This window comes from Gossypium hirsutum, chromosome A09 (assembly GCF_007990345.1).
Source record: "Gossypium hirsutum isolate 1008001.06 chromosome A09, Gossypium_hirsutum_v2.1, whole genome shotgun sequence".
NCBI classification, from domain to species: domain Eukaryota; kingdom Viridiplantae; phylum Streptophyta; class Magnoliopsida; order Malvales; family Malvaceae; genus Gossypium; species Gossypium hirsutum.
The window spans coordinates 46409137-46481225 of NC_053432.1; the positions used below are offsets into that span (position 1 = coordinate 46409137).

General features: G+C 36.3%; 1 long non-coding RNA gene and 2 other non-coding genes across 3 annotated transcripts; 1 reads left to right on the forward strand and 2 right to left on the reverse strand.

The window, feature by feature from the left end:
• Positions 1-25565: 25565 nt before the first annotated feature.
• Positions 25566-25672, reverse strand: LOC121206881 (small nucleolar RNA R71). Its single transcript, XR_005902052.1, has one exon. It is a non-coding gene; the product is annotated as a small nucleolar RNA R71 (small nucleolar RNA).
• A 28974-nt stretch (positions 25673-54646) lies between these two features.
• On the forward strand, positions 54647-55333 carry LOC107890223 (uncharacterized). The gene is made up of 2 exons (XR_001681885.2): positions 54647-54863; positions 55044-55333. It is a non-coding gene; the product is annotated as an uncharacterized lncRNA (long non-coding RNA).
• A 13320-nt stretch (positions 55334-68653) lies between these two features.
• Positions 68654-68760, reverse strand: LOC121207495 (small nucleolar RNA R71). The gene has a single exon (XR_005902585.1). It is a non-coding gene; the product is annotated as a small nucleolar RNA R71 (small nucleolar RNA).
• Between the last annotated feature and the right edge of the window lie 3329 nt (positions 68761-72089).

Sequence of the window (72089 nt, forward strand, 5' to 3'; positions counted from 1 at the left end):
TTCGAGTGGACCCGAGCAAAATTTCAGTCATACTTAACTGGAAGCCTCCAAGAAATATTACCGAAGTTCGGAGCTTCCTGGGGCTCGCCGGTTATTACCGACGATTTGTAAAAGGTTTCTCGATGATAGCCACACCAATGACGAAGCTACTTCAAAAGGATGTTAAGTTCGAATGGACGGAAAAATGTCAGAAAGGTTTTGATCAACTGAAAACTTATTTGATTGAAGCTCCAATTTTAGTGCAACCCGAATCAGGCAAAGAGTTTGTCATTTATAGTGACGCGTCCCTACTTGGGTTGGGTTGCGTATTGATGCAAGAAGGTCGAGTGGTGGCCTATGCGTCGAGACAATTAAAGCCACATGAGAAAAATTATCCGACCCATGATCTTGAACTAGCTGCCATCGTATTTGCTTTAAAAATATGGCGACATTACTTATTTGGTGAAAAGTGCCATGTATTTTCGGATCAAAAAAGTCTCAAATATTTGATGACTCAAAGAGACTTAAATCTGCGACAAAGACGTTGGCTTGAGTTGTTGAAAGATTACGAGCTTGTCATTGATTACCACCCGGGAAAGGCTAATGTGGTTGCGGACGCCTTAAGCCAGAAATCACTGTTTGCTTTACGAGCGATGAATGTGCACTTGTTTGTTCTACCCGACAATGTGTTAGTAGCTGAATTAAAAGCCAAACCATTATTGATTCATCAAATTCGTGAAGCCCAGAAAGTTGATGATGAATTGGTAGCAAAACGGGCTGAGTGTGTTCCGAACAAGGAATCGGAGTTTCAAATTGATGATGATGATTGTTTAAGGTTCAGAAGTCGTTTGTGTGTTCCAAGGAATTCGGAACTCATTTCGATGATTCTGAATGAAGCCCATTGTAGCCGAATGTCAATTCACCCGGGGAGTTCGAAAATGTACAACGATTTGAAATGTCGGTTTTGGTGGCATGGTATGAAACGAGACATCTCCGACTTTGTTTCGAGATGTTTAATATGTCAACAAGTGAAAGCAGAACATCAAGTGCCTTCAGGATTACTTCAGCCGATCATGATACCCGAGTGGAAACGGGATCGAGTCACAATGGACTTTGTGTCCGGACTGCCATTGTCAGCAAGTAAGAAAGATGCGATTTGGGTTGTTGTCGATAGACTGACTAAGTCGGCTCACTTTATCCCCGTGCGTACGGATTTTTCATTGGATAAACTAGCTGAATTGTACGTTTCTCAGATTGTGAGATTACACGGGGTACCTATTTCTATCGTGTCGGATAGAGATCCGAGATTCACCTCACGATTTTGGAAGAAATTGCAAGAAGCTTTGGGTACCAAGCTGCATTTTAGCACTGCTTTTCACCCCCAAACCGATGGTCAATCCGAGCGGATAATTCAGATACTTGAGGATATGTTGAGATGTTGCATCCTCGAGTTCAGTAGTTCATGGGAACGGTATTTACCTTTGATTGAATTCGCTTACAACAATAGTTTTCAATCAAGTATTAAGATGGCACCTTACGAGGCTTTGTACGGTCGTAAATGCCATACACCATTGTTTTGGACCGAGCTCGGTGAAAGTAAAATTTTCGAAGTTGATTTGATTAAAGATGCCGAACAGAAAGTAAAGGTAATCCGTGAAAGTCTGAAGGCAGCCACAGATCGTCAAAAATCGTATGCGGATTTGAAACGAAAAGACATTGAATATCAGGTGGGAGATAAAGTGTTTCTTAAAGTTTCGCCTTGGAAAAAGGTACTCAGATTTGGCCGTAAGGGCAAGTTGAGCCCGAGATTCATTGGGCCGTACGAAATCTCCGAACGAGTTGGTCCGGTTGCGTATAGATTGATTTTTCCCCCTGAACTTGAAAAGATTCACGATGTCTTTCATGTTTCGATGCTTCGACGTTATAGATCCGATCCGTCACATGTGATTAATCCCTCAGAAGTTGAAATTCAATCTGACTTGAGTTATGAAGAAGAACCGATACATATCCTAGCTCGTGAAGTGAAAGAGTTGCGAAAAAAAAGGGTTCCGTTAGTTAAGGTGTTATGGCTCAAACACGGGATCGAGGAAGCTACTTGGGAAACCGAGAGCTCGATGAAAGAGCGATACCCAAACCTATTTACCGGTAAGATTTTCGGGGACGAAAATTTCTTAAGTGGGGGAGAGTTGTGACAGCCCAAAATTGACCCTAGTCGGGAAGTGGTTTCGGGACCGCTAAACCGAGTCACCGAAATGTTCGAATGCGATATTTATTGTCTAGAATATGTAATTATGAATGTGTGAAAATTTCAAGCTTCGATTTAGTCGATTGCATGTGAGTTTTAGTAAATAAGACTTATGTGAGAAAATTTTGAAATGTGATAGGTCAAAGCACAAGGACCTATTAGTGCATGTTGAAAAAGGGGGGACTTGCATGTCAATTTCCCCCCTCTATTAGTAGTGGCCGGCCATGACAAGTATGGTAGACCAAGTGTGATGGGCAAGACATGTCATAGACATGTTGTGTTGGTGCATCATGGGTGGAAACAATAAAATAATGAGCATGGTAATTAAATAATGAAAGGGAGGAGTGAAAAAAAAAAAGAATGGTCTCATCCATGCCCCCCCATTGCCGTGAGTAAAAGAAAAGAAAAGAAAAATTTTGTTCATCCTTTTTCATCTTCTTTTGGCCGAAAATTCTAAGGAAGGAGGAAGGAGTTCTTGCTTCATGTTTGGTTTGGAAGAGGATTAGGAGGAGGTTTGGCCATACTTGTATCTAGATCAAGGTATGTTTGAGGTTGTGCCATGAGATTCATGCATGTTTTTAGTTGCTAGCTTGAGTTCTAATTAGCCCATGGTTCAAATCTTTACTATGTCATGGGGATGATATTCGGCCTAGGTGGATTTTGTGTTAATGCCATTGCATGCTAAATATGAAGCTTGTTAATGATGCATGTGATGGTGGATTGATGATTCTTGAATCTTCTTTTTAGCATTTTTGAGTGAGCACATATGTGCATTGGTTGCTAGATGGAGAAGAATTGGCTAGCAAGTTGTGTGCTAAGGCCGAATATAATTTTTGTATATTAATGAGTAATGCATGTGTTAAATTGATGGAAAGGGAGAGGATGCTTTACTAGTGTATATATGTGTGTATTAGCCAAGTTTTGAACTTGAAACAAAATGGTGTTTAGTCAATACAAGTGACCATACTTGTAGAATGTATTAAGTGTTGCAATCGGCCCCAACATAGACATGCATATTCGGCCATAGGAAGGAGATTGGTGTTGCATGTATTCGGTTAGAGGCAAGCATATTGATGCTTTTGTCTTGGCTTAGAAAATTCGGCCAAGGGGGAAAATTAGCTAAAATGTTGAGTTTGATTCATGATTCCGTACATATGTGACTTTAATGTCTAATGTATAAATATGGGCTAAGTGCCTTGTGTTCCTCTTTTCGATGCTCAAATGATTAAATCAATTTATTTGTTTAATTAAGCTCAAGAGCAAAGGGGAACTAAATCCGATAGAGGGAAGGAAAAAGTGGTCGAATAGCTATCGGAATCGTTCGACAACATCCGAGGTAAGTTCTTGAGTAAAAGAGTTTAAATTATGATTTGATTAGATCATGTTTTAAGCAAATCAAAATCATGCTCTTTGTGTGTGGCTATTGAGCCGAAATTGCAAGAATGATAAGTGTCTTGTGTTTGAGTTTTGCTAACGAAAACGAAATACGAATGTGCCATGATTTATTGTTAAATGTGCATGGTTATTTGAATGATGTCCGGGCTAAGTCCCGAAGGCTTTGTGCTAGGTGACCATATCTGGACTAAGATCCGAAGGCATTTGTACGAGTTACTAAATCCGGACTAAGATCCGAAGGCATTTGTGCGAGTTACTAAATCCGGGTTAAGTCCCGAAGGCATTTGTGCGAGTTACTAAATCCGGGTTAAGTCCCGAAGGCATTTGTGCGAGTTACTATAACCGGGCTATGTCCCGAAGGCATTTGAACGAGTAGCTATATCCGGTTAAATTCCGAAGGTACGTGATTTGGGAATGAATGATCTTGCTGTAAAAATTTCAGTTAATACGCTTGAAACATCCCAACATTAAGGTATGTTTCGTATGTGCTTTGAATTAGTTGAGCCCTTACAAATAAGTATTCGCTCAGTTGATAAATGAGCTACCGGCCTTTGGCCAAGTTGATCTTTGTGTATGAATAAAAGGGTTGGTAATGTGAAGTAAGTATGATATTGAAAAATTGTGCATATGAAATTATCCGTTTAGCTACATGAATGCTATACTTTTGTTGTGCTGGAATCCCTTGCTCAAAACTTACTAAGCATAAATTGCTTACTCCGTCTCCTTGATTCTCTGTTTTATAGATTTTGGTTCTCCAGCTATCGGACTCGGGATTTTGAAGTCGAAGTCGCCCACACTATCAAAGCCCCCCCCCTTTTGGTACAATTTTGGTTGAACTTCGAAATGGCATGTATAGGACTACCCTTTTTGTTGGGGGTCATGGACCCTTTGGACTTGTATAATTTTGGATAGCCATGCGAAAATGGCTTATATATATTTGAGTATAATGTTATAATCATTTGGTATGGATATGGTTATTGAGAGGTGTGGATATGCTTAACAAGGATTGGCCATGGGAATGGTTAATCACTATCATAATTTGTGCTATTTATGCTAAAAGGGCTAGTTGAATCATGGAAACTATGAAATAGGTAAAGTCTACCTTAAAGGCAGATGCTGACAGCAGCAGTAATGTAGATTTGGAAAATCACTAAAAATAGTAGAAAGGGAATTAAATAGTGAATAAATTATGTAAACGAACCTTGATGAATCTATTTTCATAGGAAAGTAACGAAACAATAATATGGACAGTATATTAAGAGATATTCAGGTTCTCGTGAGACAGGGCCAGAACTGTTTCTGGATTTCCTGTTCCAACTTTGGAAATTCATTATAAATTAACCAGAGACAATTAGGAGTCATGCCATATATGTATAGATTCCTCTCTGAGTCTAGTTTCTATAGAACAAACGGCATCAGTATTAAAGCTCTGTTCAGGGAGATATCCAAGTCGTAATGTGCAAAGGTCAGTGTAGTCGATCCCTGTAACATGGGAGACTTTGACTAATAAACTGTACTAATTTGCCCAACCAAAAATTCTAGAAAAAAATATGTAGATGGGCATATGAGTCTAGTTTCAGGGAAAATTTACGGAACTGGATTCTGAGTTTCTGAACTCAAGATATGATTTTTAAAGCGACTAGTACGCAGATTGGCAGTGTCTGGGAAATTTTTTTATAAGTGGTTTAAAGTCTGTTAACACCTCGTGTTCGACTCCGCTGACGGTCTCGGGTTCGGGGTGTTACAATTTTGAAATCAAGTAACCTTTTTAAAATGCGCCCTAGAGCTATTCAATTTCAAACAGTTAAAACAATATCATATCTAAGCTAACAAAACATACTAAAAATAATTAAAGCGGCCTTATTAAAAATTAAAACCCGAAAACATAAAGGAAATAATCTGGAATAAAAGTGAAGGCATAAACATTTATTTTAAACAGTCCATATGGCCACTCTGAATCCCTCCAGCTCCAAGTCCACCGATCTAAGGCTCACCTGCAAAGATGGGAAAAAGGGGGTGAGTTTGGAAAACTTAGAGTGTAAAGTATCCCAACCAGAGCCCAAATCAGTTCAAGCTTTACTGGGCCTAAGCCCTATTTAGAAATCAGAGTTAACTGGGCCTTAGCCCATATCAATATTAATCTGGGCCATAGCCCCTTACAATATCAGAGTATACTGGGCCTAGCCTATATTAGTATCAATCTGGTTCGTAACCCTATAACAAGTCGAGATATATTGGGCCTTGCCCATATCAACACAGTTGGCCCATAACAAAACAGTCTCATATGATTAATGCACGATAACCCCATCCAACCCTGCACTTGCCTCCGTCCATCCCTGCACTTCCTGTGGGGAATAAATCACCCACGCCATCCCTACACTTACAGTGTTAGCACCGGTTGCGGCACTAACTATAATCCGCAGCAAAGCTGCTTATATCAGAATATGTGGCACAACCACCAGAACGGGTTCTTCCTCCATAACAAAACCCGACCCCATGCAGTATGACATGTATGCAGAATATATATAATTAATAAGGAATGCTTCAGAAAGACAGTTAGATTATAGCGTAAAAACAGTAATTTACCCCAATGGGCGTAATCGTAAACTTACCCCTTTAGGGGTATTACGGTAATTCTACCTTACAGAGGTATTTTAGTAATTTTATTAGTCTTTTTAGGGTTTCATGCTCATTACAGTCATTAATGTATTAACAGAAACACTTACCGAGCGTTTTTACTGAATTGGGCCCATTGGTCCATTAACCCGATTTCGGCCCATTAAGCCCAAATATACCGAAGTGCACGAAATTGCGCACTCTGCAATCTTACCATTGAAGTTACCAAAATTATCAATACAAACAATCCCACGAGCGTTTGCACACTCGCAAGTTCTCAAAATGCCGGCTTTTCAGCTTTTGCCGATCTAGTCTACTAGTGGGTATCGTTTACACACCTGATCTGTAACGATACGTTGGCGAGATCCACACAGATTTTCCTACAACCGAGTTACTAAAACGTCAGTCTACATATCAAAAAAAACTATATACTAGCCTCCTTACCATATTCGGCCAACACCCTTAATGGCCTTACATTGTTTACCTTTGTCGCAAATAATAACTAAGTCTGGATCCAGTCGTTTCGATGTCCTCGCTTCCCACTGCCCCTTGATTGATAGCCTTTATTCCACCTTACTCATAATAGAACGATAAATAAACCCAATAAACCCTTTCGGCCAAAACGATAGCCTCCCTAAGCGATTAGGGATTACTCGGCTTTTTTTCCAGAACCACAAGATACGAATAGAAAGAGGGTTATGAATACTTACCACGAGACCTATTCGATGAAGAACATTTCCAATACTTTTCTACCCCTAACACGAGCAAAGGATGAGCCCAAGGGATCTAAAGGTGTTCGGCTTCTAACCTCCTAAAGTATGGTTGTAATGGCCCAAATTTGAGGTTATCGGAACAGTGGTTTCGGAACCACAAATCCAATGAGAAAAATTTTATTTTTCTTATATTTTTATGGTCTACAATTTCACAAAATGATTTTTTGAAAATTTTGTTCGAAAATTTCGACGTTTGGGCACTCAATTTAGTCAAAAGGACTAAATTGTAAAAAGTACAAAAGTTGAGTTCTACATGTTAGAGGTGTTTGTTGTTATGAAAGATTAGGTGATAAATTATGCATGGAAATCATGAAAGGATAAAATTTTGCAAAGAAACAGAATTCAGGCAGCACAGTGATGTGAATTTGAAAAATCACCCAAGATAGTATAAAATGAATTAGAGGGTGAATGATATATGGAATTAAATCTTGTTGAGTCTATTTTCATGGAAAAATAACAGTGTAGAAAAAGGAAATTTATATTTTAAGATATGTGAATTTTAGTAAGATAGGGTCAGAACTGTTTTTGGGGTCCCCTGTTCTAAGTTTAGAAAATAATTACAAATTGTACAAAAATGGTTATGAGTTGAAATGTACATGCTTAGATTTCTTAATGCGTCTATTTTCTATAGAAACAAGTAAGAACTTCATATGAAAATCCTACAGTGAGAAAACTTATTTTTAGTGACTAGAGGTCAGGGCAGTCAGGTGGTGAAATAGGGGAGACTTTAACTAATAAACTGTACTAAATTGCTGAACCAAAAATTATAAAAATTTTATGGTGAGTAGATATATGAGTCTAGTTTTAGGGAAAATTTACGGAATTAATTTTCGAGTTCTGTAGCTCAAGTTATAATTAATTTAGTAACTGCTGCGCGATTGGACAGATTTGCTGCGAATAATGAAATAAATTTTCAAACCTAGTTTTTATGCTCCGAATTGGTAAGATAAGCTAAGTAATGCCTCGTGCTCGACTCCGGAAACGGTCTCGGGTAAGGGGTGTTACATTTTATTGGTATCAGAGCAGGTTTAGTCGGTTCTCGGAAATACTCAGTAAGAATAAGAGTCTATCTATACATGCCATACTTATATATTTTGATAGTGTGACGACTCCTGACGATTTTAAAATGTTTTCTTTTATAGTTATGGATCCTGAACGAGCTAGTACAGATGAAATAGAGAGTAATGCGCCTATTCCCGCAGAAGGGACGGTGCCATCAGATGTTAATGTTAGTGAAAGACCTACATCAGATAGACAGGGAGGAGGAGTTAGAGAAGCCTTCTTCCAAGCCATGACTGATTGGTTTGCCGAGTTCGTTCGTACGAATCCGGCTGTAAGACCTCCACCCCCTCAAGATTCACAGGTTCCCCATGTAGCTTCCCCAGCTGCAGGTATATTTATCAGGGAGAGACCACCTGTTGATAAGATTAGGAAGCAAGGGGCTGAAGAATTTCAGGCTACCAATGATGACGATGCAGGAAAAGCAGAATTCTGGCTTGAGAATACCATCAGGGTTTTTGAAGAATTATCTTGTACACCGGAAGAATGTATGAAGTGTGTGGTCTCACTTCTCAGAGATTCCGCTTATCATTGGTGGAAGACTCTCGTGTCTATCGTACCGAGTGAGAGGGTTACTTGGGATTTCTTTCAGGAGGAGTTTCGAAAGAAGTACATCAGCCAGAGATTTACAGAGCAGAAAAGGAAGGAGTTTCTTGAGCTAAAACAAGGTAAGATGTCCGTGACTGAATATGAACGCGAATTTGTCAGACTTAGTAAGTATGCTCGGGAATTTGTATCCACCGAAGCCAACATGTGCAAGAGATTTGAAGATGGGCTTAATGATGACATCCGACTATCAGTGGGTGTATTGGAAATCAGAGAGTTTGTTGTTCTGGTAGAAAGAGCTTGTAAAGTAGAAGACTTGTTAAAAGAAAAAGAGAAGAGCAAAGCTGAAGCTGGAGCGCAGGATACAAAGAAGAGGCAAATGAGTAAATCATTTCAGTCTACATCTAAGAGGCCTAGGGAGCTCTCTAGCGGATCACATTTTCCACATATATATTCTGGCCGAAGCAGAAGTAGAAGATTCGAGGGTTTTAGAGCTCAAACCACTACAGTTGCAAGTACTGGCAGTACTCGACCTCCTAGACCGGAATGTCCTCAATGTGGGAGACGCCACCCCGGAGAGTATAGAGCAGGTGAAAATGTTTGTTTCAGATGTGGAGCATCCGATCACTTTATTCGGGATTGTCCTGAAACAACTAAAAGAGAATAAATAACGAGTGCGAGATCAGGTAATGCTCCTACCAGAGGTAGACCGCAGAGAAACCCAGGAGTGGGGGCAAGTAATAGGGGTGCATTCAAAGATTCAGCGGTTAGATCAGATGTTAGAGCACCTGCAAGATCATATGCTATTCGAGCTTGTGAAGAGGCGTCCTCTCCTGATGTAATTGCGGGTACATTTTCTCTCTATGATACTACTGTTATTGCATTAATTGATCCTGGCTCTACACATTCATATATATGCACAAAATTAGCATTTGTTAAAATTTGTCTGTTGAACCTACTGAATTTATGGTTAAAGTCTCGAACCCCCTGGGCCAGTTTGTGATAGTGGATAAAGTTTGTAAAAATTGTCCACTGATGGTAAAAGGTATTTGTTTCCCGGTTGACTTGATGTTATTGCCTTTTGATGAGTTTGATGTGATATTGGGCATGGATTGGTTAACTCAGCATGATGCAGTAGTAAACTGTAGACAAAAATATGTTGTGTTGAAATGCCAGAATGGAGAATTACTTTGGGTTAAATCTAATCAGACAAAGGGATTATCCGATATGATTTCAGTTATGACAGCTCAGAGGTGTGTTAGAAAAGGGTATGATGTTTATTTGGCGTATGTGTTGGATACTAAGGTATCTGAGTCAAAGATACAGGCAGTGCCAGTTGTATGTGAATTTTCTGATGTATTTCCAGAGGAGTTACTAGGGTTGCCACCAGAAAGAGAAGTGGAATTTTCTATAGATTTGATTCCGGGAACTGCCCCAATTTCCATAGCTCCGTATCGTATGGCTCCTACAGAATTAAAAGAGTTAAAGGCACAGTTACAGGAACTTGTTGACAGAGGTTTTGTTCGTCCGAGTCATTCACCTTGGGGTGCTCCAGTTCTGTTTGTGAAAAAGAAAGACGGGTCTTTGAGATTGTGTATTGACTATCGGCAGCTTAATAAGGTAACTATAAAGAATAAGTACCCATTGCCTCGAATTGATGACTTATTTGATCAACTGAAAGGTGCCACAGTATTTTCAAAGATTGATCTCCGATCGGGTTATTATCAGTTACGGGTAAAAGAGCCAGATGTGCCAAAGACAGCTTTCAGAACCAGGTATGGGCATTATGAGTTTCTGGTTATGCCGTTTGGGTTGACTAATGCACCTGCAGTATTCATGGATTTGATGAACCGGATATTCAGACCGTATCTAGATAGGTTTGTAGTAGTTTTTATTGATGACATTTTAGTTTATTCTCGGGATGAAACTGAGCATGCAGAACATTTGAAAATAGTGTTGCAAATTCTGCGTGAAAAGAAACTTTATGCTAAATTCAGTAAATGTGAATTTTGGCTTCGAGAGGTAGGTTTTCTCGGACATATTGTATCCGCAGAAGGCATCAGGGTAGATCCGAGTAAAATTTCAGCTATTGTCAATTGGAGTCCACCGAAGAATGTATCTGAAGTTAGAAGTTTCTTGGGTTTAGCTGGTTATTATCGGAGATTTGTACAAGGGTTTTCTATGATAGCTTCTCCAATGACCCGTTTACTACAGAAAGATGTTAAATTTGAATGGACAGAAAATGCCAGCAAAGTTTCGACCGATTGAAGGAGTTGTTAACGAAAGCACCTGTGTTGGTACAGCCTGAATCGGGTAAGGAATTTATTATTTATAGTGATGCATCATTAAATGGTTTGGGTTGTGTCTTGATGCAAAAAGATAAAGTAATAGCCTATGCTTCAAGACAACTTAAGCCACATGAAAGAAACTACCCGGTACATGATCTCGAGTTAGCTGCTATTGTATTTGCATTGAAAATATGGCGGCATTATTTGTATGGTGAAAAGTGTCATATTTATACTGATCACAAAAGCTTGAAATATTTGATGACACAGAAAGATTTGAATTTGAGACAACGCAGGTGGCTTGAATTGATAAAGGATTATGATTTGGTTATTGATTACCATCCGGGTAAGGCTAACGTGGTAGCTGATGCTTTGAGCCGAAAATCTCTATTTGCTTTACGAGCTATGAATACCCGGTTGTCACTGTCTAATGATGGTTCAATCATAGCTGAATTGAGAGCTAAATCGACATTTCGTCAACAAATATGTGAAGCTCAGAGGAATGATGAGAAATTACAGGCTAAACGGGTGCATTGTGAGTCAGGTAATGATTCAGAATTTCAGATTGGAACTGATGGTTGTTTATTATTCAGAGGCAGAGTATGTGTACCGAAGAATTCAGAACTTGTACAGAAGATTTTACACGAAGCACACAGTGGTATTATGTCCGTACATCCGGGAGGTAATAAAATGTATAATGACTTGAAAAAGATGTATTGGTGGCCGAGTATGAAACGTGATATCTCTGAGTTTGTATCAAGATGTTTAGTATGTCAGCAGGTTAAGGCTGAACATCAGGTACCTTCGGGGTTGCTTCAGCCAATCACTATACCGGAATGGAAATGGGAAAGAATCACTATGGATTTTGTATCTAGGTTACCGTTATCTCCGAGGAAGAAAGATGCCATTTGGGTAATTGTCGACCGATTGACAAAGTCCGCGCACTTTATCCCAGTATGTATGGATTATTCTTTAGATAAATTGGCTGGATTGTATATATCTGAGATTGTTAGACTACATGGAGTGCATGTCTCCATTATATCAGACAGAGATCCCCGATTTACGTCTCGTTTCTGGAACAAATTGCAAGAAGCTTTGGGTACTCAGTTGTATTTCAGTACTACATTTCATCCTCAGACAGATGGCCAATCTGAGCGTGTAATTCAGGTATTGGAAGATATGCTCCGATGTTGTGCATTAGAGTTTCAAGGTAATTGGGAAAGGTATCTACCTTTGATTGAATTTGCTTATAATAACAGTTATCAGTCCAGTATTAAAATGGCTCCGTATGAAGCTTTGTATGGTAGTAAATGTAGAACACCATTATATTGGACAGAGCTCAGTGAAAAGAAGATACACGGGGTTGATTTGATTCGGGAAACAGAAGAAAAAGTAAGACTGATTCGGGATAGTTTAAAAGCAGCTTCCGATCGTCAAAAGTCATACGCCGATCTTAAACGAAGGGAGATTGAATTTCAGGTGGGTGATAAAGTATTCTTAAAAGTGTCTCCTTGGAAGAAAGTTCTCCGGTTCGGTCGAAAGGGTAAATTGAGTCCAAGATTTATCGGACCATATGAGATTATAGAAAGAATTGGACCAGTTGCTTACCGATTGGCTTTACCACCGGAACTCGACAAAATTCATAATGTATTTCATGTATCTATGCTACGACGGTATCGATCAGATCCTTCACATGTTATTACTCCAACAGAAGTAGAAATTCAGCCGGATATGACTTATAATGAAGAACCGGTTAAAGTATTAGCACGAGAAACAAAGGAGCTTAGAAACAAAAAGGTAAATCTGGTGAAAGTGCTATGGCAAAAGCATGGGATTGAGGAAGCAACATGGGAACCGGAAGAGACAATGAGGAAGCAATACCCGAATCTCTTTACTGGTAAGATTTTCGAGGACGAAAATCCTAAAAAGGGGGGAGAGTTGTAATGGCCCAAATTTGAGGTTATCGGAACAGTGGTTTCGGAACCACAAATCCGATGAGAAAAATTTTATTTTTCTTATATTTTTATGGTCTACAATTTCACAAAATGATTTTTTGAAAATTTCGTTCGAAAATTTCGACGTTTGGGCACTCAATTTAGTCAAAAGGACTAAATTGTAAAAAGTGCAAAAGTTGAGTTCTACATGTTAAAGGTGTTTGTTGTTATGAAAGATTAGGTGATAAATTATGCATGGAAATCATGAAAGGATAAAATTTTGCAAAGAAACAGAATTCAGGCAGCACAGTGACGTGAATTTGAAAAATCATCCAAGATAGTGTAAAATGAATTAGAGGGTGAATGATATATGGAATTAAATCTTGTTGAGTCTATTTTCATGGAAAATAACGGTGTAGAAAAGGAAATTTATATTTTAAGATATGTGAATTTTAGTAAGATAGGGTCAGAACTGTTTTTGGAGTCCCCTGTTCTAAGTTTAGAAAATAATTACAAATTGTACAAAAATGGTTATGAGTTGAAATGTACATGCTTAGATTTCTTAATGAGTCTATTTTCTGTAGAAACAAGTAAGAACTTCATATGAAAATCCTACAGTGAGAAAACTTATTTTTAGTGACTAGAGGTCAGGGCAGTCAGGTGGTGAAACAGGGGAGACTTTAACTAATAAACTGTACTAAATTGCTGAACCAAAAATTCTAAAAATTTTATGGTGAGTAGATATATGAGTCTAGTTTCAGGAAAAATTTACGGAATTAAATTTCGAGTTCTGTAACTCAAGTTATAATTAATTTAGTAACTGCTGCGCGATTGGACAGATTTGCTGCGAATAATGAAATAAATTTTCAAACCTAGTTTTTATGCTCCGAATTGGTAAGATAAGCTAAGTAATGCCTCGTGCTCGACTCCGGAAACGGTCTCGGGTAAGGGGTGTTACAATGGTGACCTCAAGTTTTCAACAAACAAGGGAGGAAGAAAAAATGGAAGCTCGATGATGAGAGGGAGCAAATGTCGACAAGGCTAACACAGTTGGGGGATTCAGCTTTAACAAAAAGACGAGTAAAAGTAAAAGAGATCAGCACAAAGGGAAAACAAAAGTTGCGATTTCGGCTTTTGTGAGTGATCGGCTAAGGTGATTGAATAGGAGAGGTTTTTCCTTTATGATTGGTGAAGCAAAGAAGATGGAAGATGACGATAAAAGAAAAGAGAAGAATGGGTTAATGGCCTCGGCTTGAAGAACTAAGAGAGCGATAGAATGAAAGAAGAGAAAAATGAATCATAAAGGCCAAAAATAAACGAAACTTATTTGCTATCGCCCAATGAGTACATTTCGGCATAAAAATTCTTCCCAAGTTCAAATTCCATGTTTTGCTCCTAAATTTCAGCCACCACCAATTTAAATCCCATCCAAATTCCTTGCACCATCAGTAGCAGTCCACCGCTTGACTGACTCAAGGCACTACTAGGAGAGTTTCGGTCAAACTCTAACTCTCCCCCACGTGAGTAGCAAAATTGGTCGCCCATTGTACGTACAGCAGCTCGAAACCAAGACCTCCAGGCACCCATATACGCTGCTTGCCACTGCACTAAAGCTCCTCTCATGATCTAATCTACTCACAATCAATTTTAAGACTTATCTGCTGCAGTCCCGGTTCGTTTAAAAATAAAACAAAAACATTGCTACTTCCCAGACTCGAACCCCTACCCTTCAGCTACACCACCCGTACCTTACCACCACGCCACTTGCTTGATTTTGTCATCTCTCCCCAAGGTAATTATAAGGCCTTCTTACGACAATCCCTGGTTGTTAAAAAAATCAACATTTGCGCACATTGGGAATTGAACCCCAGCTTCCCTTCCTGCTGCCTGGCGTGCCTAACCACTGGACCAGGCGTTCCTTTATGCCCAGCTACTGCCCAACTTATTTTTAAGGCCCTATGCCCAGATTTCCTTAAGAGGCAAAATTTAAGAATTTTGCTAAAGCTATAGGCCGAGCCCCGGACTTTTTCCCACACCATAAACCCTTCGTAATTTATTTAATTACTAAACTAAACATACTAAATAATAATAATAATAATAATAGTAATAATAATCAAAACATCCAATTTATTCGGGTCGTCTTCTACCCGAACCCAGACTCAAGGCCTAATACTTTCAAGCCCAAAAATCGGGGCGTTACATGATTAGGGATATGTATATGAATGAGTTTGTGGTATGGATTAAGTGTTTGAACTTATGGTTGGAAATTCTATATGGTATGTTTGGAATGACCAAAAGAAATGGTCAATGTTGATAAGTTTGGGTAAGTTTTGATTATGAGGTTGAATGATGTATTGAAACATATGCCTTACTATGATTTTAGTTTAGATTGGTTATGAATTGGTTGATAAATTGAGATTGGAATGGTTGTTAATATTATGGCATGATTGGTGTATGGTTTGGGTTAGAAATTGGTCTTGATTTGGTGCTTGTAGGTTTTACCCAATTTGGGGCGAAAAATTGGCTATTCAAATGGCCTATTTTTTGTCCACAGGGGCAGAGACATGGACATGTTGCACAGCCATGTGTCCCCTGGGGTACCCTACAATTGTAAGTCAGGCTCGAGCACGGCCAAGGCACATGGACGTGTCTTGTGACTGTGTGAGGCACATGGCCTATTCACACGGGCGTGTGACCTGTACTTGTTTGAAAAATGTTTAAGTTTTGAAAAAATTTGTATGTGTTCGGTTTAATCCCGACCCTTTTCTAATGCATGTTTGTGGTCTCGATGACCTATATAAGGGACCTATATTGATGTTTAATCCCTGATTCTTTGATGCTTATGAAATATATGTTAATTGTTTCATTTTGTTTGGTAATGCCTCTAGCCCTAGTCTAGTGACGGATACGGGTTAGGGGTGTTAATTTTGTTGCTATCAGAGCTATGGTTTAGTCAGTTCTTGGGTTACCATAGCATATGTGAGTCTAGCTATACATGTCATATTTATGCACTGTGATAGTGTGATGAATTCTAACATTGAAATGTACTTTTATGTAGTAAATGGATCCCGAACGAGCCGTAGCGAACGATGTCGAAAGTAATGCGCCTGCTCCCGCGCAAGAGACGGTGCCATCTGATTCTAGACCGGCTACAAGTAGCCGTGATAGTGAAGCTAAGCAGGCTTTCTATCAGATGATGAGTGATTGGTTTAGTCAGTACATTAGAACCAATCCGGCTGTTCAACAACCTCTACCCTCGGTAAATCCTTCACAAACTCCTGTTATGCCATTAGTGATTCTGATTCAGTTAAGTAAGCCTCCAGTAGATAAGATTAGAAAGTATAGGGCCGAAGAGTTCCGAGCTACAATGAATGATGATGCTGAAAGGGCTGAATTCTGGTTAGACAACATAATACAAGTATTTGATGATTTGTCATTAAGTCCCGATGAATGCATAAAATGTATAGTTTCACTTCTAAGGGACACGGCGTACCATTGGTAGAAGACTTTAATATTTGTGGTTCTGAGTGAGAGAGTCACTTGGGATTTCTTCCGAGCTGAATTTCTAAAGAAATATATTAGTCAGAGATTCATATATCAAAAATGTAAAGAGTTTCTGGAGCTTAAACAAGGTCGTATGTCTGTTACAGAATACAAGCGGGAATTTGGAAGATTGAGTCAGTATGCTCGTGAATGTGTATCTATTGAGGCAATAATGTGGAAAAGATTTGAGGATGGTTTGAACGAATATATCCGTTTGTTAGTCAGGATTCTTGAGATCAAAGAATTTGTTGTGCTTGTTGAACGAGCATGTAAAGTTGAAGATCTCAGAAAAGAGAAAAGAAAGGCTGATTCGAAAGCTAAAGAAGTGAGAAAAAGATCATCGATCAAGTCATTCCAAATTGCATTAAAGAAATTTAGAGATGATAACAGTCGTTCAAAGGTTAATGTGAGATATTCAAATAGAGATAGTGCTAAATCGCGTTTGAACTTCAAAGCTCAAGTTACGTCTGTTGCCAGTGTTGGTAGTGTAAAGAATGAAAAACCTGAGTGTAACCAATGTGGAAGACGACATTTTGGAGAGTGCTGGGGAAAAATTAGTAGTCGAGCTTGTTATAGTTGTGGTTCTCGAGATCATTTCATAAAATATTGCCCAGAGTCAGCTGAAAAAGATAATGTTCAGAATTCGAGGCTAAATGACAATGCATCTCGTAGTAGATCTCCTAAAAATAGGGAAATGTAAGTGGCAGTCAGAGAGGAACAAAAGATACAACTGTTAGATCTGAGGCTCGAGCACCTACTAGAGCCTATGCTATTTGAGCTCTGGAGGAAGCTTCATCGCCAAATGTGATTATGGGTACATTCACTCTTTATGATATTTCTATGATTGCTTTGATAGATCCTAGATCAACACATTCGTATATATGCATGAACTTAGTGAACAATAAGACTTTGCCTGTAGAGTCTACTGAGTTTCTAATTAGAGTTTTGAACCCCCTAGGTAGATGTGTGTTGGTTGATAAAGTCTGTAAGAATTGTCCGTTAATGTTTCGATACACTTGTTTTCCGGCTGATTTGATACTGTTACCTTTTGATGAATTTGATATAATTATGGGTATGGATTTGTTAATTTTGCACGATGCTATTGTGAATTGTAAACGAAACTGTTGATTTGAGATGCGAGAGTGGTGAAGTAGTTCAAATTGAATCTAGAGATTTGAAGGGATTACTTGTTGTGATATCTTCGATGAAAGCTTTGAATATTGTGAGAAAAAGATGTGAAGCTTACTTTGCTTATGTGATTGACTCGAAAATGTCAAAAAAAAAAGTTGAGTTAGTACCTGTTGTATCTGAATTTCTTGATGTGTTTCCTGAGGAACTTCCGAGTTTACCTCCGATACAAGAAGTTGAATTTGGCATTGAGTTATTATCGGGAACTACTCCGATTTCGATAGCACCGTATAGAATGGCTCTGACCTAATTAAAAGAATTAAAGTTACAGTTGTAAGAATTAACCGATAGAGGGTTTGTTAGACCGAGTTTCTCACCTTGGGGTGCTCCGGTGTTGTTTGTGAAAAAGAAAGATGGTATGAAGAGAATGTATATAGATTATCATCAGTTGAACAAAGTGATTATTAAGAATAAGTATCCTCTGCCCCGAATTGACGATCTATTTGATCAGTTGAAAGGAGCTGGTGCGTTTTCAAAGATAGATTTGAGATTCGGATATTATTAGTTGCAAGTAAAAGACTCTGACATACCAAAAACTGCTTTTCGAATGAGGTACAGCCACTATGAATTCTTAGTTATGCCTTTCGGATTAACAAATGCACCTGCTATCTTTATGGATTTGATGAACAAAATTTTCAGACTGTATTTAGATCATTAATGACATATTGATTTATTCACGAGATGAAATTAAACATGCCGAGCATCTGAGAATAGTGATACAGACTTTGCGAGATAAGCAATTGTATGCAAAGCTTAGCAAATGTGAATTCTGGTTGCAAGAAGTTGGTTTTCTGGGCCATATTGTATCAGCATCTGGTATTCGAGTTGATCCGAGCAAAATTTCAGCTACTTTAGATTGGAAGCCTCTGAAGAACATCTCTGAAGTTTTTACTTTTCTGGGACTTGTCGGTTATTATAGACGATTCGTAAAAGGCTTTTCGATGATTGTAACTCCGCTAACGAAGTTACTTCAAAAAGATATAAAGTTTGAATGGTCAGAGAAGTGTCATAACAGCTTTGATCAGTTGAAAACTTTGTTAACTGAAGCTTCGATATTGGTACAACCCGAATTAGGTAAAGAATTTGTAATTTACAGTGATGCCTCGTTGAACGATTTGGGATGTATTTTGATGCAAGAAGGTAAAGTTGTTGCTTATGCTTCAAGGCAGTTAAAGCCACATGAAAAGAATTATCTGACTCATGACCTTGAGCTAGCTGCGATCATGTTTGCTTTGAAGATCTGGTGTCACTATCTGTTTAGTGAGAAATGTCACGTATATTCTGATCATAAGAATTTGAAATATCTGATAACACAGAAAGATTGAATCTGTGTCAGAAAAGATGGATATAATTGTTGAAAGATTACGAGCTTGTTATTGACTATCATCCAGGAAAGGCAAATGTTGTTGCTGATGCTTTGAGTCGAAAATCATTTTTTGCATTGCGTGCTATGAATGCTCATTTGTGTATATCTAATAATGGTTCGATTTTAGCTAAATTGAAAGCGAGACCTTCGTTCTTACAGCAGATTATCGAAGCTCAGAAAATTGATAATGAGATTTTAGATAAAAGAGCTTAGTGTGATTTAGAGTCTGATTTAGAGTTCAGAATTGATAAAGATGATTGTTTGAGATTTTGAGATCGAATTTGTGTTCTGAGAAATCCAGAGTTAATTCAGATGATTTTGAATGAAGCTCATAATAGTCGGTTATCTGTGCATCCGGGTAGTACAAAAATGTACAATGATCTGAAACAGCATTACTAGTGGTCTGGAATGAAAAGAGACATCTTTGACGTTGTTTCTAAATGTTTGATCTGTCAGCAAGTTAAAGCTGAACATCAAGTGCCCTCTGGTTTGTTACAACCAATTATGGTTCCTGAGTGGAAATGGGACCGAGTGACAATGAACTTTGTTTCAGGTTTGCCCCTGTCTCTGAGAAAGAAAGATGCTATCTGGATTGTACTTGATCAATTGACGAAATCAGCTCATTTTATTTCGGTTCGATCCGATTACTCTATTGATAAATTAGTCAAGTTATATATTTCTGATATCATGAGATTGCATGGTGTACCATTGTCTATAGTGTCAGATAGAGATCCGAGATTTACATCACGATTTTGGAAGAAATTGCAAAATGTTTTAGGTACTAAATTGTACCTCAGTACTGCTTTTCATCCGCAAATAGACGGTCAATCCAAGAAGATTATTCAAATACTCGAGGATATGTTAAGATGTTGCATTCTTGAGTTTGAAGGTACGTGGGAATCGTATCTGCCTTTGATTGAATTTGCTTATAATAACAGTTTTCTGTCAAGCATTAAAATGGCACCATACGAAGCTTTATATGGTCGTAAATGTCGTACACCTTTGTTCTGAACTGAATTAAGTGGAAATAAGATACAAGGGGTCGATTTGATAAAAGAAACAGAACAAAAAGTAAAAGTGATCTGAGATAGTTTGAAAATAGCTTCTGATCGTCAGAAATCATATGTGGATTTGAAACGAAAAGACATTGAATTTGAGATTGGTGACAAAGTATTTCTGAAAGTGTCTCCGTGGAAGAAAATGCTTCGATTCGGCCGTAAAGGCAAGCTAAGTCTGAAGTTCATTAGACCATATGAGATTACTAAGCATATTGGGCTGGTAGCCTATAGATTATTGTTGCCACTAGAGTTAGAAAAGATTCATAATGTGTTTCACGTATCAATGCTTCAACGATATAGATCAGATCCTTCACACGTGATTCCTCCGTCTGAGATTGAAATTCAATTTGATATGACTTACGAAGAAAAGCCGATCCGTATCTTACCTCAAGAGGTTAAGGAGCTACGAAATAAGAAAATTTCGTTAGTAAAAGTGATGTGGCATCGACACAATATTGAAGAGGCCACATGGGAGTCTGAAGATGCTATGAGACAACAATATCTGAATCTATTCAACGGTAAGATTTTCAGAGACGAAACTCTCTAAGGGGGACAATTGTAACAGTCCGATTGAGACCCTTGTCGGAATAGTAGTTTTGGGACCACATATCCGAGTCAGAAAAATATTTAAATATTATTTTTCGTGTTTTTGATAAGTGAATGAGCATGTGTGAAAGTTTCGTATGAAATTTGATCATTTGTGTGCTTAATTTAATAAAAGGATCTAATCGCATAAAATATAAAAGTTGTCTGCTGTATGTTAAAAGTGCTTATTTGATTTGGCTTTATAATTGTGAGGTCTTTATGTGATTATTTGACCATTGGAATAATGGATGGACACAAATGCCCATTATTAGTGGAATTTTAATGTTATGAAATAAGGTTAATTTAGTAAATGTGTAAATTAGTTAATAATTTAAGAAACAAAAGACAAAATTTGATTCATTCATCTTAATGGCCACCAAAATTGAAGAATAAAATTAGGGTTTGAAGCATAAAAACATTCGACACTTTGAAGATCAATTAGGTATGTGAATTTTAATCTATTTTTGATAATTTTTATGTTTTTGTAATCATTACTTCGAATACTATCAAGCCCATGTCTCAATTTTTGATTTTGTTGATGATTTTGAAATGTGCCATTGATGAAACTATGAGTTTTGAGAAGTTAGTTGTTGATAAATGGAAGATTGTGTTGGGTTAACATGTTTTGTCTTTGGATTTTTAATGATTTTGAGTAAAATGGGCCAAATTATGAAATTTGTAAATTGAGGGACTAAAATGTGAAATAAATGAAATGTGTGGACTAGTATGAGTACTAGGATAATTTTGTTAGGCATGAGTATATGCAAATTAAATGTATTTTGTGATTTTGTGAATTAGGGACTAAATTGTCAACATGTGAAAATGTGAGGGCTAACTTGTAAAATGCCTTAAATGTGTGTATTTGGATTGATTTGAATGATTTGGTGAATAAGAGAGTTAAAATTTAATTTATATAGATCAAGAAAAGAGGAATTCGGAATTAGATCGGGGAAAGTCGAAAGACGTAGAGTAGTAGATTCTGTCTATCCGAATCTGTACGAGGTAAGTAAGTATGTTATAAGAGTATTATTTCTTTATATATAATGCTTAAGAATGATTAAATTGTGTTTTTGGTTACTAGATTGGTGGTTACAAGTATGTCGATTTTGAAAATGGCACTTAGTGTGCGAGTTACTGAGGACAACACTTAGTGTGCGAAACATCCAAAAATGGCTCTTAGTGAGCGAATTATCGAGGATGGCACTTAGTGTGCGAGACATCCAGGATGGCACTTAGTTTGCAATACATCCGTGAAGGTACTGAGTGTGCGAAACTTCGAGAAGAATACTTTGGTTAAAAGGCATTGTTTGTGCCATTGCGAACTTCGGGTATGTACAAGTTGAGAGAAGTGAGTGGGTGAAAGGTTTGTTAGAAATCTCGGAAGATGTGTATGTTATTATGAACAGTTAATGTTTAAGTATATAGATGAGTTTTTATCATACTAGCTTACTAAGCTTTGAAAGCTTACTTTGTTTGTTTATTATCTATCTTATAGATATCGAAGCTACCGGGAGCTCGGGGATCATTGAGGATCGTCACCACACTATCGAATCATATTTTGGTACCTTTTTAAAGTGTAAATATTGAAGTATGGCATGTATAGGCTAGGAATACTTTGGTTATGTTTTGAAATGTGTATACATCTAGCCATAAGATTTGTCTTGATTATGGATATGTATATGAATGAGTTTGTGGTAAGAATTAAGTGTTTGAACTTATGGTTGGAAATGGTATATGGTATGTTTGGAATGACCAAAAGAAATGGTCAATGTTGATAAGTTTGGGTAAGTTTTGATCATGAGGTTGAATGATGTATTGAAACATATGCCTTAGTATGTTTTTAGTTTAGATTGGTTGTTGAATTGAGATTGGAATGGTTGTTAATATTATGGCATGATTGGTGTATGGTTCGGGTTAGAAATTGGCTGAAATTGTTGTGCAAATTTGCTTGATTTGGTGCTTGTAGGTTTGACCCAATTTAGGGTGGAAAATTGGCTATTCAAATGGCCTATTTTTGTCCACATGAGCAGAGACTCGGGCGTGTGTCTCAGCCGTGTGCGACGCACGGACATGTTGCACGGCCGTGTGTCCTCTGGGGTACCCTACAATTCCTTTAGTTTATTCATTCTTGCGTCAATGAATTTGGCATTCTGCCATTCTTTTTCAATTTTTAGCATTTTGGCTAAATTGCCTCCCATGTCCTTTCCCCTTTTCACTTTCCACCATTTCCATTAAAAAGCTACTTCTATACTCCATCTAGCATGATTAATTTCATGCTTAACTAAGTCCCATTGAGCCTTAGTTTGGTTATCGCTCCGACGTAGTAATCGTGAGATATGAACTCATACTAAATACTTTGCAATTTGCTATTCTCTATCTCTCCAGTATATGGAATAGTAAAAAATCGTCCCTTAAAGTTGTTTCAATTTCAATTCAAAAAGTGAGCATTGGGTTGGAATCGTCTGGCATTGGAAACACAAAAATATACACACTTTTTCATGCCCTTTTAAACTCAAATTCAAGCAGTTTCAGTAAAATTCTTGTCGAAAAATATATAATTTTTATAAAATAATTAAATTGTACTTAAATTATTAACATGTTTAATTTTAATTAATTTCATAATAAAATTTGATTAATTTTGATTATTTTCGACATATTTGCACAAAGGGCGAAAAACGACTTGGCAGACACTACTAGAAGCACAAAACCGAGAAACAATTTTGAAGCATTAAGGAGAAATAAATTTTCAGCCCAATATCGTCCAAATTATGTGTATTAATTCATAATATAATTAATTTTAATTTTAATTTTAATCTAATTTAATTTGGGTTAAATAAATTATTGTTAATTAATTACGAAAAGAGGCCTAGTTGAGTTGAACTGAGAAAACTGATCCAACCGAGCACTGGGCAGCCCAAAACACTCCAACATGCTGATCCAATCATCTTGTTTGTCTGATTATTTGACTTGCAAAATGGCCCCTGAAGACTCCTTCAATTTGCATTCAAACCCCTCTAATATTCATGCCTTTCAAGATTTGCCCCTACCTAACAATAACATGTTTGAAATCTTCAAAGATGCCACATGTGTGGCCAGCCATGGGGGAAGTCTTTGGCTGCTGATTTTGGCTATTTTTAGCAGCCTTCTCAACCTAGAAATACTCCCATTGGCTGCTCACTTCAAACATATCTCAAACCGATTCATTTATTCACTTCTCTCTCGCTTCTCTCTATTCATTCCCTTCCATTGTTATTCATTTTCTTCCCCTATTCCTTTGCCAATTTCACCTCTTGAAAAAGAGTCATTCAACCACCATTTGGAGCAGCATTCAAGTTTTCGTGGAAGCCTCAGTTCAACAAGAACAAGTTGAGAAGGAGGAGCGGAGTAAACTAGTCAAGCCTCGGAGGAACACTAGATTTGATTCTTGTTCCCTATCCTTTTAATTTTGTTGTTGTTATGATGAACATGTTTATCAATATTTGTGATGTTGATATGTTTAATTTAATTAACATGGCTTAAATTTAATTAGTGTTAGGTTGATTGCATTTCGTCTATTTGAGTTATTAATATTGTGTTTGTGTTGTTATAAGCCTCGATAAGATGTTTGATTAAGTAAAATCATGACTAAGTTATTCTTGCATTACAATTGTAAGGTAACTAATGAATTAATTATTTAAATGTAATTAATTGACACGATACTTAATCAGTGCATGTTTAATCATCTAAGGTAGTTAAGGGTTAAATTAGCAGCTATATCTAACGATACATTAGCCTTGCATAACTTGCAAGATTATTGTGATTAAACTGTTTCAAGGTAAAAATACATAGTTACCTCACATAATCTTTTATGTGCTTATGAGATTGAATCAATTGTTTGAATTGGTATAGAGAAATGTACAAGAGATTATTTTAATTTCATAAATATGTATGTGCATTAACACATTTGCTTATTAAAATTTGTTTAGTCAATTTAATTGAAATAGAGATATAGTCAAGATATAAATGGATTTTGGTAGATGAGTATATTTATGAGTTACCAAATTACCGAGTTGCCGTGAATTTATTCGTAACAACATAAACATGAGTTGAATAATTCTATGTTAAGAAATGTAATTAATCTAGCACAATTATGTCATCTTGATTAAAATCATCTTTTGAAATCGTGCATTGGAACTTTTATTTTATTTTTATTTATTTTACTTAGTTAAAATCCTAGTTTTTAATTGCCTCCTCAAATCAAAATATTTTCTTCACCAAAGTTTTTTTAAAATTGAATTCATAAATAATTCTTTTCACAGTCCTTGTGGGTACGATAACTCGACATTTACTTGTCACTTTATTACTTGTTGCGATTGTGTACACTTGCACATTTCCGTCGTTTCAAGTTTTTGGCGCTGTTTCCAGGGACTATTTTAAAAAGTCATTATTTGTGAATTTGTTAATTTTACATTTTGGTTTATTTTTCTGTTCAATTTTAACTTAATTAATTTTTCTGTGTTTTTTTCAGGTGTTTATGAGTATTGCTCGAATTATCAATTTACTCCCCGTAGACCCTGGGATTGAAAGAACTTTTCGACAGTAGAGTAGACAAGCAAGTCAAAGAAGGACCGACGAAAATCCAAATCAAGGAAACAGAGCAAACCCTGCTCAAAATCCTATCCTTATTGCTGATGATAGGGATAGAGCTTTAAGATAGTATGACGTGCCAGTATTTCACGATCTTAATCCAAGTATTTGGAGACCTGAAATCGAGGCATAATAGTTTGAGCTAAAGCCAGTCATGTTCCAGATGCTTCAGACAGTAGGCCAATTCAGTCGAATGCCTATCGAAGATCCTCACCTTTGCCTAAGACTGTTTATGGAGGTGAGTGATTCTTTCAAGTTAGGAATAGTACCCGAAGATGCACTACGATTAAAGCATTGCCACCAAATTCAATTTCCACATGGCAAGAGCTAGCAGAAATATTCTTCATGAAGTACTTCCCGCTTAGCAAGACTGCTAACCTGTATCACTGCTTTCTAACAAATGGATGATGAGTCCTCGTATTAGGCGTTGGAAAGGTACAAAGAATTATTATAGAAGTGCCCTCATCACGGAATCCCACTTTGCATCCAACTTGAGACATTTTATAATGGTCTCAATGCTCACATGAGGATTGCAACACCCCTAACCTGTATCCTTCGTCAAAACAGGGTTTCATTACAATACAGCTCGATCAGGATCAAGATTCATTACAATACAGCAAACACATTTTAATAGTCAAAAATCATCACACTATCATTTTATCACTTTATGGCATGTACAAATAGACTCACGCGTGCTACGTTAGTCCTAGAATCGACTAAATCGTAGCTCTAATACCAATAAAATGTAACACCCCTATCCTGTAACCGTCGCCGAAATAGGTAAGGGGCATTACCGGACTTGTAACTCATGTCAGAACAGTAAAATTTTGAACTTTTTCTTGAAATAAAGATCATTCATTTAAATAAGTACTAAGCACAGCCAGGGATAAAATTTAAACTTCTCTAAGTAAACATTCAAAAGATGCCATTTTCGCATGGCTTATATACATTAACCAAAAATATTCTTCCGCCACTAGTCTATTCTATACATGCCATAAAATAATTCTAAACATAACAGTAACAAGCAGTGGATAGTGATAGTGTGACTAGTTGCTGACGATCCCCGAGCCTGTAGCTTCACAATGAGATCTATAAAACAGTGAAAACAAAGTAAACGGAGTAAGCATTACAATGCTTAGTAAGTTTTAAGCAGTGTCAACAGATAACAATCAAATTATAACATAGTTGTTCGTATTTTTATTTCACTCTTCCTTCGGGCATACCATCCCTTTACCGAATATGCATATCTCATCATATACAATAGGCAGATAAACTTTCACATAAAAGTGAGCTCATGTGACATAGATATATTGTATGATTTCACATAACCTCTCACACTGATCCGATGTCACATAATCATAGGAATAGTCTCATAGATTGCTCTCGTATGCATCACATAACTACCTTATGATTTAGTTCGAATCAAGCTCACATATAAACTTGGAGTACATACCTGTTTAACCTTTCGCATTGAGTAAATTTATAAGTAATTCTTATTACGAAGTCTTATAGCTTTAAACTCTCCTCGGATTATCGGCAGGACCTTTAGCTCAGATGAAATCTCCACACGAAGTCAGCGGGTCTTAACCCGGACATAGTCACCACATATAGTCATCGGGCCTTAAATCCCGGATTTACATCACAGAGTTTCATGCATATTTATTCACATGTTACAGCATTCACATCGACTATCATATTTGTAATTTATTTACCTCATCAAATATCTAATAAAACACACCTTCCGCCGTTTGTCATTTGGCCACAATATATATATACACATCTCATACATATCTCACATTAGCCATTTGGCTTTACCACATATCCATCTCATACACGTTTCGCATTAGCCATTCGGCTTTATCTCATATCTATCTCATACACATTTCGCATTAGCCATTCGGCCTTACCAGATATATACATGTTCACATTCATCACATCGGCCCTTCGGCCTTATCTCATATATGCATGTTTACATTCATCACATTGGTCATTCGGCCTTATCGCACATACGCATGTTCACATTCATCACATTGGCCATTCGGCCTTATCACACATACGCATATTCACATTCATCACATTAAAATCCTAAATCAAAATATAAATTTTCATGTATTCACATCACAATTATCCAAATATACTTCACATACCACATATACTTTCACGTATACACTTTGTCTTGGCTGAATCTACATCTATCATTTTCCAATGAATAATTCAATTTCATGCCATACTATCGTTTCATATTCAAATACTTATGAACTTACAATTTCACAAATTTTAATATCAAAGATCCATCTATCACTCATATATCATTTTACAATATCACAATTTAGAATTCACGTATGGGTTTAATCAATAGCTTATGAGCAACTAATACAAGTTTTGTCAAGGTTTACAACATGATCTCAAATTCAGCACAAGCTGTTTTTCCTGAGCAATAGTCACTGAATTATTTATAACTGGAGCTACAAAACTCCAAATCAATTGCCGTTAATTTTCTCTGTATATAGACTCATATATCTTACATCCATAAAATTTTCAAAATTTTTGGTTTGGCCATTCAATACCAGATTTTTCTTAAAGTTTCCCCTGTTTCACTGTTTGACTAATCTGACCACTCTTCACTACGAATCAAATTTCTCATTTTACAGAATTCAAAATGTGTTGTATTTGATTTCATTTGAAACTATACTCATTAAGGAGCCTAAGCATATAAATTTTATCTTATAACCATTTTTTTACAAATTATAATGATTTTCGAAACACAGAACAGGGGATTTCGGAGTCATTCTGACACCGTCTCACACAACTTTAAATATCTCTTTATAGGAAATTTCTTTGCTCACACGGTCTCTTTTATAAGAAACTAGACTAATTAAGCTTTGATTAAATATTTTATTCAGCCTATAATTCCACACCAACAATTTATGGTGATTTTCTAAAATCACGTTACTGCTGCTGCCTAAGCAAATTATTACAATTTGCTCTTAAATTTCCAAGTCCAAACACTTATGAACTTACCATTTGAGTTTAAAACATATCACGGCCCCATCATATCTTATTAAATCAACTCATTATGTCCTATTATGATTGAATTTACTCAACGTTTAATCACTTAAAACTTACCTCGGAAGTGGTCGACGACTAGATATCCACGGCTATTCGTTTACTTTCTCTTTTCCCTTATCCGACTTTGATCCTCTAAGCTCTTGAGCTAAATCAAACAATTTACTTCCCAATCAAACACAATCACACGGCATCCATATACATTTTAGAACCATTCTTAACATATTTACTACTCATTTACAAACAAAATACTCATATCACATTTATAAAACTACCTTTCATAAACACTATGTATAAATATGCATTTCTTCACTATTTACTAAGTCAAGCCAAACCACATGATTTATTAATCGTTAATATATACATATATATACAGCATTAACAACTTCACTTAAGCTTAAGTATAAAATTTGGTCTTACCAAATTTTGCACATTTTACCAAAATAATAACTACCAATTTTACACATAAGTGCCGAATCAAATCATACCATAGTTACAATATCACTTGACTAATGAAATATCCAAAATATCAATCTATCATTTACCAAATTCATAATTTAAATCAAAACTAATTGCATCATTTATAACTGTACCTAAATGAACATCAAATAGTATACAAAACATATTCATACGTTAACATCTCAAACCTTACTTTAACAACCAATATGCAAGATATCACATATACATAACTTAGCTTATGAAAGCATATGTATTATATCATAAACACATCCTTTACCAATTACCTCACTTAAGCCAAATTTTATAATCAACCACAAAAAAATATACCACAAATCATACTTCCAAAATGAGCTACTTCCATGGTCGATTATATTTCATCATTAACATATCTCATTTTCGAATCATATAATCAATATCACATACACATCACCCAAACACAAATCATACCTATCATATAACAAGCATAACAAAATAAACCAACCATGTCAAATATAACCATAATTTGATCAAACCTTGAAACCGAACTTAACAAAATAAACAAGCCATTGAATGATTAGAACTTGAACTAACCACCTTCTTTATACATAATTTTCCAAGAATTTCAAGGTACTTACCTCTTCCAAACATCAAAATTCTAAGTTTAATCTATGGGATAAGTAGAGTTTGAACTAATCATCTCAAACATACATAGATTTTCAAGAATCATTCAATACATACCTCATTCTAGCCATCTTCTAAGCCAAAAATCAAGGCAACCCAACTTTCTTCTCCCTCCCTTTAGGCTACGGCAATGGAGGACAAGGATCAACCAACTTTTGATTCAATTTTCTCTATGACCGAATGCACATACCTCAAATTTTTAGCTTGCTATCTTGCCGAAATCCTCAAAACATATTTCTTCTTTCTTTCATTTTTTTCGGTCAAGAAGAACAAAGAGGATGAAGCCTTTTTTTTTGTTTTCATCATTGTCCCTTCCATTATTTTATTACCATGCTCCTTATTTTATCATTCCTCCCATGAAACACCAACATAACATGTTATGACATGTTTTGCCCATCACACTTTGTCCACCCTATTTGTCATGGCCGGCCACTACTAATTAGGGGGGAAATTGACATGCAAGTCCTCCCTTTTGATTACATGCACTATTAGATCCTTATAGATTAGCCTATCACATTTCAAAAGTGTCACACAAGTCCTATGTACTACATTCACATGCAATTAACTAAATCGAAGCTTAAAATTTTCGCACATTCATATTCACATATTTTAGACAATAAATATCACATTCAAATAATTTGGTGACTCGGTTTAGCGGTCCCGAAATCGCTTTCCGACTAGGGTCACTTTAGGGGTGTCACAAATGAGAAAAATTTTAAGATTAGATATTTGATTAAGTTATAAGCATAGATGAGATCTAAATCTTGAATTGCAATGAACGTATAATTCGCATATGTAATATGGTTGTTAAATGTATATGATTATGAATTGAATTAATATGAAAATGTTCGGAACTATGCTTTCTTTCAGAAATGCCTCATAACCCCATTTCGACGACGGATATGGACCAAGGGTGTTACATTTGGTTGGTATCAGAGCTACGGTTTAGTTGGTTCTAGGACTAACGTAGTGTGTGTGAGTCTAGCTATACATGTCATATTATATACTGCGATAGTGTGATGACTTTTGACATTTGCAAATGTGTTTTCATATAGTAAATGGATCTTGACAGAGCTGTAATTGATGATGTCGAGAGCGTAGTGCCTGCTCCCACACAAGGGACAGCGCCTGTTGATTTTCGACCGATTTCGAGTAACCAGGAGGGAGAGGCTAGACAAGCCTTTTCCCAAATGATGAATGACTGGTTTACTCAGTATATCTGGACTAACCCGGCTGCACAACAACCTCCGACCCCGACTAATCCTTCTTTGATGCATGCTATACCTCAATTAAGTGATCCGTTGAGATTGTATAAGCCACCTGTTGATAAAATCAGAAAACACGGGGCTAAAGAGTTTAAAGCTACTGATGATGATGATGCTGAGCGGGCTGAGTTCTAGCTTGATAATACTATCCGTGTGTTTGATAAGCTGTCCTGTACTCTGAATGAATGTTTGAAATGTGCCACATCTTTTCTTCGAGACACAGCCTATTATTGGTGGAATACCCTAGTATCAGTGGTTCCAAAAGAGTGGGTGACCTGGGAGTTCTTTCAGACTGAGTTTCGTAAGTGTAACACCCTGAACCCGAGACCGTCGCCGGAGTCGAACACGAGGTGTTAACAGACTTCAAACCACTTATAAAAAATTTCCCAGACAAGCTGCCACTCTGCGTACTAGTCGCTTTAAAAATCATATCTTGAGTTATGAAACTCGAAATCCAGTTCCGTGAATTTTCCCTGAAACTAGACTCATATGTCCATCTACATATTTTTTCTAGAATTTTTTGTCAGGCCAATTAGTACAGTTTATTAGTAAAAGTCTCCCATGTTACAGGGATCGAGTACACTGACCTTTGCGCATTACGACTTGGATATCTACCTGTACAGGGCTTCAATACTGATGTCGTTTGTTTCTATAGAAACTAGACTCAAAGGGGAATCTATGAACATATGGCATGACTTCTAATTATCTCTGGTTAATTTATAATGAATTTCCAAAGTCGGAACAGGGAATCCAGAAATCGCTCTGGCCCTGTTTCACAAGAGTTTAATTATCTCCTAACATACAGCTCATATGGTCGTTTCGTTTCTTCTATATGAAAATAGACTCATCGATCTTTGATTACATAATTTATTCATTAATTAATTCCTCTCCTACTATTTTTAGTGATTTTTCAATCTCACGTCACTGCTGCTGCCAGCATCTGTTACTAAAGCAACTATGCCTATTTCGTGATTTCTCCTTGATCTAACTAGTAATTCATCATACATATCACAAATTATGATCATGACTAGCCATGCCAAAGGCTAATCATTGTCAAACATCTCCCTACTACACTATTGCCATATCATGAATTTTAACACCAAAAATAATCAACCATGACATATGGCATAAAAATCGAATTTCCAAGACTTACGACCTAACATTATAGAACCAAATCCAACCGAACATTTATGCCATTTTCGCATGGCTAAAAGTTTACATACCAAATTTCAACAAAACATATTAGCCTATACATGCCGAAATGTTCTCCTAGACCGACTAAAAAGAAGATACCAAAAGTTGCTAGCCGGTGTGATGACTTCGACGACGGCCCGATCACGCAAAAAGAGACGAGTCCAAGAAACCTAAATAGGTGACAAGGAAACACCGAGTGAGTATATAACTCAGTAAGTCATAAGCAATGCACTACCATCCATTAATAACATTATCACAAGAGGAAACAAAATGGAACGAGGCTAGTTACTCCATCCATACCGAACCATACCATAGTTCCTTAAACCTATCGGTTCAATCTCATACCAAGTCATGCATTCACATTCCATATACTAATCAATAGGATATTTGAGGCATTTTCATACATCATTTTATTTTCGTTACAATCATACAACTAAACGACCTTTCACCTATTCCACGATAAATCTTATGTACGTGACTTCAATTATAATTGTCACATAGGTTCAAACTTACCAAGCTCAACTCCAAATATAAACATAGCGCCTATTAGTCATGAACTCAAGGTACTTACCCGATCCGCTGTCCGTGATCAACTCAATAATGTCGCACACTTAGTGTCCATAGTGATTCAAAAATATATATTAAGTCCGCACACTCAGTGCTATATAATCAACTCGCACACTTAGTGCTATATAATCAAACTCGCACACTTAGTGCTGTACAATTTAAACCCGCACACTTAGTGCCAATCTCATGATCATAAATGTTTATACCCGCACACTTAGTGCCGAGATCAACAACTCAATACATCTCACCTCTTTTCTTTTCATTCAACACTTTCATCACCACATGCATACATGTATATAAATTTATCATTCCATTCGGCATAATTACATAGACATTATGTCTATTTAGATCAATACAAAATATATGCTTGGTGACTTACCTTATGTTGGGTAAAATAATTCCAAGTCGGCTACTCGATGACCTTCGATTTCCCCTTGTTGGACGCCTCTCCTTTAGGTTCTTGAGCTTAAATAAATAAATTAACTAGTTTAATTACCTTGCTAGTTATTTATATCCCATAACATTAATAGTTTCATATCAAAAGAATCATACGGCAACATTTTATTTTTATTCACCTTATGCTTTTTACTAACTTTAAGCCATTCGGCTATTGATCACCTAAGATCCAATTACTATAATTAACCCAATAAATATTTCAATAAAACACACATAAATATTATATACACGGCAACCACCCTTGTTAATTACTCATATATATTTTAATAATTTTCGTTTCATCTTACAACCATTCTTGTTCAAAACATTAGAACCTTAACTAATACTTATAAATTGTCTCAAGGCCGAATGCATTCTTACTTCCAAAGTAACATAGTCGATGATATATTTTATTTCAAGGTACATATTCATAAATCAAATTCAACCATATAAACCAATATCACCCACTTGATCAATTATAGAGAATTAAAGTTAATATCACAATGTGTACTCTATATGGCCCATTATACATAATCAAATTTAACATCATCTATATATTTACTCATATGGCCGAATATACATACCCCCATATAATATCATTTTCATTTCATTTAACACTTAATTTCCACCACATAAACACTTGGCCGAATAATCCTAAATTAGCAAAACTCCACATTTGTTCATACCATCTTTTAAATTCACATATATCTATTTAGGTAGCTCATATTTTCCCCTTTCTAATATTTCAATCCAAAATATCAAAACACCATCCTTTTAGCATTTATCCAATAATACCGTATGCACAATTTGTCACCAAAACTAAAGAAAAATCAACATATGGGTTACAATAAGAGCTTGACTACTACTAGATTCTCATAAAAATCAATAGAAATAACATGAACTCCTACCTTATTTAACCTCCAAGATAGCCGAATGCCCTAGACAAATTCCTTCCTCTTTCCCCTTTTGTTTCGGCTTTGCAAGAAGGTAAGGAAGATGAACACTGTGACAGCCCAAAAATGACCCTAGTCGGGAAGTGGTTTCGGGACCACAAAACCGAGTTATAAAAATAATTAATTGCTATGTTCTATGTTTATTATGTGTGTGTACATGCATATGTGGAAGTTTCATTCCCTAATTTTGCCAATTGCATGAGGAATTATTAAATAGGGATCAACATGAGACATGGTGAAATATGATAGGCTAATTTTAAAGGGCTTATTAGTGCATGTCAACACAAGGGTGGACTTGCATGTCAAATTGCCCAATTCCCTTATAGTGGCCGGCCAAGATGGATTGATGATGGGCAATATATTTGTTGAATTTGATATTATAATAAGAAATTGGGTTATTGGAGTTATAATGAATAAAAGAAAGAATAAAAGAAAAAAAGAAAGGTAATGAAAACAAAGCTTGTATCCTTGGTTCTTCTTGGCCGATTGTAAAGAGAAAGATAGGAGGGAAACATTCGGTCACTTGAAGCTTGAGAAGGTTAGTAAAAATTTTGTTAGTTTTTGAAATTTTAAGTTTAGTTTAAGTCAATTAGCTAGTTCCATATTAGCCCATTTGAAAACTTGGAATTTTAGATGTTGGTTTGAGCTTTCGGTTGTGGTTGTCAAGGGAGGAAATGAGATTTTGTTTGTCTTCAACAATTGATTGGTATATAAGTGTTAAATGTGAGAAAATTTTGTTTGGGTAATTGTAATAAATAATTAGAGGCTTAATTATCAAAAGGTTTCGGTTTTGATATTATTTTTATAAGCATAATTAGTTCAATTTGATAATAAGGTATGAGGTGATAAGTAAAATTTTCATGGTGGTTTAGGTTTAATGACATTCGGCTATGGTATTTGACAATGGTAAATTTTGTTGTTTCATGATAAAGTAGATGAGTGTTTGAGCTATACAAATAATCATATGTGAGCAATGGGTGCTAAAGGGAAAGGAATCGACTACCTTATTATGTACCAAGGCCGAATGTGTACTTGAATTAGGAAGTTATTGAGTAATGTTTGTACCTTAAGTGATAGAATAGAGTGAATGCTTGGAATGTGATATGTGTGAATTATATGTTAAATTAAGGTTTGCTAAGCTAGCTATTAAGGTGAAATGCAAATGTTAGTATTTGATTTGGTAATAATCTGCTTGGGGACAGCAGCAGTAAGATGATTTTGGAAAATCGCCATAATTTGTAGGAGTTGAATTAGAAGCTGAGTAAATTATGTCATTAAAGCTTGAAGAGTCTATTTTCTTACAAAAGAAACTATAAGAACTAAAGAGTTACCGATCTTGAGATATTTGAAGTATTGTGGGGCTGAGTCAAAATGACTACTAGATTCCCTGTTCTGTTTTTAGGAAATCATTATAAATTGTACAAAAATGATTATAAGATAAAATTTATATGCTTAAACTCCTTAATGAGTCTAGTTTCAAATGAAATCAAATACAACACATTTGGAATTCTGTAAAATGAGAAATTTGATTCGTAGTGAAGAGTGGTCAGATTAGTCAAACAGTGAAACAGGGGAAACTTTAAGAAAAATCTGGTATTGATTGGCCAAGCCTAAAATTCTGAAAATTTTATGGATGAAAGATATACGAGTCTATATTCAGGGAAAATTAACGGCAAGTGATTTGGAGTTTTGTAGCTCCAGTTATAAATAATTTAGTGACTGCTGCTCAGGGAAAACAGCTCGTAGTGAATATGTGATTTTGTTGTAAACATTAATGAAAATTTGCTAATGAATTATTTATTGATTTTTATAAAGCTTACTATAATCTATGTGTGTGAAAGTCGAATCAATTTATATATTATTCTGAAAGTAATACTTGAATAGTCGATTAATGACTATTTTAAAATTTGTTGAACTTAAGCTCAAGAGCAAAGGGGAACTAAATCCGATAAAGGGAAGGAAAAAGTAATTGAATAGCCATTGAAGTCGTTCGACAACATCCGAGGTAAGTCTTCGAGTAATGACCCTACTTGAATTATATTGAAATGATTAGTCATCCTATGATGGATAGTCAAATGTGCATAGAGACTATGTTATAAAGCCAATTGAAATCATGCTCTTTGTGTGTGGCTATTGAGCCGAAATTGGAAAGGTTTAATAAATGCTTTGTGTTTGAGCCTTAGTAACGAAAGTGAAATATGGATGTGTCATGATTGTTGATATATATGTGCATGAGCATTTGAATTTTATCCGGGCTAAGTCCCGAAGGCAATTGTGCTAGTGATTTTATCCGGGCTAAGACCCGAAGGCATTTGTGCGAGTTGATATATTCGGGCTAAGACCCGCAGGCATTTGTGCGAGTTGATATATCCGGGCTAAGACCCGCAGGCATTTGTGCGAGTTGATATATATCCGGGCTAAGACCCGCAGGCATTTGTGCGAGTTGATATATCCGGGCTAAGACCCGCAGGCATTTGTGCGAGTTGATATATATCCGGGCTAAGACCCGAAGGCAATTGTGCAAGTTGATATATCCGGGCTAAGACCCGAAGGCATTCGTGCGAGTTGCTATGCCCGGGTTAAGACCCGAAGGCAATTGTGCTTGTGGTAATATCCGGCTAAATTCCGAAGAAACTTGGGTATGAATGTGAGCGTTTTGTGCTGTAATAAATTCAATTAATATGCTCAACAAACCCAAACGATAAGGTATGTTTGCATGTGATTCGGAAAAGTCGATTCGTTTTAAGTAGTATTCGTTCAATCGACTAACGAACTTTTGGGCTTTTATATGGGTTGATACCTTGTGTGTGTATATATGTTGACGAATTGTGAAGTAAGCATGATTATGAGAATGTGTATTAATAAAGTGATTCATTTAGCTAAGTGAATGTAATACTTTAGTCAAAGCCGATTTCATTACTTGAAACTTACTAAGCTTTAAAATGCTTACCCCGTTGCTTGGGCTCTCTGTTTTATAGATTTTGTTCGTTAGCTATCGGATTCGGGATCATCGAAGTCGAAGTCATCCACACTATCAAAGCTCTTTTGGTACTCTTTTAGTTGAACTCTGGATATGGCATGCATAGGACTACCCCTTGTTGTTTTAAGCACTTTTTGTGATGTATGTGTGTACAGCCATGCGAAAATGGCTTGTAGAAGTGGAGTATGGCATTAGACCATTTGTGTTTATGTATGTATATATGGTTTCATGATGTGACTATGGTTTGGAATGGAAGTGTTGGGCAAATGATCAGCCATTGGAATGGCTAAATATGATCATATGTGGACCTATGTATGACAAAACCCTAGTTGGTCCATGGTAACCACGAAATAGGTAAAGTTTACCTTGAAAACAGATGCTGACAGCAGCAGTGGTGTGGATTTGAAAAATCACAAAAATTTGTAGGAATGGAATTAAATAGTGAATAAATTATGTAATCGAACCTTGATGAATCTATTTTCATATAAAAGTAACGAAACAATCATATGAACAGTATATTAAGAGATATTATAGTTCTCGTGAAACAGGGCCAGAACGGTTTCTGGATCTCCTGTTTCGACTTTGAAAATTTACCATAAATTAACCAGAGATAATTAGGAGTCATACCATATATGTATAGATTCCTCTCTGAGTCTAGTTTCTATAGAAATAAACGGCATCAGTATTGGAGCCCTGTACAAGGAAATATCCAAGTCGTAATGCGCAAAGGTCAGGGTAGTCGATCCCTGTAACATGGGAGACTTTGACTAATAAACTGTACTAATTGGACCGACCAAAAATTCTAGAAAAAAATATGTAGATGGGCATATGAGTCTAGTTTCAGGAAAAAATCACGAAACTGATTTTCGAGTTTTGAAACTCAAGATATGATTTTTAAATCGACTATTACGCAGATTGGCAGTGTCTGGAAAATTTTTAAAAGTCTGTTAACACCTCGTGTTCGACTCCGGTGACGGTCTCGGGTTCGGGGTGTTACAAACACACTCTTACCTTTATTTCACTAATATTATTTTTTTCTCACATAATGCCATTTCTTATTTTAATAACTAATTAAACATATATATTTGCCCATCAACACCCATCTTGGCCGGCCACTATAAAGAAAATTGGGCAATTTGACATGCAAGTCCACCCTTGTGTTGACATGCACTAATAAACCATTTAAAATTAGTCTATCATATTTCACCATGTCTCATATTGATCCCTATTTAATAATTTCTCATGCAATTGGCAAAATTAGGGAATGAAACGTCGACATATGCATGTACACACATAATAAGCATAGAATATAACAATTAATCATTTTTACGACTCGGTTTTGTGGTCCCGAAACCACTTTCCGACTAGGGTCACATTAGGGCTGTCACAACTCTCCCCCACATAAGAAATTTTCGTCCCCGAAAATCTTACCGGTGAATAATTTTGGATATCGATCCTTCATAGAGTCCTCACGTTCCCAAGTGGCTTCTTCAATTCCGTGTTTATGCCACAACACCTTCACTAATGGGATTTTCTTATTTCGCAACTCTTTTACTTCACGCATCAAAATGCGAACCGGTTCTTCTTCATAACTCAAGTTAGGCTGAATCTCGATCTCAGATGGAGTGATTACGTGCGACGGGTCGGACCTATATCGTCGAAGCATCGAGACATGGAAAACGTTGTGAATCTTTTCAAGCTCAGGGGGTAAAATTAATCGGTATGCAACTGGTCCAACTCGTTCGGATACCTCATACGGACCGATGAACCTCGGACTTAGTTTGCCCTTACGACCAAATCTAAGCACCTTCTTCCAGGGTGAAACTTTGAGAAATACTTTGTCTCCGACCTGATATTCAATGTCTTTTCTTTTCAAATCCGCATACGACTTTTGACGATCCGAAGCGGCTTTCAAACTTTCGCGAATTACTCGGACTTTCTGCTCGGCATCCTTAATCAAATCAACCCCAAGGATCTTACTTTCACTAAGTTCAGTCCAAAATAATGGGGTATGGCATTTACGACCGTATAAAGCCTCGTAAGGTGCCATCTTAATGCTTGACTGAAAACTATTGTTGTAAGCGAATTCGATCAAAGGCAGATATCTTTCCCATGAACCACAAAACTCTAAAACACAACATCTCAACATATCCTCGAGTATTTGAATTATCCGCTCAGATTGGCCATCGGTCTGAGGATGGAATGCGGTGCTAAAGTGCATCTTGGTACCCAATGCTTCTTGTAATTTCTTCCAAAATCGCGAGGTAAATCTTGGGTCTCTATCCAACACGATGGAAATAGGTACCCCATGCAACCGAACTATTTGGGAGACATATAATTCTGCCAATTTATTGAGCGAAAAATCCGTACGGACAGGGATAAAATGAGCAGACTTGGTCAATCTATCAACAATGACCCAGATTGCATCTTTCTTGCTTGATGACAATGGCAATCCAGATACAAAATCCATCGTTACCCGATCCCACTTCCATTCGGGCATCATGATCGGCTGAAGTAATCCCGACGGCACTTGATGTTTCGCTTTTACTTGTTGGCATATCAAACACCTTGAAACAAATTCGGAAATGTCTCGTTTCATACCGGGCCACCAAAATTGACGTTTCAGGTTATTGTACATTTTAGTACTACCTAGGTAGACTGACATTCGACTACTGTGAGCCTCGTCCAAAATCATTGAAATAAGTTCCGAATTTCTTGGAACACATAATCGACCTCTGAACGTCAAGCAATCATTGTCGTCAATCCGAAATTCCGATTCCTCATTCGAAGCACATTCAACTCGTTTTGTGACCAATTCAGCGTCGAATTTCTGGAATTCAAGTATTTGACGAATCAATAATGGTTTGGCCTCTAATTCAGCTACTAGCACCCCATCGGGTGAGACGGACAAGTGAGCATTCACCGCTCTCAAAGCAAACAGTGCTTTCCGACTTAAAGCATCGGCAACCACGTTAGCCTTTCCCGGGTGATAATCAATAACAAGTTCATAGTCTTTCAACAACTCAAGCCAACGTCTTTGTCACAGATTTAGATCTCTTTGAGTCATCAAATATTTAAGACTTTTGTGGTCCGAATAAATATGACACCTTTCCCCAAACAAGTAATGCCGCCATATTTTCAGGGCGAACACTATGGCCGCCAATTCAAGATCATGGGTCAGATAGTTTCTTTCATGCGGCTTTAATTGTCTCGATGCGTAAGCCACAACTCGACCTTCTTGCATCAACACACAACCTAGCCCAAGTAAGGATGCATCACTATAAATGTCAAACTCTTTGCCGGACTCCGGTTGTACTAGCACTGGAGCTTCAGTTAAGTAGGTCTTTAGTCGATCGAAACTCTTCTGACAGTTCTCTGTCCACTCAAACTCAACATCTTTTTGGAGTAGTTTCGTCAACGGTGCAGCTATCATCGAGAAACCCCTTACAAACCGTCGGTAGTATCAGGCAAGTCCCAAAAAGCTCCTAACTTCAGTAATATTCCTCGGAGGTTTCCAATCGAGTATGGCCGAAATTTTGTTCGGATCCACTCTAACACCCAATGCGGACACCACGTGCCCCAAAAAGCTAACCTCTCTCAACCAAAATTCACATTTACTGAATTTTGCGTATAACTGCTTGTCTCGCAAAATCTGTAATACTAACCTCAAATGCTCGGCGTGTGCGGCTTCACCTTGTGAATAAACTAAAATATCATCAATAAACACAACCACAAATCGATCCAAGTATGGCCTGAATACTCGATTCATTAAATCCATAAATACCGCAGGGGCATTAGTGAGCCCAAACGACATCACTAAGAATTCGTAGTGACCGTACCTCGTTCTAAAAGCGGTTTTGGGTATGTCCGAGTCCCGAACCCTCAACTGATAATAACCAGATCTCAAATCTATCTTGGAAAATACTGAGGCTCCCTTTAATTGATCAAACAAATCATCAATACGTGGCAACGGGTATTTATTCTTTATGGTCACTTTATTCAACTGACGATAGTCGATGCACAATCTCATGGTTCCATCTTTCTTTTTCACAAACAATACGGGTGCGCCCCATGGAGAAAAACTCGGTCGAGCGAAACCTCTATCCATCAATTCTTGCAATTGAACTTTCAATTCCTTTAATTCTGTTAATGCCATACGATACGGGGCTATTGAGATTGGCGTGGTACCAGGTACAATCTCGATGCCGAATTCCACCTCTCGAACCGGTGGCAACCTCGGTAACTCCTCAGGAAAAACATCTGAATACTCATAAACCACTGGTACTGATTCAAGTTTCCTTTCCGTCTCTTTGCTATCAAGTACATACGCAAGGTATGTTTCACAACACTTTTTCACATATCTCTGAGCGGTCATTGAAGATATTATCACTGGCACCCCCTTCAAATCGGTAGACTCAACTCGGACTACCTCATCATTTGAATTCCTCAAATCGATGGTTTTTCTTTTGCAGTTCACCACTGCATCATGTACGGTCAACCAATCCATACCAAGAATAACATCAAATTCGTCAAACGGCAAAAGCATCAAATCAGCCGGAAAATAGGATTCTCGGATTATTAGAGGGCATCTCTTACACACTTTATCAACAAGTACGTATTGACCCAAAGGGTTTGACACTCGAATTACGAACTCAGTAGACTCAACAGGTAGAGTCTTACTGGATGCTAAGGTTTCACATACATATGAATGAGTAGAACCAGGGTCAATCAATGCAACCACATTAGTATCAAAGAGAGTGAAGGTACCAGTGATGACGTCAGGGGAGGATGCCTCCTCTCGTGCGCGAATGGCATATGCTCTAACAGGAGTACGGTTCTCGGCTCGAACAGCCGTATCAGAGGCCCCTCTCTGACTACCACCCCTACCTCTTAAAATTTTCGGTGGTCTACCTCTAGTTGTCACTCCACTAGGTCTTGCACCTTGAATCTTATTCTTCTCATCAAGCTCCGTGCAATCTCTAATAAAGTGGTCCTTCGAACCGCATCTGTAACAGGCCCTGTTAGTAGACTTACCCCAACATTCACCAAGGTGTCGTCTTCCGCATTGGGGGCATTCAGGTTTCTCTTGATGATTATTGCCCACACTAGCTACCGAAGTAGCTCGGGAGTCCGTCGATGGTCGTGCTCTGATGGAAATTCCCGCAGTCGTCCTCGACTTATTAGTGTCCTCCCTGAACTTCTTTACAGCTGAGAACGGAGCTTTACCCGTCGATCTTTTACGATAGTCTCTAGCTTCAAATTCAGCCTTCTTCTTCTCATTTCCAAGTTCTTCCGCCTTGCAGGCTCGTTCGACTAGTGTTACGAATTCTTTTATCTCCAAAATACCCACTAGTAGCTTTAAATCTTCATTCAATCCTTCTTCGAATCTTTTGCACATAGCAACCTCATCAGCTACACACTCCCGGGCATACCTACTGAGTCTTACGAATTCATGTTCGTATTCAGATACTGTCATACAGCCTTGCTTGAGTTCCAAGAATTCCTTACGCTTTTGATCAATGAACCGTTGACTAATATATTTCTTTCGAAATTCCGTTTGAAAGAAGTCCCAAGTTACTCGTTCGTTTGGGACTATGGAAATCAGGGTCCTCCACCAATAGTAGGCTGAGTCCCGCAACAAGGATATAGCACACTTTAGACATTCATCGGGCGTGCATGACAGTTCATCAAACACCCGAATGGTGCTATCAAGCCAGAACTCGGCCCTTTCAGCATCATTAGTAACTATGGCCCTGAACTCCTCGGCCCCGCGCTTCCTAATCAAGTCTACAGGTGGCTTACTCAGCCTCACAGGATCAGTAACTGATGGCATTACGGGCTCTTGGGGTGGATTATTCAAATTCGGGAATTGTTGGACAGCCGGATTGGTTCGGGCATATTGCGCGACCCACTCATTCATCATGGTAAAGAAGGCTTGTTTAGCCCCCTCACCTTGATTATTCGCAGATGACTGAGGTTCAACAGGCGGCGTCCCTTGTGCAGGAGCAGCCGCTACACTTTCAACTTCATCCGCCAAGGTTCTCTCTACACCGGGATCCATTTACTAATCAAAACAAAAATTTTAACCGTCAGAAGTCATCACACATTTAAACATTAACATTAAGGCATGTATAGCTAGACTCATACGTGCTATGGTAGTCCTAGAACCGACTAAACCATAGCTCTGATACCAATCAAATGTAACACCCTGAACCCGAGACCGTCGCCGGAGTCGAACACGAGGTGTTAACAGACTTCAAACCACTTATAAAAAATTTCCCAGACAAGCTGCCACTCTGCGTACTAGTTGCTTTAAAAATCATATCTTGAGTTCTGAAACTCGAAATCCAGTTCCGTGAATTTTCCCTGAAACTAGACTCATATGCCCATCTACATATTTTTTTATAGAATTTTTTGTCAGGCAAATTAGTACAGTTTATTAGTCAAAGTCTCCCATGTTACAGGGATCGAGTACACTGACCTTTGCGCATTACGACTTGGATATCTACCTGTACAGGGCTTCAATACTGATGTCGTTTGTTTCTATAGAAACTAGACTCAAAGGGGAATCTATGAACATATGGCATGACTTCTAATTATCTCTGGTTAATTTATAATGAATTTCCAAAGTCGGAACAGGGAATCCAGAAATCGCTCTGGCCCTGTTTCACAAGAGTTTAATTATCTCCTAACATACAGCTCATATGGTCGTTTCGTTTCTTCTATATGAAAATAGACTCATCGATCTTTGATTACATAATTTATTCATTAATTAATTCCTCTCCTACTATTTTTAGTGATTTTTCAATCTCACGTCACTGCTGCTGCCAGCATCTGTTACTAAAGCAACTATGCCTATTTCGTGATTTCTCCTTGATCTAACTAGTAATTCATCATACATATCACAAATTATGATCATGACTAGCCATGCCAAAGGCTAATCATTGTCAAACATCTCCCTACTACACTATTGCCATATCATGAATTTTAACACCAAAAATAATCAACCATGACATATGGCATAAAAATCGAATTTCCAAGACTTACGACCTAACATTATAGAACCAAATCCAACCGAACATTTATGCCATTTTCGCATGGCTAAAAGTTTACATACCAAATTTCAACAAAACATATTAGCCTATACATGCCGAAATGTTCTCCTAGACCGACTAAAAAGAAGATACCAAAAGTTGCTAGCCGGTGTGATGACTTCGACGACGGCCCGATCACGCAAAAAGAGACGAGTCCAAGAAACCTAAAATAGGTGACAAGGAAACACCGAGTGAGTATATAACTCAGTAAGTCATAAGCAATGCACTACCATCCATTAATAACATTATCACAAGAGGAAACAAAATGGAACGAGGCTAGTTACTCCATCCATACCGAACCATACCATAGTTCCTTAAACCTATCGGTTCAATCTCTTACCAAGTCATGCATTCACATTCCATATACTAATCAATAGGATATTTGAGGCATTTTCATACATCATTTTATTTTCGTTACAATCATACAACTAAACGACCTTTCACCTATTCCACGATAAATCTTATGTACGTGACTTCAATTATAATTGTCACATAGGTTCAAACTTACCAAGCTCAACTCCAAATATAAACATAGCGCCTATTAGTCATGAACTCAAGGTACTTACCCGATCCGCTGTCCGTGATCAACTCAATAATGTCGCACACTTAGTGTCCATAGTGATTCAAAAATATATATTAAGTCCGCACACTCAGTGCTATATAATCAACTCGCACACTTAGTGCTATATAATCAAACTCGCACACTTAGTGCTGTACAATTTAAACCCGCACACTTAGTGCCAATCTCATGATCATAAATGTTTATACCCGCACACTTAGTGCCGAGATCAACAACTCAATACATCTCACCTCTTTTCTTTTCATTCAACACTTTCATCACCACATGCATACATGTATATAAATTTATCATTCCATTCGGCATAATTACATAGACATTATGTCTATTTAGATCAATACAAAATATATGCTTGGTGACTTACCTTATGTTGGGTAAAATAATTCCAAGTCGGCTACTCGATGACCTTCGATTTCCCCTTGTTGGACGCCTCTCCTTTAGGTTCTTGAGCTTAAATAAATAAATTAACTAGTTTAATTACCTTGCTAGTTATTTATATCCCATAACATTAATAGTTTCATATCAAAAGAATCATACGGCAACATTTTATTTTTATTCACCTTATGCTTTTTACTAACTTTAAGCCATTCGGCTATTGATCACCTAAGATCCAATTACTATAATTAACCCAATAAATATTTCAATAAAACACACATAAATATTATATACACGGCAACCACCCTTGTTAATTACTCATATATATTTTAATAATTTTCGTTTCATCTTACAACCATTCTTGTTCAAAACATTAGAACCTTAACTAATACTTATAAATTGTCTCAAGGCCGAATGCATTCTTACTTCCAAAGTAACATAGTCGATGATATATTTTATTTCAAGGTACATATTCATAAATCAAATTCAACCATATAAACCAATATCACTCACTTGATCAATTATAGAGAATTAAAGTTAATATCACAATGTGTACTCTATATGGCCCATTATACATAATCAAATTTAACATCATCTATATATTTACTCATATGGCCGAATATACATACCCCCATATAATATCATTTTCATTTCATTTAACACTTAATTTCCACCACATAAACACTTGGCCGAATAATCCTAAACTAGCAAAACTCCACATTTGTTCATACCATCTTTTAAATTCACATATATCTATTTAGGTAGCTCATATTTTCCCCTTTCTAATATTTCAATCCAAAATATCAAAACACCATCCTTTTAGCATTTATCCAATAATACCGTATGCACAATTTGTCACCAAAACTAAAGAAAAATCAACATATGGGTTACAATAAGAGCTTGACTACTACTAGATTCTCATAAAAATCAATAGAAATAACATGAACTCCTACCTTATTTAACCTCCAAGATAGCCGAATGCCCTAGACAAATTTCTTCCTCTTTCCCCTTTTGTTTCGGCTTTGCAAGAAGGTAAGGAAGATGAACACACTCTTACCTTTATTTCACTAATATTATTTTTTTCTCACATAATGCCATTTCTTATTTTAATAACTAATTAAACATATATATTTGCCCATCAACACCCATCTTGGCAGGCCACTATAAAGAAAATTGGGCAATTTGACATTCAAGTCCACCCTTGTGTTGACATGCACTAATAAACCATTTAAAATTAGTCTATCATATTTCACCATGTCTCATATTGATCCCTATTTAATAATTTCTCATGCAATTGGCAAAATTAGGGAATGAAACGTCGACATATGCATGTACACACATAATAAGCATAGAATATAACAATTAATCATTTTTACGACTCGGTTTTGTGGTCTCGAAACCACTTTCCGACTAGGGTCACATTAGGGCTGTCACAGTAAGAAATATATCAGCTAGAGATTTATCGATCAGAAGCGCAAAGAATTTCTAGAGCTAAAATAGGGTCGCATGACCATGACAGAGTATGAGCAGAAATTTGTGAGACTCAGCCGGTATGCTCGGAAGTGTGTTTCAACCGAAGCCATAATGTGTAAAAGATTTGAAGATGGGCTGAACGAAGACATTAAACTGTTAGTTGGCATACTTGAGATAAAAGAGTTTGTAGTACTGGTCGAACGAGCCTGCAAAGCTGAAGAGCTTGGGAAAGAAAAAAGAAAAGCTGACTTTGAAACTAGAGATCCGCGTAAGAGATCATTCAGTAAGTCAATTCATTCGGCACCAAAGAAGTTTCGGGATGATTTCAGCCGTTCTAAAGCTACTTCGAGTTATTCTAGATTGGATCAGAATAGACCACCTGTGATCTCGAGAGCTACCTCAATAGGTAGTGTGGGTAATATTAGATCAAATCAACCCAAGTGTAAACATTGCGGCAAACATCATCCTGGTAGTTGCAGATTACACGATCGGGACTGTTTTAAATGTGGATTGATGGATCATTATACTCGTGAATGCTGATTTTGTTTCGAAATGCTTAATTTATCAACAAGTAAAAGCCGACCATCAGGTACCTTCTAGATTACTTCATCCAATCATGATACCTGAGTGGAAACGGGACAGAGTTACTATGGATTTTGTATCTAGTTTATCGTTGACACCGAGCAAGAAAGATATAATTTGGGTTACTGTTGATAGATTGACTAAATCGGCTCATTTTGTTCCGATACGTACAAACTACTTGCTTGATAAGCTAGCTGAATTGTATGTTTCTCAGATTGTGAGATTACACGGGGTACCTATCTCTATTGTTTCGGACAGAGATTCGAGGTTTACATCGCGATTTTGGAAGAAACTACAAGATACAATAGGTACGGAATTACATTTCTACACTGCTTTTCATCCACAAACAGATGACCAATCCAAAGGAATCATTCAGATACTTGAGGATATGTTGAGATGTTGCATTCTCGAGTTTGAAGGTACGTAGGAACGATACCTAACTATGATTGAATTTTCGTATAATAATAGCTTTCAGTCGAGTATCAAAATGGCACCGTATGAGGCTTTGTACGGTCGTAAATTTTGTACCATTGTATTGGACCGAGCTTAGTGAAAATAAGATACATGGGGCCGATTTGATTAGAGAAACTGAACAGAAAGTAAAAATGATCAGTAAAAGTTTGAAAACAATGTCAGATCATCAAAAATCGTATGCGGACTTGAAACGAAAAGATATAGAGTTTCAGATCAGAGACAAGTTATTTCTGAAAGTCTCATCATGGAAGAAAATACTCAGATTCAATCGTAAAGGTAAATTGAGTCCGAGATTTATGAGGCCGTATGAGATTATAGAGCGTATCGGGCCGGTTGCTTATAGACTGTTGTTGCCACCTGAGTTAGAAAAGATCCACAATGTATTCCAGGTTTCGATGCTTCATAGATATTGATCTGACCCTTTACATGTGATTAGTCCATCTGAGATTGAGATTAAGTCTGATATGACATATGAAGAAGAAACGATTCGCATTCTGGCTCGCGAGGTTAAAGAATTGTGAAATAAAAAAATTCCATTAGTTAAGGTACTATGGCACAAACATGGAGTTAAGGAAGCAACGTGGGAACCAGAGGATGCAATGAAAGAGTGTTATCCAAATCTATTCACCGGTAAGATTTTTGGGGACGAAAATCCCTAAGGAGGGAGAGTTGTAATAGCCTGATTTAGACCCTAGTCGGAGCAGTGGTTTCGGGACCACGAATCCGAGTCAAAAAAATTTTTACAAATTATTTTTTGTGTTTATTATGTGTGAATTTGTATGTGTAAAATTTTCGTGCTTTAATTTTATCATTTGAGTGTCCAATTAAATAAAAGGACTTAATCTCGTAAATTGAAAACTTGATAGTTTAAAACATAAGGGCCGAATTGTTAGTGGCTTTCTAAATTGAAGCATTTAATTTGTAAATAAACCATATACTTGTGATATGGATGGTAGTGCCCTTATTATTAATGGTTTTATAATTTTATTACAAAGGTTAAATAAGTAAATTATGTAATATTATCTAATAATAAAACATAAAAAAATATAACATGGTTTCATATTATCATGTTCTTACCGAAAACATAAATAAGAAAGAAAAGAAAAGAAAAGCTAGGGTTCGGCCTCATTCAAGCTTGATTTAAGGTTCGTTCTTACTCAGTTTTTGATAATTTTTACGTTTTTAAGATCGTTGCTTCGAGTACTAGTAAACCCATGCTTGAATTTTTTATTTTGGTGAATATTTTGTGCTATGCCATTGTTGAGAGCTTGTTATTTTGGTTGTTTGATGATGAAATATGGAAAATATGTTTTAGATTAACATGTTTTGTATTGGAGTTTTTGATGATTTTGAGTAATTAGGACTAAATTGCAAAAATAATAATTTGAGGGACTAAAATATGAAATAAATAAAATATATGGACTTGTATGAAGGTGGGTAAGATTCGGCCTAAGATGGGTGTGATGAAATTTTGTATATTTTGTGTTTTATGTAATAGGGACTAAATTGTAAAAAGTGTAAATGTTAGGGGTAAAATGGTAATTTTCCCATTTATGTGTTTTTGGACTAAATTGAATGAAAATATGTTTGAATGAGCTTAATTTGAATATGTTTAGATCAAGAACCAAAGAAATCAGATTTGGATCGGGGGAAAACGAAAGTTGTCGACTAGCTGTCCTATACCGTTTTATATCATCTGATGTAAGTTTATAAGCAAATAGATGTACTTAATTTTAATTAAATGCAAATAATATATGCTGAATCGAAATATGAGAATATTTATATGCTATTGCCGAATGTGTATAAGCATAGCTACCATGTTCGTGTATTCGTTTCTACTGAGTTACAACGTCCGAAAGCCCCGCGTGAACCTTAAGAATAGTTAGGATACACATGTCATGACATAGGATTCTGATATATATGTGCGAGTAAGACCATGGCATCGATATGTGATTCCAATATTGTGTGCAAGTAAGACCCTATCTGGGACAGTGGCATTGATATGTGATTACATGTAAGACCACGGCTGGGATGTTGGCATTGTATGATATTTGTGTGATTATCCTAGTGTCCTATCCAATTTCGAATGGTTCATCGAGCAAAGATAAATTGTATTTGAATGTGTAAAATGAGTTAAATGGCCAGGTATGAATTAACTTGTTGCCTACTTGAAATAAGGTAAGTATACGACTTGGTACTTGTTACAAATTATGTGTGATGCAAATCAGGATTACATGTGAATTTAGTAAGAATATTCAGCCTCATGAATATATGATAAAAATTTTGTGGAATTGATACTTAAATATATGTAGATATGACCATGCATATTCGGCCAAATATAAAGTTTATGTATCGAATGTTTTATTATGATTTTCGAGCTTGTCTATATGAGTATATGTATAATTGATTAAAAAAATGACATTGTGGCTTTGACGGTTGAATGAAATTTTGTCAATTTGCTTGTGTGAGTATTCGACCAAGGTAGGGAATGTGTATGAAAATGTATTAATTATGAAATAGATAAATTTGAGATTAAGCATGTAATGTTAATGTAATTCGGTTTAGTTTAAAAAATGAATTGATTATATCATTAGATTGTTTATTTGCTTATGACTTACTAAGCCTAGATATCTTACTGTGTGTATATTTGCTTCTGTTTTATAGATTTTTTTATTTCAAGTTACGAGCTCGGGGATCGTCAGCTAAGCCTATCACACTATCAACTGTCTTCGGTATTTATAAGCCGAATTTTTGGAACAATGGCATGTATAGGCTAGACTATGTTTTGGAATGTTGTATTTTGGTCTATGTATAATTAGAGCCATGCGAAAATGGCTTAACTATTATGCTTGAGTTTTGTTTTGGTTAAATTATGATTTGAGCTCATTTTTTATTGTCATGCTATGTGCCATGGATGGGAGGTATTTATGATATGTGTTTTGAGCATTGAAGTTTATTAATGACCTTGGATGTGGTATGAATGTATTGGCCTTAATATATATATTAGGTATATTTGGATAATTTGAATGTGGTTCAATCTAAGATTAGGTACTTATGTGAAGTTTGATAAATATATTTAAGCTTGGTTGTTAAGAATGTTCGGTAATATGCTAAAATTTAGGTAAGGTAATTACTTGACTTGTAATTCAGTTCTTGCTCATATTAATATGCCTTGGTACATAATGTGGCAATGACATGTGCTAGTACATGACCTTTAGGTATATATATATATACTCATATTAATATGCCTTGGTACATAATGTGGCAATGACATGTGCTAGTACATGACCTTTAGGTATATATATATATATGTGTGTGTGTGTTTGAACATGTGTTTCGGTTATGAAATAATAATGGATGGGTATTGTGGCTATGTCGCTTGATAGCTAATTGAAATCAATAAATATGTATAGGTAAATTTTGGTTAGCCGAATAAATAAAAGATTAATATGGTTTTTTTTTTGGTTCCTAATGGTACATTATTTGTAAATTTTGGTTAATTATTTGAGTAGTTTAATTAGTTGAGTTGGTGATATATATATATATAATTATATACTCATGAAATGTGAACGTAGTAACAAGTCAACAAATGTGATTATGGAATGTATCATTTGTATGAAAGGAAATGATGTGTGATTGCTTGTATAAAGTATGCGCATGATTTATTTAAAAATAGGTCTAATATTCAAGAATGAAGTTATTGATGTGTTATATGTTCTGGATATGCATAAATTGTTTAGATATATATTTTGGGTTATGTTTAATTTATGCTGTGGTGAATGATAAAAATTTTAAGAGTAGATATTTGATTAAGTTATAAGCATAGATGAGATCTAAATCTCAAATTGCAATGAACGTATGATTTGCATATGTAATATGGTTGTTAAATGTATATGATTATGACTTGAATTAATATGAAAATGTTCGGAACTGTGCTTTCGTTCAGTAATGCCTCGTAACCCCATTTCAGCGACGGATACGGGCTAAGGGTGTTACAAAATTACTATTCATTAACCGAGATTTATTCATAACGTCCCTTTAATGGACCCTCGAGGTCGAATTCGAGCACTAAATTTGAGTCGGGACTTAATCGGGACCTCTAAGAACTTTTCGTGAAATATCAAAAATTTTCCATGGTGTAGACATCATGTTTGACGACAAGCATCGGCTAAGTGGGGGGGGGGAATTTGATAGTAAGATAAATTTTTGTTTTTAATGTATTTATTTGGGCTAATTTTGGAATAAGATGCTACTAAACTTGGGTTTTTCTTATCAGGAAAGAAGTTGGTGTGCTGAAATTTAAATCATACAAAAAGGGGCTAAATTGGGAAAAAAAAGCAAAGAGGAGGGGTAGATTGAAAGATTGAAGATTTGAAGTTGGCTGGATAAAGATTAAAGGATTGAAGGTTAAAAAAAATTGACTAGATAAAAGTCAAATTATTTTTGTTATTGTCAAAATCCTGTAATTAGTTTAAACTTGATTTTTAAATTTTGATTTATGTAGTGATAATGTTTAGGAAAAATCTAGCTAAAATTGAGCATTAGATATGAGTATAATACTTAGTGGCAATGACCACAGGGACAAATTTGGCTTTTGAATAAAAGAAATTCATTTATTTTCCTCATCCTTGCATCAGTGAATTTGGCATTCAACCATTCTTTTTCCATTTTTAACATTTTGGCTAAATTGTCTCTCAAGTCCTTTCCCCTTTTCACTTTCCACCATTTCCATTAAAAAGCTACTTCTATACTCCATCTAGCATGATTAATTTCATGCTTAACTAAGTCTCATTTAGCCTTAGTTCGGTCATCACTCCGACAAAATAATTATGAGATATGAACCCACACTAAATATTTTTCAATTTGGTATTTGCTATCTTTCCGGTATATGGAATAGTACAAATTCGTCCCTTAAAGTTTATTCGATTTCAATTCAAAAAGCGAGCGTTGGGTTGGAATTGTTTGGTGCACAGTTGGGAAATTGAGTCGGTCATGCTGTATTCAAAATCCCGCAAACATATTGACGTGTTCAATTGGAAAAAGCTAATTGGATTCCGTTAAGGGAGATAGTGATTGGATTTAAACAACCCATGCAATTGAGGTCATTGATTCGAGTTCGGCTTTTCGGATAGTAAGGCTATCTTAAAGTACAGGCACGTGTCATGTGGTTAGAAATTCGACAATGGTCGATTTGTAGGTCGTACCGAAACTGACTACAAGAGGAAAAGCTAGTGGTTTGAGGCGTCCTCAATCGCTATAACCAACTTATAGGTTGGAAGGGAAAAACTTTTTTTTCAAGGATCGGTTCAAGCTCAGACTGTACCGAAACTAAGGCTAATCTTTAATATATTTTATTTACCAATTTATTTTATTCGCTTAATTTAATTTTGCAATATGAAATCTGTTTTCATTTTATTATATTACACATTTATTTATTTTATTTTCCCTATCAACTAAATCCCCCTTTTTCATTAATTTTACAGTTCTACATGCACAAGTCGAGGGCACGATACTCAGAAATCTGGTCACGAAAACAGTAAAATTAAAAAATCTTGTCCCTGTGGGATCGACCCTACAACTCTAAACTACTATTCAATTAAGTTAGAACATAAAAAATTATATTTGATGGTTTCGACGTTTATCAGTCAACCAATAAATATTAAATACTCTTGGCCTCAAAAGTAAAAATAAATATTGGAGTAAATTAATATATAATCCATTTTCTATTGAGCACTTGAGAATAGTCTCTTCCATAAGCTTTAGCTTCTATATTCACTATTTATATATATATTACAAGTTTTTAATAAATAATAAATTATTTTTGAGTTTTTACACATTTAAAATTTATATATATTTTAGATTTTATTAATAAATAATAAATTATTTTTTGATTTTTTAAACATTTGAAATCTATATATATTTTAAAAACTTTTAAAAAATTTTAAAAATTTTAATTTTTTTATAATTTTTGAAGTTTTCTAATTTTTGCACTCGTCCGAAATGAATTTGGACAAATAAATTTTTCAGATTCAAATGAATTCTTACAACAGTTTGTCCAGATGTATATTTTAATTAATTTTAAAAAATAGTTTTTAAAAATATTTTTAATTTTTTTTGTTTTTGTTAATGTGACATGTCATGTTAGCATACTGTCATATGATAGCTTCTGGTAGCTTTCATCAGTCACGTCAATAAAGTTAACAGTCAAACCGGTCAACTAAAGATTTTTGTTAACGAAAGAAGTCAATTGATTTTTTTAGTCACTTGAGGGCTTTATTGGGTGTACTTTTTTCATAAAAGTTTAATTGATTTTTTAATTTTTTACTAATGGCTTTTTTTTACCCTTTAGCTCCCAAAATAGTTAAGATTAATCATAAAATTATGTCAATTAGTGCGAGATATAAAACAAGAGAAAAAAAGGTGAGGCAATGATTGTTGGAATTGGGTTCGACCAATTAGTCAAATCAATTGGGTTTAGAACTAATTGACATACTATAGGCAAAAAAAGTTGAATTGATTTCTAATCGAATCAATTGAATCATGATAAAAAATTAATTGAATTGATTTTTTTACAAATTTTTATAAAAATTTTAATATTATTTAATTGAAATTCGACTGACGGTAGTACAGATATTTTGATTTTTAAAACCTTGGACGAGACTTCAGGCAAAGATTTAGTATTGTTGTTGACAAGTACAGGCGAAAACTTTGGTCAAAAATAGCGTTATGCCATAAACTGACAAGTAAAAATGGACAAGAAAAATCAACATGGAAACGATGGATCAAAATATGTCCTCCCTTCTAAAAAATAAGCAAATCGCATTTCATTTCAATCGATTTTTGACACTTTAATTATAAATAATTTCCATTTATGAACTTGTAATTATCATTCGACTCCTTCAATGGGCACAAAGAATTGGGCAAACTGGCGTTTTAATCTTGTTATATCTTAGTATTTTTAGCCTCATTATCTGTTAATTTAGACATTTGCTTATTTCAAATGCTCCATGTATATTACCAAAAAAGAAAAAAAGAACACTTGTGATTAATTAAATGGATATCAATGCTAAGTATGAAATGACACAATTTTCAAACATTCCCATTTGCAAATACTGTCCCCATTTAATTTTTAAACATTCCCATTTGCAAATACTGTCCCCATTTCTTCATATTAGTCAACATTTATCCACTCTAGACTATATATATTATATATAAATCAAGGGCGGTCCTAAAATATAAGCTCACCCTTAAATAACAGCCAAAAAAGTTAAATTAATGTAATCCTATCTATTATATTCATTTCTAATTACGTTATGACCAGATTCAAAAATAAGAAAATATATTGATGAGACTTTGACTATGTATTTAACAAAGTTGAGGCAACTAAGCAGACAAAATTGTTATTCTTATTGTTGTTAAGATGGGTTTATCCTCCTTCTTACGCCCTCTCATTGTCTTCCTCATCTTCATAATCTCAGTGTTGGCCATTCAGATCACTCCTGTTGCTGCAGGTTTGTAATATACTTTTAACTGGATCTATAAAATTTTCATTTATGATTTTATTTTCTTGCATCTGTCTTTTATCATAGGGTAAAACATCATAGTAGATTTTATTTTTATTTTTTAAATTGTTGGATGGACCTTTCTTGGTTGTATAGATATTGAGCATGTTGGGGTTAATGAAAATGCAGAATTGAAGGTGAGCACAAAGCCACAAGGTGATAAACGCATGCCGAATCCACCACCAACTCCGGCTCGAAACATGCCACCCGACGGTCCACCTCTTTAATTGTATTCATCTATTGCTCATAATTACAACACCAAATGGCCATTTACTACTCTATGTATGGCATTTAAGTTTGCAATTAGAGTATGGTCTTTTTCATTATATTGTGCAAAGGGGGATGATGATACTTCACTTGTTTACATGTTGATTGTTGTTCGAGTATTGTGCTAATTTATGAGATGGATGATTATTTCATTTTATGTCACGATTGAAAATGATTTTTTTAACAGAAAATATAGATTCATGAAAAAAAAAAGACGATAAGGATAAAACAATAAGCGCACTTAAATTCAAGTCATGATGTTTACTCTATGCATCTGAGCCTAGGTCCTCTTCATGTCAAAGCATAAGCAGTTTTATTAGCCTCGGTATAAATCCAACTAAAGGAGAAAGATTGAAAACTGAAGACAATAGAGAAAATATTTAAATAATAATTTTGAATCAGAAGCATCCAAATAACCAAGACTAAAAGCTTGGTAGAATCGTTGACTATGATTGAGGAAAATATTTTAGCAAAATTCATGATGAAAATATTTTCGTTGGCCAAGCCCAATCAACGCACTTAGGAGCTTGTCCATGGGTCTAGGGAGTAGAGTGCCTCATTTATTATCCGTCTTTTGAAACTAATACCACGATGATTATTACATAACTAAGGCTATGTTTAAGTATTCAAAATTTTTAATATTTCTATTTTTTATGTGTTTCATAATCTATATTAAATTTTATTTACAAATTTTTTAATGAAATCTCCAGTCAATTTCATTATTTCTTAACAAATTACATTTGGTAGGAATTACCTTTTTCATTTTCTTAAAAATAAAATATTCGAATGATTGTTTTTATCTTATATCCAAAATTACCAATATAATATAAAATATTATTTTCTTTTGAACCAAATTTAATCAAACACTATAGGCCTAAAAGAGGACTATATGTGTCCTTATCAAGACTACCTTGTGTTTCAGACGGTATTATAGAGTTGACTTTGAAGTCATGGTTAGAGGCGTGCATAGGTCGGGCCAGGTCTAACTAAAAATTTAAGCCCATTTGCTAGGTCCAGGCCTCATCCGGCCCAAAAAATGGGCTTAAATTTTTTTTCAAGCCCAGCCCGAATAAAAATGTTAAAACTCGAGCCCGACCCGGCCCGTCCATATTAATTTTTATATTATTTTTTTATATAATTTTAAAATATATATAAACCATCAAAAATACTAAAACCATCAAAATAAATATTTCTCAACAAATTAAAAATAAAATTTAAAAAATATGTATACTTAAATAACACTAAAATAGATGCAATTTAACAAGCAAATAGTAGCAAAATAGGGAGAAAATAATAAGAAAATAATATTAAAAAAATAGATTTTTTTTTCATTTAGTGAATTCGGGCCGAACCCGGGCCAAAAATGCCTTACCTGAGTCCCAACCTATTTTTTAAACGAGCATTATTTTTTTGCCCAAGCCTATTTTTCGGGCCTATATTTTTGCCCAAACCCTCCCACATTTTGGGCGAGCCTTCAGGCCGGGCCACCCATTCACACCTCTAGTCATGGTTAGCCTCGCCTCTTAGTTTGCTATTTGATTTTATAAGGATACTAGATAATATTCTATACAATTGTAGCTTTAATATTGAACACCAAAATTAAATTAGGAATACCAAAAATAAATCTGGATTAACCTAACAAATTACTATTGAATATCAAATGCGATAGAATAATTAATAAATAAAATAATAAAAGAGAAACATGCTAAATTTACGAGGCTCGACAAATTGCTTACGCCTTGAGCACTAACATGGATGATAACTTCATTAATACTAAAAAATTTACAAGCTAATGAAACCCTTAATTAAAAGGATTTCCCAAATGTATACTAAAGTATATCAATAGAAGTGGGAGAGAACAAAGGGTTAGGGATGCTATTTAAATTAAGGCATTAAGCCTTCTTTTATAAGGTGGTTGAGGTGGCATATTCTTTTCAACTATCAATGTGCGATTCCCACGAACTAATGACCAACAAATATCCACCTTTAGTGAGTTTATCAATCTCACTTAACTTTCGTTGTTTTACACTCCTCAAACTTCATGAAGTTATCTTCAAAAGTGCCTCCAAATGCAATCTCAAGAGCCATACACTTGAAGGTGTTCAAAATTGCAAGATGTTAATCAAGTTCAAACAATGATTGAATTTGATTGTTGCCACCGCCATGGTTAACATATATGCAGGATTTTTAGTTGCAATCTTCTGAAGTAGAATCTTCCCTTCATTAAAGATTTATCGCACAAAGTGATACCTCACATCAATTTGCTTAGTTTTTGAATGGTAAACTTGATTTTTAACTAAATTAATAGCATTATAATTATCATAGTAAAGGTTAATGTGACTTTGAACAACTCCCTAGTCTTCCATCAATCCATTAAGCCAAACAACCCTTTTAAAAGATTTTAAATTTGTCATATATTTTGCGTCTATCATTGGTAAAGCTACTATAGAATGTAGACTTTAGACTTATTAGGGCTCTAAAAAGAATAAACATATGCCCAGTAGTAGATAGAAATTTATCCAAATCACCAGCATAATTTGTAACGCCCTGGATTTTGGGGTTAGAAGTTTTGTGATTTGTAGTGAGGGTCAGTGGCTCGAATGAAAAATTGTATTTGGTTCCGCATTCTAGTGTCAGAATGGGCCTACTGGTTTGGTGTTTAGTTGTGTGTTAGTGTAGCTTGGGGTCTTGTGTTGGAATCCTAGTGCGAGCATGGATGTTTATTTTTGTCATAGCAGTCTGAAAGAGTTCGAATGGGTTTAGAAGTTTGTATAAGTGGATGAAAGAGTGGGTAGTTGAGTTAGTAAGAAATCATGCCTTGACTTAGGGGGATATTAATTGTTTTTATTTTTATTTTTTTAGGAAAATTGGTTTCTCCTTCTTTCAAAAAAAAACAAACTGACGTCTGTTGTACTCCCCTTCCCTTTGCACTTTCGTCTTCCCTTCGACTTTTTGCTTTCCATTTTTATTTTTGGTGTTTGGGTAATTCAAGGATTCGAGCGAGGAAAAATCGTGTTGGGGAGGCGTTCTGGTCTTCGTTGGTGTTTGGAATAGCGAATTTAGGTGTGGGATTCGAACATTTCATTTTCATTAATGAAGCTATGAATTAGATATGTGAAATTCAGTAGTTATGGGGGTATTCTAAATCGTTAAGTTTCGATGTTGAATTGCAGATTTTTCTGTGGAATTCGGCAAAAACTGTATGTTTTAAAATTATGCAATTTAGTATTGAATTGTATGATTTTGGCATATTTTGGTATCTTGCTAAGTTACCAAGGGTTCGAGAACTGTTTCGGTAGAAAATTCACGATTTGTAACCTATTTTAGAATGGTTTCGTGACCACACGGGTGGCCACACGACTGTGTGCCCCCACACGAACGGTTCATATGGATGTGTGCAATTGGAATTTAGGGTTCTCGAGCTAAATTGGGTGCCACACGACCATGTGGCTAATTTGGGGAAAATAGTCGATTTTCACACGGTTGTGTCCCTTGGGCACACGGGCTTGTATGATTGAGAATTAGAGATTTAGTGATTTGGTACAACACGGCCATGTGGATAATTTGAGGATTTGAAGATCTCAAACTGGCGTGTATTTTGGACACACGGCCATGTTTGGTGGGCACACGGGCGTGTGAGACCCTCACACGAGCGTGTCTGCCCTGTACCCTATTTTAGCACAAACGGACAGAAAATTACACAGCCGGATCACATGGCCATGTCCCTAGGTCATACGAGTGTGTGCCTCTATCCACACGGGCGTGATCCTCCTTCCATAAGGGCGTGTGCCCCTCCACATAGGCATGTTGACCCCTTACACGACCGGGGCACATAACCGTAGGGCCCTTTCTCGCTGATTTTTTATCTGTGTCAATTTCAGGCTTGATTGTGACAGCCCAAAATTGACCCTAGTCGGGAAGTGGTTTCGGGACCGCTAAACCGAGTCACCGAAATGTTTGAATGTGATATTTATTGTCTAGAATATGTAATTATGAATGTGTGAAAATTTCAAGCTTCGATTTAGTCGATTGCATGTGAATTCAGTTAGTAGGATTTGTGTGACACTTTTGAAATGTGATAGGCTAATCTATAAGGATCTAATAGTGCATGTAATAAAAAGGGAGGACTTGCATGTCAAATTCCCCCTAATTAGTAGTGGTCGGCCATGCTATGAGTGGAAACATGTCACAAACATGTTATGTTAGTGAGGTATGTTAGGAAAAATAAAATAAGGAATATGGGTAATAAAGAAATGGAAAAAAAGAAAGAATGTGTGTGAGTGTTCCCCCCATTGCCGTGAGTTGAAGAAAAGAAAAAAAAATTGTTCATCCTTTTTCATTTCTTTTGGCCGAAAATTCTAAGGAAGGAGGAAGGAGTTCTTGCTTCATGTTTGGTTTGGAAGAGGATTAGGAGGAGGTTTGGCCATACTTGTATCTAGATTAAGGTATGTTTGAGGTTGTGCCATGAGATTCATGCATGTTTTAGTTGCTAGCTTGAGTTCTAATTAGCCCATGGTTCAAATCTTTGCTATGTCATGGGGATGATATTCGGCCATGGTATATCCATAAGTATGATTTATGCTTATTGCATGGTAGGTAAGATTTGTGTTTTGGATTTATGTTCATGTTTAGTTATAATCAACTTTGAGATTCGGCTCTTGCACATATATATATATATATGTTTGCACATGACGTATTGGTATGACATATACAATATCTCAAGGTATATATTTACATATGATGGTGTTTCGGTTATGGAGTACATGATGGATGCGTATTGAGTTATAATATATAATGCATTAGTTAGTAAAAGGTATGCCATTTGTGTGTGGTATTGAGTATATAATTGGCCTCAACATAGACATGCATAATCGGCCACATGAATGAGTACATAGGTTGATGTGTTGTTCGGCCATAGGTAAGCATATTGAAGGCTTTATCTTGACTTAGAAAATTCAGCTAAGGAGAGTATTAACTAATGTGTTGAGTTTGATTCATGATTCCGTACATATGTGACTTTAATGTCTAATGAATATATATGGGCCAAGTACCTTGAGTTCCTCTTTTCGATGCTCAAATGATTAAATCAATTTATTTGTTAAATTAAGCTCAAGAGCAAAGGGGAACTAAATCCGATAAAGGGAAGGAAAAAGTGGTCGAATAGCCATCGGAATCGTTCGACAACATCCGAGGTAAGTTTTCGAGTAATGGGACTTAAATTATGATTCGATTAGATTATGTCTTAAGTAAATTAAAATCATGCTCTTGTATGTGGCTATTGAGCCGAAATTGTAAATGTGATAAGTGTCTTGTGTTTGAGCTTTGGTAATGAAAATGAAATATGAATGTGTCATGATTTATTGATATATGTGCATGGTTACTCGAATGATATCCGGGCTAAGTCCCGAAGGCTTTTGTGCTAAGCGACTACATCCGGACTAAGATCCGAAGGCATTTGTGCTAGCGACTATATCCGGGCTAAGTCCCGAAGGCATTTATGCTAGTGACCATATCCGGGTTAAGACCCGAAGGCCTTGTGCGAGTGGTTATATCCGGCTAAACCCCAAAGATGCTTGATTTGGGAACGAGCGATCTTGCTGTAAAAATTTAAATTAATACGCTCGTAAAATCCCAGCGATGAGGTATGTTTCGTGTGTGCTTTGAATTAGTTGATCCCTTACAAATCTGTATTCGCTCAGTCGATAAATGAGCTACCGGCCTTTGGCTAAGTTGATCTTTTGTGTATGAACATAAGGGTTGGTAATGTGAAGTAAGTATGATATTGAGAATTTGTGCATATGAAATTATCCGTTTAGCTATATGAATGCTATACTTTTGTTGTGCTGGAATCCCTTGCTCAAAACTTACTAAGCATAAATTGCTTACTCCGTTTCTTTGTTTCTCTGTTTTATAGATTTTGGCTCGTCAGCTATCGGACTCGGGATTTTTGGAAGTCAAAGTCTCCCACACTATCAAAGCCCCCTTTTGGTACAATTTTGGTTGAACTTTGAAATGGCATGTATAGGACTACCCTTCTTGTTGTTGGTCATGTACCCATGGATTTTGTGTAAATTTGGATAGCCATGCGAAAATGGCTTATATACGTTTTAGCATAGTACTATAATCGTTTTGTATGTTGATCACTAAGAGGTATGGAAATGTTTGGAAACGATTAGCCATTGGAATGGTTAATTATGATTATACTTTGTGCTATGTATGCAAAAAAAAGGGGCTAATTGAATCATGCAAACTATGAAATAGGTAAAGTCTACCTTAAAGGCAGATGCTGACAGCAGCAGCGATGTGGATGTGAAAAATCACTAAAAATAGTAGGAATGGAATTAAATAGTGAATAAATTATGTAAATTAACCTTGATGAATCTAATTTCATATGGAAGAAATGAAATGGTCATATGAGTTGTATGTTAAGAGATATTTAGGTTTTCGTGAAACAGGGCCAGAACGGTTTCTGGATTCCCTATTCCGACTTTGTAAATTCATTATAAATTAACCAGAGATAATTAGGAGTCATGCCATATATGTATAGATTCCTCTTTGAGTCTAGTTTCTATAGAAACAAACGCCATTAGTATTGAAGCCCTGTACAGGGAGATATCCAAGTCGTAATGCGCGAAGGTCAGTGTAGTCGATCCCTGTAACATGGGAGAATTTAACTAATAAACTGTACTAATTGGCCCGACCAAAAATTATAGAAAAAAATTTGTAGATGCATATATGAGTCTAGTTTGAGGGAAAAATCAGGAAACTGATTTTTGAGTTGTGGAACTCAAGATATGATTTTTAAGGTGACAGTGACACAGTTAGCCAGCTGTCTGGAAATTTTTAAAATGAAATGTGCAAGTAAATGAATTAAGTCGGTCAGCACCTCGTGTTTGACTCCGGCAACGGTCTCGGGCACGGGGTGTTACAATTTCATTGGTACCAGAGCTATGGTTTAGTCGATTCTAGGACTACCGTAATACGTTTGGGTCTAGCTATACATGCCATTATGTGATTAATTGATAGTGTGGTGATTTCTGACATTTGAATTTGTGTTTATTTATAGTAATGGATCCCGATCCCAACCGAGCGATAGCTGATGATGTGGAGAGTGTGGCGCCTACTCCCGTACAAGGGACAGCGCCGGTGGACTCTCAACCTATTGCTAGCAATCCGAATGATGAGGCTAGGCAAGCTTTTTATAGCGTGATGAATGATTGGTTCAACCAATACATTCGAACTAATACGGCTGTTCCACAACCTCCATTCCCGACTAATGCCAGCCCCGCACCTACAATACCTCCGGAAATTGACCAAATAAGGTCAAATAAGCCCCCAGTTGACAAAATCCGAAAACACGGGGCTACTGAATTTAAAGCTACGGACAGCGAAGATGCCGAGCAAGCTGAATTTTGGTTGGACAACACTATCCGGGTACTCGACGAGCTATCTTGCACACCCGATGAGTGCCTAAAGTGTACTATCTCCTTGCTATGTGATTCTGCCTACTATTGGTGGAATACGTTGACTTCTGTTGTGCCTAGAGAGCAAGTAACTTGGGAGTTTTTCCAAACCGAGTTTCGGAAAAAGTATATCAGTCAGAGATTCATTGACCAAAAACAGAAGGAATTTCATGAACTCAAACAAGGTTCCATGTCGGTTACCGACTATGAACAGAATTTAAATCAGAGTGGGAAACCGGGTGATACCACTGCTCGAGGTAGACCATCTAGAAATACGGGCAATGCTAGTGGTGGTCAGAGAGGATCTAGAGATGCTACGACTAGATCCGAGGCTCGCGCTCCTGCTAGGGCTTATGCTATACGCGCACGCGAGGATGCTTCCTCGCCAGATGTTATTACCGGTACTTTTACTCTCTTTGATACTAATGTGATTGCTTTGATTGACCCTGGTTCTACTCATTCTTATATATGCAAAACCTTAGCATCCAGTAAGACTTTACCTATTGAGTCTACTGAGTTCGTAATTCGGGTGTCAAATCCCTTGGGTCGTTACGTGCTCGTCGACAAAGTGTGTAAGAAATGTCCCCTAGTAATTCGAGGTTCCTGTTTTCCGGCGGACTTGATGCTTTTGCCGTTTGATGAATTTGATGTTATTCTTGGTTTGGATTGGTTGACCGTGCATGATGCGGTTGTGAATTGCAAAAGCAAGACTATGGATTTGAGGTGCGCAAATAACGAGATGATCCGAGTTGAGTCTACAGACTTAAAGGGGTTGCCAGCTGTAATATCATCAATGTTGGCCCAGAAATATGTAAGAAAGGGGTGCGAAGCATACCTTGCGTATGTACGTGATGATAAGGAGTTAGAAATAAAATTCGAATCTGTGCCGGTGGTTTGTGAATACCCAGATGTTTTTCCTGAAGAATTACCGGGTTTGCCACCTGTTCGGGAGATAGAATTTGGTATTGAGCTTGTACCTGGGACTACGCTGATTTCGATAGCTCCGTATCGTATGGCACCAACCGAGTTAAAAGAGTTGAAAGCTCAGTTGCAAGAATTGACGGATAGAGGTTTCACTCGACCAAGTTTCTCACCTTGGGGTGCACCAGTATTGTTTGTGAAAAAGAAGGACGGAACCATGAGGTTGTGCATCGACTATCGTCAGCTTAATAAAGTGACAATAAAGAACAAATATCCGTTACCGCGTATTGATGATTAGTGTTGTACTATAATCGTTTTGTATGTTGATCACTAAGAGGTATGGAAATGTTTGGAAACGATTAGCCATTGGAATGGTTAATCATGATTATACTTTGTGCTATGTATGCAAAAAAAGGGGCTAATTGAATCATGCAAACTATGAAATAGGTAAAGTCTACCTTAAAGGCAGATGCTGACAGCAGCAGCGATGTGGATGTGAAAAATCACTAAAAATAGTAGGAATGGAATTAAATAGTGAATAAATTATTTAAATTAACCTTGATGAATCTAATTTCATATGGAAGAAACGAAATGGTCATATGAGTTGTATGTTAAGAGATATTTAGGTTTTCGTGAAACAGGGCCAGAACGGTTTCTGGATTCCCTGTTCCGACTTTGTAAATTCATTATAAATTAACCAGAGATAATTAGGAGTCATACCATATATGTATAGATTCCTCTTTGAGTCTAGTTTCTATAGAAACAAACGGCATCAGTATTGAAGCCCTGTACAGGGAGATATCCAAGTCGTAATGCGCGAAGGTCAGTGTAGTCGATCCCTGTAACATGGGAGACTTTAACTAATAAACTGTACTAATTGGCCCGACCAAAAATTATAGAAAAAAATTTTTAGATGCATATATGAGTCTAATTTCAGGGAAAAATCACGAAACTGATTTTCGAGTTGTGGAACTCAAGATATGATTTTTAAGGTGACAGTGACACAGTTAGCCAGCTGTCTGGAAATTTTTAAAATGAACTGCGCAAGTAAATGAATTAAGTCGGTCAGCACCTCGTGTTCGACTCCGGCAACGGTCTCGGGCACGGGGTGTTACATTGATTGTGTTTCTGTAGGTTCTGACTCTTAGCTAGTCTCAGTAAGGGTGGTCGGGACTTTGTTTCGGCTTTGACTTGTGTGTTTTCATTGTTACAACTTTATTTAAGAAACTCATTGAGGGTTATTCGATGTTATTATGAAATTGTTTCAGAATCTAGGATAGTGTGTGTACGCATTTCTGAATCTATTTGATTGGTGTGTGGGAGTTTGTATGTGATGCGTATTTGTGGCTGCATGAGAATTCTGTGATTGATTGTCTAGATGTGAGTTTCTATGTCCAAATAACTGTCTGGAAATTTTGTCTTTTGGTTCTGTATGCCTATCTACATACATACTTTTGCATAAAATTATTTGGGGTTTGGTTGTGAAGAGAAGGAAGACTAATTCTGATCTGATCTGGCAATTTAACTGCAACTTATCGGCACAGTGGTTTATCACACTGTATCCCATGTATGTCAGCTTTGCTGCGTACTATTATTTGATTTGGCAGTTTCAACTGCAATATGTTGTACAGTGGTTTACCGCAATGCACTGTACTGCAGATACGTCAGCTTTGCTACGTATTATTATCTGAGTAGCTTAGTCCACATACATGGTGTGTAAGGTTGGATGAGCCTTTTGAGGTCCTATGTGGTGTGTTTGGTTGGATGAACTTAAATAGCTCTATTAGGGTGTGATCGGGGGGCGAAGAGGTGTTTTGGCTGGATGGGTGGGTTTTCACTACTTGATTACATTCATAAACATTTGTTTAAGTGCTTGGGTATAAGTTTGTTTATCTACATTCTGTCTGTTTGACTTATCATTTATGATTGTTCTTGTGTGTAATGACATTTGGTAAGCACTGTGTGTGATGATAAGTGTTTTACTTAAGCACGTTTCATTGTTATATTGTTATATGGAATTCTGGTCTGTAATTTTGTTATTGATTATATCTTGAACTCACACTGAGCTCGTATAGGTTTCCCCTTTCAGGTACATTCTCAATTTCTGTAGCTGGACTCGGTATGCAAAGGTCTCAGAAGCGTTATGTTTTAAACAAGCTATTAAAGTATTTTCTTAAATTCGGAGTTTTAAATAAATGGTTTTGGACTGTAAGGACTGAATTAAAAACTGTGGTACGAATTCTTGTGTTCTATGCACGTAAGTGTTAATTAGACTAAATGTTTTGGGAATTTTGGGATTTTATTTCTGAGCATTTTTACGTGACTTAAATACATTTTTGTAACGCGATTTGTTAAACTAAAAATGTTTTCAGGTCATTTCGGTTATCAATGTGACCTACGAGATTTGGTCTAAACTTCTAGGCCGGGTTTTAGGGCGTTACATAATTAGAATTAGCATATTTGATAAATACTAACCAAACATTATATCTTGCTCAAACATCAAACCAATATCTACAATTTTCAGAATATATTGCAGAATCCATTTCACAGCTTGCTAATGTCCTTTATTAGGATTGTGCATATACCTTCTTACAACTTCAACTGCTTGAGAAATGTCTGGCTAAGTACATACCATCGCATACATCAAGCTCCCAACTATATTAGCGTATATAACCTTTGCCATATATTCTCATTCTTTATCACTCTTAAAGATAATTGAGTACTAAGTTTCAAATGAGAAGTAAATGGGGTACTTACATGTTTCATATTTTCATTCAAAACAAAACATGATAATACTTTTATTAAATATTGTTTCTGAGTCAAACAAAGTTTTCCTCTCTATCTGTCTCTATGTATCTCCATGTCGATAATTTTCTTGGCCTCACTTAGATCTTTCATCTCAAACTCTTGATTTAGCTGAGCCTTCAATTCACCTATTTCTTTTTTACTTTTTGAAGTGATCAACATATCATCAACATACAGGAGAATGTATATGAAATCCATCTTGTTGCTTTTGTAAATATAAACAAAGGGTCATATTTTCTTTTGGTGTACTTTTGCATATTCATAAAGCTATCAGCTCGCTTGTACTAGTACTTCGGGGATTGCTTCAACCCATACAACAATTTTTTTAGCTTATAAACCCAATTTTCTCCACCAGTAACTTTTTGTCGTTCTAGCTAAGTCATATAAATTTCCTCTTCTAAATCATCATGCAGGAAAGTCATCTTGATATCAAGTTGAGCTAGATTCAAATTCAACTGTGCTACAAAAGCAAACAAAATTCTAATGGAGGAATGCTTCACAATAGGGGAAAATACTTCATTGTCGTCAGTTCCCTCCTTCTAAGCATATTCTTTAGCTACCAACCTTTCTTTAAAGCGAATATCTTTCTTGTTAGGAAATCTATCTTTCTTTGCATATACCCACCATAACACCCCTCACCTGACATGATCACCGGGTCTGAGTTACAGGATGCTAAGTCATTACCAGAGCAACTACTGTCAAATACACAGTAAATAAATAAATCAAACAAACAATCCATCATGTCTTAAAAACAATCATATTAAGGTATACAATTAAATCCGAGCCTAAATCAAGCTTACATTAGCTCTTTTATAGACCAGAGCATGAAACAAGTCCAAATTACAATGTTTTAAAGTTTTCAGAATAGGTATTGATACCCCATAAAGGTACTGATACTATTTTGGACTTTGATGTTTCAAAATAATTTGAATTAAAATGAATGTATCAATACCAAACATAAAGTATTGATACCCTATTCAAAATATCGATACCTTATCTCTTTATTGATACCATTTTTAGGTTTGATGTTTTGAAATTTAAGAAAGTTTTGTTGATGTACCGATACCCTTTTTTAAGGTATCGATACCTTATAGAAAAAAAGTAAAAAATATGTATTTTTGGTACTTATTTCATGCTAAGTTATCAACTTACCCAAATGATGCTTAAATGCACACTTAACCCTACACAAAACCAATCCAAAAACATACCAAATATTGCATATAATCATTTCCACAATCAACTAATACAATATGCCTCAATTTGACACCAAATCAATTTAATTCAGATTCATAATAATAAATGAAGCCTAGGTGGATTATTTCCTGGGTATTGTTTCTCTCATTGGTTATTATTCAATTATTTTCCTAATTTATTCTTTGTTGAGTTCTTTAGTTAAATTAATTTAGTAATTTTATTTTAAACCAATCACTCCAATTTGTCAACTAAATAATAGAAAAATGTTAATTACTAGTACTTTTAGACCTCGTGGATATGATATCTTTCCTTACCGTAGCTATACTATCTATCGATAAGTGCACTTACCTTTGTCGTATTTTTAGTTAGTAACGTGGATACACATCAAGTTTTTGGCGCCGTTGCAGGGGACTGAAATATTAAGAACACTTTATTTCTATTAATTTGGCCATTTCTATTTTTTTCTTTTCATTAATCTTTTAAATTTTAATTTGTCTTTTGTTTGCTTCTGGCAGATTCTTTTAGTTTATGACTAGAGGAAACCCGTTGAGACCATTGTTTTTCGACAGTGAAATTGAAAGTATTCTTCGCAAAAATCATAGAGAGGTTAGAGAAGTAAGGTAGAGTCGACAGAATATAGTAGACGAACAAGAGAACAACAGTATTACTAAGGAGATTGGTGATAATTAGAATATTCAACTACCTCCTACAAACCTTGTTCCTCGTACTATGTACTATTTTGCCAAGTTAACTCTAATTGGGGTTAAATCAAGTATTGTAAGACCTACAATTACCGCAAACAATTTTCAACTGAAGCCGAACACTATTCAGATGGTACAATAGTATGTCCAGTTCGATGGTTTGCAAAAAAAAGACCCCAATACTCATTTGACCAATTTCTTAGAGATTTGAAACACTTTCAAGATTAATGGCGCCACTGATAATGCCACTCGCTTATGGTTATTCCCATTCTCATGGAAGAACAAAACAAAACAATGGTTAAACACTTTACCATGAGTTTCCATCACTACATGGGCTCAAATGATCGATAAGTTTCTTCTGAAGTACTTCCCACCGACTACAATAGCTAAGTTGAGGAATGACATTTCTTCCTTTTCCAAAATCAATTTAGAGACATTATATGATGCATGGGAGAGATATTATGACTTATTAAGAATGTGCCCTCATCATGGATTACCCCTGTGGTTACAAGTTCAAACCTTCTACAATGGTTTGAACCCCTCAACTAGGCAATTAATTAATGCATCAGCTGGTGGAACATTGAACAATAAAACACTCGAGGCAACTTATGAGTTTATAGAGGAGATGGAACTAAATAATTATCAATAGCAAGTCATGAGGATGAAACCAATGAAAGCAGTCGGTGTTTTTAATCTAGATGTCGTCACCATGTTATCAAACCAAATAGAAGCACTAAATAAGAAAACTGATGGTTTATATTTATCTACGCAGGTGAATCCGGTGATGCAATGCAATATAAATAGAGGTGGAATGAATAATCTAGAATGTTTACCCTTTGGTCCTAGCACAGGGAATGAACAAATCAATTATATGGGTAATAATTTTAGACCTCAAAACAACCTTTATAGTAATAACTATAATACAGGTTGGAGGAATCATCCCAATTTTTCTTGGGGTGGTCAAGGAAATCAAAGAGCACAACCCCATCCAGGCTTTCAACAACATTATCAGCAAGAGAAGAAGTCGAACCTTGAGCAGATGTTGGCAAAATTTATCTCGGTGTCAAAAAATCATTTTCAAAACACTGAGGCAACACCGAAAAATCAGTAAGAATCAATTTAAGGACTCAAAAAACAAATAGGAAAGCTTTCTAAATTAGTTTCAGAATGACCATAAGGTAGCTTGCCTAGCAATACTGAAACTAACCCAAGGGAGCAACTTACGCAATTACTGTTCGGGATGTTGAAGGGTTAGTTGAACCTGAACAAGAACCGAGGCAAGAAGATGTGGTGAACAATAAAAAGGTTGAGAAAGGAAAGAAAGAGAAAAACTCAATTGTTAGTGAATACACACCTCGAGTGTCATATCTAACGGTTGAAGAGAGACCACATAAACGAGCAATATGGTAAATTCTTAAGCTCTTAAAAAAATTTACACATTAACTTACTGTTTGTTGAAGTTCTTTTGAAGATGCCAAATTACGTCAAATTCTTAAAGGAGCTGTTAACAAACAAGAGGAAGATAGACGACTCGTCGGCTGTGGAACTTAATCTAGTTTGCTCAACTATTCTCCAAAATAAACTGCCCAACAAACTTAAAGATCCAGGGAGTTTTACTATTCCTTGTCTCATTGATAGTTTAAATATTGAAAATGCTTTGGCAGATTTAGGGGATAGTGTTAATGTGATGCCTTATAAAATGTTTAAACAACTTGGTCTTGGGAAACCCAGACAAAATAGGATGAGTATTCAATTATCGGATATAACCATTAGATATCCTAGGAGTATTATTGAGGATATACTTGTGAAAATCAATAAATTTATATTCTCCGTTGACTTTGTTGTGTTAGACATGGATGATGATAATAAGGTACCTTTGATCTTAGGTCAACCCATTTTAGCCACTATTGGGACTATTATTGATGTTGGTACGGGTGAACTTGTGCTTCGTGTAGGTGATGAAAATATTTTTCTTCAAGCACGTGATTTTGTGAGAGTCTCTAGTGAGCAAGATGATTTAAATTGTTCCGTTAATGTTGGTAACCATGTGGCTCAACGTTCTATGCAGAAAATCCCTCGTGAAAACATATGAAGAGTGAATAGTACAACTCGATGTACTATATGAATGACAAATGCATGTTAAGGAGAACTAAGACAATACGATGAAGACACGAAGCAACACCATAATGTGCAAGTGATAAGAATGAACCAGTTTAAGGCTGGGGACAAAGTACTGCTAGACAAATCAGATCCACGAATCTCCCATTCGGAGCTTTAGTCAAATAGATCAAACCCATTTATGATACTGAACGTCTTCCCATACGGTACAGTCAAGGTAACACATTCTGAGTTCGATACATTAAAATTGATAATGAGAGATAGGAGTTTTGGCTTCGAAAATCATTGTAACTGTGAGCGTACAAGGTAAAGTCGAGCTTAGACTCTCAATAAGCGCTACTTTAGAGGCAACTTGAGTGCCTAAATTTTGTTAATTCTTTTAACCTTATTGCATGTTAATTTAAAATTAATTAAACTAAAATTAAAAAAATATGTTTTTGAACCACACGGCCAGGACACACATGCGTGTCACAAGCTGTGTGCAGAATAGGGTATTCTACAGTGAGTTACAAGGCCTGGCAACATGGTCATGTGGCACACACAGCCTAGACACATGGGCGTGTCCCAGGCCATGTGCATGTTGGAGCAAATAATAAAAGTTACACGGTCTGAAGATATGGCCGTGTAGGTCACACAGCCTGGATACACAGGAATGTCTTAAGCCTTGTGAGTCTTGAGACTTAATATTTCCAATTTTAATGGTTATACGGCCTCAGGTGATCCACACGGCTTGGCGACACAGCCGTGTGACACACACGACCTGGACATATGGGTGTGTCCAAGGTTGTGTGAATACTGGAGTTAATTTTTCAAATTTATTTACAAGTCAGTGAGTTATATGAGCCATGACACAACCATGTGCAAGACACGACCTGTCACATGGGCGTGTGTGAGATAGTGTGCCCTAGACAGCCTCTCACACGGGCTTAGGAGAAGCAAAAGAAGTTCACACACGGCCTAGACAAATGGGCATGTCTGAGGCTGTGTGAAAACTGGGCTTAAATTTTGAATTCCACACAGACTGATAAACCTCGACACGGGCATGTGAGATGACCGTGTGGCCCAACATGGACCTAAACACGATTGTGTCCGTTTAAAACCCTAATGCCCTTTTGTTTTGTCATATTCCTCCTAATCCTTTCCCACAAAAACCCTAGTTGCCATCAACTCCCCCCCTTTTTTCCATTCTGACCACCCCTTTCCATCCCCATCTCACACCATTCATCTCGTTCCCCATCGCAGAAGTGTCATAACCCTTCCTTCTTCCCTTTCTTTTCTTCTCTCTCTCGATGAATGTCCCCTCTCCCTTCATCGTACCACCATCCCAGATTTCCCTTCCCTTTCTCCTTCTCCCTTTAACGCTGGAACCTGCCCCTAATCCTCCCCTTTCTCTTTCCTTTTTCCCTTTCATCCCTTTCACCCCTGTCTGTCCACCACCCACGTACGAGCCACCCTATTTCTTTCTCCCTTGAAGGTAAACCGCCACCCTATCCGCTTCTTTCCAAGTCTATCATCCATCCTAGACATCCACGTCGTCATCCTTTCACCGTCAACCACCGCCATGCGCATCTCCGTCGCGTGCACCCCCAACGATCTTTGTTTTCCCCTTCACTTATTTTCTTTATGTATTTCTTATTCATTTTTATTTTATTTATTATTCTTTGTTTTATTATTTTTATTTCCCTTTTATTGTGATTTCAATTACT